Below are 69013 nucleotides of genomic sequence, written 5' to 3'. Positions count from 1 at the left end.
TCAGTCGACAGAGAGGGATGTTATAGGAAGGCTGCAAGGTCTGAACCCTTCATTACAAAGGCAAATGCACAGTTGAGAGTTCAGTGGTGCGAAAGCCGAGATATGAAAAACAGTGATGTTCACTCATCTTCATATCAGATGAGTTCTTCACTATATTCTTGACAAGTGGGCAAGTATGGTTTACACCAAGAGAACGGTACAGGCTCGAATGCTTGACCCCTGAAGGGGGGGGGGGGTCTTACTGTGGAAAAGCAGCAACCCACTATGATGACACCCATTGGTTTGTGAACTGCTGTTTTAAAACCTTTTGGCTGTCGCCATTTTGGTACGAGTAATCAATGAATGGTTTGATGAGTATGAAAACTAATGTGAATCATTTGCCCTCGCAGTCATCAGATCTCAATCTAATTGGGCAGTTAAGGGAGGTTTTGGACTTACAACACTCTTCATTACCATCATCAAAATATTAACTGAGGTGATATCTTTTGGAATAATGGCGTTCCAGAGACTTGTACAATCAATGCCCATGCAGTCACACTGAAGCTGTTCAATCAGCATGTGGTTGCCCAGCACCTTATCAAGACAATATATTTTGGTTTTTCCTTTCATTTGCCACCCGTGTGTTTCTACCCCTTGTGTGGTGATCTAAGGAAAATATTGTTTGCTTTGGATTTCCGTGTAGTATTAGCTCATGGAAAAATGACTGTGTGTGTGTGGGGGTATGTGTGTTTGATGTCTCCGAGTGGGACCTTTTATGTTGTACTGCTTGTAAATGCAATGTGGGTGAACTTGAGAATGCTGACTACAAATGCAGAAGATTTCTGTCGACTCAGGAAAGATCGTGTGTTGATAAACTGATTCTTACATTTCCGCTCAGAGAACATTTACTTTAAATGTGGCAACTGAACCTTTAGGTGTGGAAATGTCCTTTTGAGAAGAAATGAGGCTTTTAACTTTTTTTATTCATGATGTCACTTTAATAAGGAGGAGCCAACAACAATTTAAGTTTTCTAAATAAGTGGGTAGGTAGATGGATATTTGCCTTTGAAAGACAAAAAGCCCATCAACATTTTTCAGCTTTGCAAGACAAAAAACCTACTTGTGTATCGGAGGCAAGCTAGAAAGAGTGCACAATATTAGTTAAGCCATCATTTCTGTAACTTAATGTAATCATTTAAGTAGCTCCAGTAGATATGCAGTTAACAAATTGGGAAAAAAAGAGCATGATATATTAAGGGTTAAACATATCCAATGCTAATGCTTATACATACGAGGTCACTGAATGGTTTCATGAGGCATTGAAGCTGTTCTGGTGGCTCATAACAAAACAACATCTTACTAAGGCATTTTATGGTGGTTCTATGGAGGGATGCACAATGATATCAGCATGTCATCGGAATAAAGGCTTTAAGACGTAATATCGGCATCAGCGATATGACAGGCCAATAAAAAGGCGCTTTAATTTTGCCTAAATACTTGATTCTTGACTAAATGCTTGACATCATGTCCCCGGTGCAAAGGTGCTATATGTTGTGGAGTCAAAGAGGGTGCACAAAGTCTTTCGTTTTCCTGGTCATCAAGTGACCATTTCCCATTTATGTTTATATTAATTATTTATCTCAAAGCTAACTGGCAGATAACATACCTTTAAAGGATTGGATGAAGTTATGAAAACTATTTATTTTATTTTGCTCATTTCAAACAAAGGTGCACTTACAGTCAAGCTTCTATTTTGAGTTCTGTTTGTAAATACATATCTCTTGATTTTTATCCTTCACAACATTAGTCACAATATTAGACATTATCACAATATCTGTGGCCAGCTACACCACATATTTCCTTTGATCAATCAAATGCATACTTTCTTTTATCTCACTTTGAAGCAAAGAAAAGCTGTTTCACTTCATGTATAATGACAGAGCACTAAACTATGACAGAATAAAATGTATATAATGAAGCATTATGAAATCAATATGTAAGTTTGAGAATCCAAATTGAACTCTTTTAACTGATGATGCAATCAAGTATATATTAGATGTAATATACAACGTAATAACTCATTGCTGGTGCTATTTTAAACACTATGAATACAAGGTCAAACTTATTTTGTACAATATTTTCAAATGAATTCATCTTTTATCAAATTCTCCAGTGAGATCTATTCATCTTTACTGACATCTGACATCAGCTCAGGCGGAGCAGGACGGCTCACTCTCTCTGGCCCCACCAAGTGGCTGAGCATCATCCAGCAGTAAACCAACTCACTTCAACCTCTTGGTGTGTAAATGTTCTGTCAGACAGACACCAAGTCCAGTTGGTTCAGTTCCAAAAGCATAAAACAAGGCACTTAAAAATGTTTACCAACCACTAAGGTACCTTTATTTAACACTGCTGGTCATTGTGATGTACTTTTTTTTTTTTTTTAAGGATGAAAACGTTTTTAGCCCTTTTCCTTCAATGCTTTCAGTGTGACGGTCAGTCCTCCAGCATCGCAGAGCTGAAACTCTTCCACCAGAGCTTCATCGTGTGGCTGCTGAGGAGCAGCAGCGTGGACAAGGTGTGCTACATCTTCTTTTTCCTCGTCTTCCTCAAAGTCATCCGGATATTCAACTTGTTCTGAAGCGTCAGGAGCCTCCGGAAATACTGTAAGAGAGGAAGCATCTGCTGAGTTGCCAAACAAAAATGTATAACAATATAAGAAGGTTTTATTAGGCAAACGATAGGTTAATATGAGAGTGGTTTTTTTTAGTTCTTTTTTTATTTATTTTTAATCATAAACTAATTTCGAAACAGAACAATTGTTAATATCTTAGTCACATAGTTTTAAACATCACGTTTTCAACATGTTGGTTTTGAATATTACACATTTAAAACACTGGTAATGTCGAGCTATCCCTCGTTTGTCTCTATACGGTTTAGTCTGTAACTTTTTGATTAGCTTATCAATAAGATGTCAGAAAGGAGAGAACAACGTCTCTCTGGTTCCCTGGAAACGATGGCGGCATCTTCAAATCGCTTGTTTTGTCCAATTAGCTGTTCAGAACTCAAAGATAATCAATTTACAATCATTAATAGGAAACAAAAAAAAACAAGATACCCCGACATTTGAGAGGCTGAAACAGAGAATGGTTGAACTTTCTCTTTAAAAAAAGGAGATACGCTGAATTGGTTTTAAAATTGTTGAGAGGAATTGCTTCAGCGCTGGTCTGCAATAGTTTTTTTCCCCCCGTCAGTTGAGAGTCCCGAATAGCGGATGAGATTATTCATGTGTCTCAGTGTTGGTGTTTGTAGAAATGTTTGTCTTTTAACAGGTTAAAAGGCAAACATTTATTTCTGGGGAGAACATTTTAAGGCCTTTGGTATTTTATCACAGCAGTTTATCATCTGCATGGAGTGGAGATTTAGTACATTGTTTGTGGACTGAAACATCTGAAGATGTAGTTTGCGTCAATTTAGAGTTTAAAATAAGTTTTGAGAGTTTAATCCAGAAACTTCTTGAGGCAACAAGTTATTCAAGAAACGAACACTGCACCTGCCTTTTAGCTCAACTTACTTACTACTTTTTGATTGAAATTTCACATTAAAAATATCGGATTCACTTACTGAAATAAAACAGGGTTTAATCTTATATTCTAAGAGCGATTTCCTCTTTGAACATCTCTGACGAAGTGAAATTATCCAATAATTTTACAATAAAAGCAAAAATCAAAAATAGGCCTAAAACTGAAGACACAGATCTGTATTACAGAACTTTTTCTCACTGCCCAATTTATCTGTCACATTTATTTTCTTACTCTACAGAGGTTCACTCTTATTACCACTGCGAGATGACTTTCATGCCCTATTTCTATTTCTACATTACCGACTGAGTCAGCAGAACTGCTCCTCATCGCAGACCCCGAGTGTCTGCTGCGTTCCTCTTGAGAGGACGTACTTCCATCTTCATCGAAGTCCTCGGGATAGTTACTCGTAGCATCTTCCTCCTCTCCATCACTGGAGCTGGCCTCCAAACCGTGCTCTCTCTCTTCCAATGAGCAGCTCTGACTGAGAAAGCCTGGCCCCAGTGTTGTTGTGTGTTTTACCTCTATATTAATATCAGGCACAGGAGAACCACCTGTCTCTCTCTTTTTGATGGATTCGAGGTGACCTTGGACGTCGGTGCTGCTCAGTATCCACGCGGCACTCGGCCTGTTTTCTGGATTGAGGCTGAGCAGTCTCTGGATCAAAGAGGAGATGCAGTCCGAGTACGTGTCGGGAACAGGGTCGTACTCTCCTTTGGTGATCTTGTAGAACAGACTCAGGAGGTTTGTGGCTGCAAAGGGAGGCCTGAGGGTGCAGATTTCGTACAGGAGACAACCGAGACCCCAGATGTCGGACGTACAGCTGTAGGGGACGTCCTGGCAAAGCTCGGGACTGAGGTAGCTGGGTGTCCCCACGCACGTGGACGCCATGTCAGCTGTGTTGGTCATTATCTTGGATATGCCAAAGTCCCCCAACTTCACCACTCCTTGCTTCGTCAGCAGCACGTTGGAGGTTTTGATGTCTCTGTGGAGTATTTTGGCCCTGTGTATATAATGTACAGCCATGGTAACCTGCACAAACCACCCCATCACCGTGTCCTCTGTGAAAAACTCCTGCGGTTTCCTCTCTTTTACTTTGTCGTCTAATGTCCCGCCGTCACAGTAGTTCATCACGATGTAAATGAACCCGTCGTCGGAGTTGACAAAGGCGTCGCTGCACTTCACGACGTGACGGTGCTCCAGCCTCCGGAGGATCTCCGCCTCCTGAAGGATGGCCCTCTGTGTCTTCGCCGTCCCCGTGCTCTCCACTTTGATCCTCTTCACCGCGCACAGGCTCCTCCGCTCCACGTGCCTCATGAGGAACACGTCTGCTGCTCCCCCCCTGCCCAGCCTCAAAACCCTCTCGTACTTCTCCATGTTTTGTCCGGAGCCGACGAATAAGGTCGTTTTTAATGAGTAAAAACGGGGTGAGCCGCGCTTCGCCACCTGTCGTACGTCAGGGGGCCGTTTGTGTTCATTGCCGTTGCCACGGTGACGCCGTGACGCCGTGGCAACTTTTGACAGTTTAATATTTTGTGTGAAATAACCTTTTTTGCTAGTGACGGAGGTGAGAAATATGTCTTTTTAATTCATTTTAATTAACATTAAAAAATAAGGGTAATTGAGTGATGCTGAGCTGCAAAAAACAACAACAAAAAAAAAACATTTGAGTTAATAATGACACTTTGACGTAAGCTAAAGGAAAACAAGCAAGATGGCGATGTTGTGAGATCATAATTTAATTTATTATGACTGTGGTTGGACTATCTGTTTTTAACGCCCATTTACCGACCGGTTGTTTTTTTTTGTGTGTCGTTTTATTGTCCGTGTTGTGTTTGTTTTAGATTGTGTCATATTTTCGCTACCGTTTATGCTTGCGTGCTTTTAACTACTTAATCACTCGTTTTGCATGGGCTGCTGTTGTTCTGTATGGTGCAGCAACTCCCTTTAGTCTAACTAACAGGTGTCCAATAGCCTACATCTATGGCATTTTACTGTTTTATTAATGAGTCTGTCAAATAAATAACATGTGCCTGTAAAATAAACAACATTAGGCTATAAGTAAATGAAAAATATTGTAAAGGCGCGTTGATCAGACACCGACACTGCCAGTAAAAGGACTAAAAAAAAGAGTGTGGATTATCATTGATATGACACAAGGTGCGGCCCATCTATCCCAGGATTAAATTCAACATATTTAGATGCTTACCTTGCCCCATTTTATGAAACGCGATATGACATTTTGGGTTCAGTACACTAGGCGGCGTGTGGCTGTTAATTGGCTGTAATCTACCAATAACCACCAAAGAAGAAGAAACATTTGCGCTCTTTGCGCAGGTTACTGCGCAGGTTTATCACAACACAGCGGGATTTCCTCTTTACTTTTACTTTAATTGTTTCGCTTACGTAAATCTGAAATGCCACCAAAGGGAAAAGGTGGAAAGGGTGGTAAAGGTTAGTGGCCCATACATTTTGTATACATTTTATTTTACATTTTGTTCGCTAAAATTTAAAATGTATTTATATCTTGTTATCGTGCAGGAGCTGCTTCAGGGAGTGCAGACGCTGACAAGAAAGAAAAAGCCCCGAAGGGAGGCACTGCTGTGAAGGTAATGTTAATACTTATAATACATATTATGATACGTTTGAGCCAAAGGGGGGTTTTTAGCAGACGACTGGTGATATTGTTGTCTCTTCCCACCACAAAGAGACTCTTGGGTTGAGGAGATGGAAGATGAATTCGTGGACGAGCTGGATTTTGTACTTCGTGATAAAACGTGTACAAATCACTTATTGCTGTGTACTATAACATACACACATTATGTTGTCATTTTTAGGTTACTTGACTGCAGTGATTATCTGTCTTATCTTATAGATTTCTTGAGCGATTGTTTATTTTTCCCTTTGATGTTTTCTTTCCTGGCACACCTTAACATTTCACTCAGAAATAATGAGGACACGCTAAACCTATTTTTTTGTTAGATTCAGAGAGACACGCAGTTCTTTCCGGATTCAGTTCATTATGGCTGCATGAACAGAGTTGGGTCACAGAGGAAGAAGAGGAAGAGCCAGCTTCTGAGATCTAACCGTTGGTCGGTGTCTACAGGGACAATAAATGGTCGTAGACTGCATCCAAACCGTTGTTCATCACTGAAAAGTCTAACTGCTTTCGCCAGGTTCGACACATCCTCTGTGAAAAACATGGAAAGTGCATGGAGGCGATGGAGAAACTGAAGGCCGGAGTGCGTTTCAGCGAAGTCGCGTCACAATACAGTGAAGACAAAGCTCGACAAGGGGTAAACGCACGCACTCACAATCAGTGCGGTCTTGGTTTCGTCTTTTTTCATGACTGTCTATTGCTTGATACAACTTATCACACCCGGTATTAACCATATTCTCTGACTGTGATGGTTGCATTACTGACGATTTATTAAATTGCATGTGGCTTGGATGAGGTCACTGTTGTAACCATATGCAGTAAAAACGTTTATTAAGGCTTGTTTATGACATGAGAGAGGATTAATATGATTTCCAGGCCTGAACCTCATGCTGAGTGTGTTTACTTGGACAGGAGGTTTTGATCATATTTGAGATGTGGTGTTTACATGGAGGACAAAGATTTGGTGATTATTTATCCCCATGCACATGACCAGTAGTATTCCAGTGACTGTTTACTGCGTGATATTTCCCTGTGTTGTTTACAACACAAGCTGGCAGTTATGAAAGTGTTAATCTGATTTGACTGTGTCTGTTGAGAATGAGACCACTTTGGTTTATAAAGGAATTAGCACTTTTAAAATGCCACAGACTTGAGCAGGGCGGTGTTTTGATGATTTCTCCCATCTAAACTACCAAGAAAATATAATTCTTTCACCACCAAAAGACAAAACTCTGTTTCTTCAACATCCTGATGAAGCACTCTGGTTGCTGCCTTAGTTTCTGTTATGTCTACACGCTGAAGCAAGCACATACGCACGCAGTTGGCAGCAGTCAGAAACCTGGATAAGACTGATAAATACAACAGTATCCTGTTTTTCTTTCAGAGTACTCCAGCCTGGTTTCTTAAGGCCGGGATAAAGGCTTATATGGGTTTCTGAAATTGGGATGTTGATATGTGCAAACACAGAAACAGGACACTTCCAAACCCGATCACACCCGGAGTACTCAAGTCCATGTAAACACACTGCATGGGTGATGAATAATAATTATTAGCTGTCCTGTTATTCACAGAAGTGCAGTCTCCTGCTTATTCACACCTGTTTCCCTCCAGAACACCTGTACTGGTGTGTTCAGTGGAGATCAGGGTGCTACTCAGGAACATCACATGAGTATTAGAGCTGTTAGTCATTGACATGGAAACACGTTTTTACCTCTCATCCTAACCTGTTACATATTTATAACTGGTACCTGGGGCTGTAAAAAGATCAGTTTCTGTTCTCAGTATAGTGAAGCCTTTCAACTCTTTTGCTGTTTTACGGGCTTGGTACCCATATTAGGCCCATCCTATATGTTTTATTCATGACTCTTATGTTCCCGACAGGGTGATCTGGGCTGGATGACGCGAGGATCGATGGTCGGACCTTTCCAGGACGCAGCATTCGCCCTTCCTGTTAGTTCCATGGATAAACCTGTCTACACAGACCCTCCGGTCAAGACAAAATTTGGGTACCACATCATAATGGTAGAGGGGAAAAAATAGCATGGGACAGCTCAGTGCTTGAAATTAGGACACACAACTGCTCCTGTGTGCTACATTGTGGAAGGTTTAAGAATAAATACAGGAAATGATCCAGGTGTGGAATACTGTCCGGTTTTGCCTTTGTTGAAAACACACCACCGTACTGACAGTTCAACCTGAGGGAATGTTCCTTCATGATTCACTTTTACATTCACTGGATTTTCACTTTCAGTTTGATGATGTTTGTGGAACTAAAACCACAAAACAGCCAAATAAATGCATTTTTGTTAATGCAGTACAAAATGTGTGAGGTTGGTTTGTGTGTGTATGAGAGAGTGACTTTGTGAAAAAAGTTACCATTACATCTCTGATGGCAAAACCAAAATGCTTTAGAGGCAGGAAACATGAGTTATTAACGAGGTGTAAAGTTCCTGTTTCTGATACACTGCATCGCGGAGATAAGCTACGGTTAGTTACTTGCGACAGCTAACGGCAAACTAATGGTTGTTTTGATTACAGGTACATTTGCTGATTAGTTTCTCCAGTTAGATACATGTCTAAGTAGTGAAAAATGCCCATCAAAGTCCAACATGATTCCATCAAATGTTATCCAACCTGCAAACCTGAAGTGTGTAGTGCACAAGACAAACAGAAAGACAGCAGAGTCTCACAATGGAGAGGCTGTGACGACGACATCTTCTCAAACAACAGTGGTCTAATATCAGGAATTGTTTCAGCTTCAGATTAAATAATTTCTGCTTTTTATGCCACGATGCTGATGACAGCAGTGGCCAGAAGCATTACGTTTTCGGTTTTGTCTTGTTATGTGTCTGTCCCATTCTTGTGAACCTGACATCTGTGAAAGGCTTTAAGGAATTTAAAAAAAAAAAATGGCACAAACATTCACTTGGACGCAACAATAAGCGATCAGGTTTTGGTTTTCAAAGTTCACAATGACTTCACAAACACATTTTTGGCCATAACTCAAGAATTCACAAACTAATAATGACAACATTTCACACCAATCTCTATATGAATAAGACGATGGAATTTTCTATCCAAAGAGTATAAGGTGAACATCCCTGTGATGGCATATTGGTAAAAGCACTTTTCTAACCTTCTGTGTCCATTGTTTCTTTCTCTGCTGTCGGGTTGAAGATGTGTGTGAGGCATCCACGTTGTAGAATATGTAGCTTCTTTCATATTTGAAGTGTTGTCTATTGTCAAGGCCTCAACTCTGTTTTTATCAGAATCAGTTCTATTGGCCAAGTAGCTATGTGACTACATACAATACAAGAAATGTCTCTGTTTTTGTTTCTCTTAATGAATTTACACACTAATAGAGTAGACATGCAGCACAAGAACAACAAAGCTTAATTCAATTTCCTTCATATGTCCTCAAAAATACAGTTAACAATTTAAGTCTTCACTTTATCTTGGATGTAAACTCCAATTTGAACACCCCCTTGAACGACTACAGCCCCCCCCCCCCCCCCCCCCAATAGTCTAGTGTACACTTCTCTGGTAGCAAAAGGACATCTTGAATACTTCCAGTTTTAGTTATCAAGGTCAAACCAAGTACATAATGCAAACCATTAGATTTAATCTCTGGTATCACTTCGCTGTGGTCTGCTGGGGGAGCAGCATTGGAGCCGGTGACACCAACAGACTTAACAAACTGGTTAAGAAGGCCGGCTCCATCATCGGCTGCAAACTGGACAGCCTGGAAAAGGTAGTGGAGAGGAGGACGCTGAGGAAACTATTATCCATATTGGATAATCCTGTCCACCCTCTCCACCACCTGCTGCAGGGACAGAGGAGAACTTTCTCCAAAAGACTCCTCCAGCTCCACTGTCACAAGGACAGATACAGGAGATCATTCCTGATACAGGAGATCATTCCCGATACAGGAGATCATTCCCGACACAGGAGATCATTTCTGATACAGGAGATCATTCCTGATACAGGAGATCATTCCCGACACAGGAGATCATTCCCGACACAGGAGATCATTCCCGATACAGGAGATCATTCCCGACACAGGAGATCATTTCTGATGCAGGAGATCATTCCTGCCGACCGCAATAAGACTGTGTTCTTGGTTGTTTGTATATAATATATATAGATATATACTGTACTGTATATACTGTATATACTGTGCATTTTATATTTAATATTTTTTACTGCTATTTTATTGCTTTCTATTATTCTATTATTATCTTATTGCTTCCTGTATGCTGCTGTAGCGAAAAAAATGTCCCCTCGGGGATTAATAAAGTACCTAACCTAACCTAACCTAACCTAACCTAACCTAACCTATTGTGGACTGTGACGACCCAGCCAGGTGTGGCGGGGCCCTGACCTCCAGGCCGCCAGGCGGCAGCAGCGCTCACGCGGCCGATGACAGCGCAGCATCAGGAAAAGACAGTTGACGTCGTTACGCCTTGCTGGATGATTGGCGAGGTAAGATGGCGGCGCCAGAGGAGCCAGAGTTATCCCAGGCGCAGACTGAAAAACTCCTTCAGTTTCAGGTAGACAGACGAACTTCCAACACTTTTCAACACGCGTCCGTTTGAACCCTCGCACGTCGACACTCCGCCGCTGGTCCTGAATCGCTGTGAACGAGGCGGATCCGCGCGTGTTCCGCCGCTTCTTGTTGTTGTTGCACCGTGAAGTCGGACAACGTTTCCCCTCAGACATGACCACCGGCTAGGCTAGGAGCACGAGCTAAGCTAGCGATCGAGCGAAGCGGACCTTAAAGGGTCGTGAGAGGATTTAATCAGCGGGTCGTCTGACATGTGCTCCTCTCGGACAAACCCCTGGTCGACCTCTGTCGGCCGGCATCACCGCTGCTGCGTATTTAATGCCATTTTTTTTTTTTTTTTTTTTTGGGTGGGGGGTGTGTGGGGGGGAGAGTCTGCGCTAACTTGGCTAACATCGGGTTTCTACCGACGCTTCAGTCGTGATCAAAGATGTCATTGAAGTTTCTGTTGTTGTGAACTACTTCCTCAGTGTGTGTCGGGGAGACCGAAGCAGCTGATGCTGCTCCCTCTTTTTATTTTTATTTTTTTAGGGCTCCCTTCATGTTGAACGTCATCCTGCTGAAGGGTTGTTTTTCTGTATAAATCTGTATATAAAGATCATATCGAGATTAAATCGCTGCCTCGCTGCGTTTAATGACGATTAATCGACTTCTTTAATCATCTCGTACTGTTTGACAACTTGAGCCGATGGCGGTTTTGTGTCCATCCCCGATGAGGAACTTGGTCACGATGAGTCCATCCGCCTGGGAAGAAGAAGAAAACAACAACAACAACAAGAAGCTTTTCAGCTTTCATGAGAAACTTGAGATAAAATCAAACAGTCTGATTGTCTTTTCTGTGTCTGACAGGATTTAACTGGTTTGGAATCAATGGACCAATGTCGTCGAACATTAGAGCAACACAACTGGAACATAGAGGTGAAGTCACATCTGGCAGCTGGATTATTTGATTGTAAATATCCATCTCAAGGATCGACTCAAGTATGCTGGCTTTAACGTGTGTGTGTGTGTGTGTGTGTGTGTGTGTGTGTGTGTGTGTGTGTGTGTGTGTGTGTGTGTGTGTGTGTGTGTGTGTTTCCAGGCTGCGGTACAAGACAGACTTAATGAGCAGGAAGGAGTGCCCAGTGTGTTCAACCCTCCTCCATCCAGGCCGCTTCAGGTCAATACAGCCGACCATAGAGTATATAGTTACATCGTCTCCAGGCCACAACCCAGGGTAGGTTTGCAGGCTCTCACGCCCGTCCACCATCATTTACCATCCACAATACGATTCTGGGCTCCTCCTACATGATGCTGTAAAACTGTTGTCAGTAGGAATACTCGTGCTTTTCTCTATTAAGCCTCTAAATGGCGTGAATCAGATATTGTTCTTACCGAACGTTGTTTTCTGCTTATTATCTACTTACTGTGTGAATTGTAATAGGTTGTATTGATGCTTTGTTTCAGGGATTACTAGGATGGAGTTACTACTTGATAATGCTACCTTTCAGATTTACATATTACACACTTCTGGACATATTCAGGTAATTAAAGTACATTGATTTGAAACTTGTAGTCGCTGCGTGGAATGAGGTAATCGATTGCCGCGCTTGTCTTTCGTTCCAAGGTTTGCCCTGCGGTTCATCAGACCGGATCCTCGCGGTCGTGTGACAGACCCCGTAGGAGACGTCGTGTCTTTCATTCATAGTTTTGAGGAGAAGTACGGTCGGTCACACCCTGTATTTTACCAGGGAACATACAGCCAGGTGAGCTCACAGATACGGAGATTAGAAGCACACATTTGTTTTCTGCTTTAATGTTGAGACGTTCAGCAAAGTAATAATTTTAAGACTGTATGTCCCCCCCCCTTTTTTTTTAATTTAATTTAATTTCCTTTTATTAATTCTTTTACTGTGGTACATGCAGGCACTGAATGATGCCAAGCGGGAGCTCCGCTACCTATTAGTGTACCTTCACGGAGAGGATCATCAAGACACCGACGAGTTTTGCCGGTACGGTGCTCATTTTTGTGCCTCCATCTCCTGACTGTCACTGTGTTACACACCGCTTGTTGTCTGTGTTGTACAGTCGCTACAGTGGAGGTGCAGTCTGCTTAACTTTTGCCAGGTTTTGAACGCTAACAATATTAATAATAATATTTTTTAGTTATAACCAGTGTTTTTTAACCATAGGCACATGAAAAGGAAATTCACCGTTGGATTTTATCTTTTAATTTCATGTTATATTTGTCACTTTCTAGCTCCACGTTATGCACAGAAGAGGTCCTCACCTTTCTGAACACACGAATGCTCTTCTGGGCATGTTCAACCAGCAAGCCTGAGGGTTACAGAGGTATACAAGTGTATTCTGATATTTTACCCACCATTTGTTGTCACTTAGCTGTTAATGTTAATACCTCACTCGCACGTAGACACTTTGGATGTGCATTTTCTGAGTGAAAGCGGTTGGGAGGATTTGAAAGTGAGGAAAGTGCACCTCTTTATCTTCGTCCTGATGAAAGAGCAAAGTAAAGAAGAGATCTGCCTTTATTGTGTGGTCATAAAAAAAAGACACTAAACGGGAACTTATTCACAGACGATCTTTACTTCACATGAATTGTTTATAGCCAGGGATAACGCTACATTATAAATCATTAAACGAACTGTTGTTTTGTAGATAATTTTGTTCTTATATTTCCAACTTCATGTTCTACATTGAGGCCGTTGCTTCCCCAATACAAGATTAATGGAATTTTGATTGGTTTGTGAAAGCATGAAAAGATACAACGCTGGACCTTATCCTCAGTTAGTAGGATATTGTTTCTATGCCGAGCTTTATTACTGTAATTTTTTTATGCTTTGAGCTTTATTGCCTTCAGCTGGTGGTAGAAGTTTCATGACGTAACATTAAACAGAAACTAGTTGTATGAAATGACCTTTCAAATGAAATGACCCAACATGCAGCAGCACCGTTGAAGCAGTGAGATTTGACAGGATGAATTAATTGTATAATATTTTGGTGTGTTTAGTGTCCCAAGCATTGCGGGAAAACACCTACCCATTCCTGGCCATGATAATGCTGAAGGACCGCAAGATGACAGTGGTGGGCCGGTTGGAGGGTCTCATCCAGCCAGAGGACTTCATCAATCAGCTCACTTTCATCATGGATGCCAACCAAACATATCTGATGTCGGAGCGCCTTGAACGGTACGGGAATCAGTAAATTCACACAAAACCTTCATTGACCTTAAAATATCTTCTTACTTTACATTCAGCAGGGAGTTAAATGTTAGGATAGTTTTGATTGAAGTGTGACTGTGTGGATTTGGTGATAAAGCACTGCAGTTCACTTTAAATCTCATGGTTACAGATCAAAACGTGTTCAGCGGGGTAACAACACCCTTCAATTCCGTTAGAAGAGGGTTACGCTGCCGTTAAATGGATCTTGTAAACTTGTGGTCATAACATGGGAAGTCTCGTGCACAGTCGGTCAAATCATGAGAACACTACTGCAACACGGATGGTGTGGAGAAGTCACAGAGGCTAACAATTTAGCAAGCCAACAACATCCAACGAAAAATAAACTTCCATAGCCTCCGCCAAACATCAACAAACATGTCACAGCTCTGTTAATGAATCAATTATTAGCGTGAAGGTAAAGACTCCAGTTTTTGTTTCAGCGAGGAGAGGAACCAGACCCAAGTGTTACGGCAGCAGCAGGACGAGGCCTATCTGGTCTCCCTCCGAGCCGACCAGGAGAAGGACCGAAAGAAAAGAGAGGAGCAGGAGCAGCTGAGGCAAGAGGAGGAGAAGGTCCGACAGAGTGCTCTCGCTGAGGAGCGGAAACGACGAGTGAGGCTCATTTTCCATTTTTGTTGTTAATACCACACACGGAGACCTTAGAAAATGAGATGGTCATCTCTTACATATCTAAAATTCTTGGATTTTGATTCTTGGTGTCACTTTTTATTGTGAATCCAGACGCTTGAAGAGGAGAAGGAGAGGAAGTCCGAATGTCTTCCGCCGGAGCCGCCTGCAGATGATCCAGAAAGTGTAAAAATAGTGTTTAAGCTGCCCAACGACACACGAGTAGAGAGACGATTCCTGTTTGGTCAATCTCTGACGGTGAGTAGCGCTGTTATCCACACCCTGTTTACACACCCAGCTCAGCCCCCTTCAGTCACCTGCTGATTTTTGTAGGTTTAACAATGATAGCTGACTCTGTCATACATTTCAATCCATCTGTAACAAATCAAGAGTTTCCTACAGCCACTATCACATTTTCATTCCACTCGAGCACTAAGTCCCAGTAATTAATGTCAACGACATGTTGTATATTCATCTAAGACAGACTTGGTCTGCAAACACTGCTCCATTTAATGATTTTCCCGTTCACTCAGATATTTTCCTTCCACAGGTAATATACGACTTCCTTTTCTCTTTGAAAGAAAGTCCAGAGAAGTTTCAGATAATTACAAACTTCCCTCGCCGAGTTTTGCCCTGCCTTCCGACTGAAGAGCAGCCCAACCCTCCCACACTGAAAGAGGCGGGACTCAGCCGCTCCGAGGTCCTTTTTGTTCAGGACCTTACGGACGATTAATAGATGACATACCTCTTCTACGTGTGGAAACACATTTTCCTCCGACGCCCACCCACCCACCTCCCCTTTATTATTTTTCTTTTTCTTATTTCGTCAAATGGCCATTATGCATAAGGGATCATTGAGATAAAATCCTAACCTGGAAAAATGAAAGCACCCTGCATCCAGTCCTTGTTTGGTTGTGTTTACAGGGTTCCCATTAGCCTGGAAAGTCTTGAATTTTATCCAATAAATATTTCTTGGAGTCCTTCTTTGAACTCATCTTTATATCTGTGTGGACAACGTTTGTTTTCTATCATCTGTACTAAGCTACCAGTCAACTCTTGTCCTCCCTCACCAGTAACTGTTGCAGCGACGGATTAATCACCTACTGAAATGTACTGAAACAGTAGCATAGCTTTCTGCTAAACCAGAACCATGTCCCAAAGTAGCTTATGTCTGGGCAACTGAGGAAGACAGGTTGTATTAATACCCACTGATCCACAGGATGCAGCACGGAAAAGTAAGGATTCCTCTGATGGTGTTCATGCCTCGGCTATTTTCTTTCCTGTCAAACACTTGATATTTGATCCCTTTGTCCTAATTCACCACCTTTTTTTTTTTGCCTCGAGTTTACACTTGCTTCCTCCACGGCGATTGACGAGCACAACATAACTGGCCGGGTTCAGCGTTGCTGTGGTTGTTAATCCATGCGCGGTGGACCGCAAATGTACTACAGGAAGTAGGTTGGCGGATTTGGATACAAAGGAAATAATGGGAACCCTGTTTTAAATGAGCCATGACCTGTACATAAGTTAGATATTTAAAAATCCCCAAATTTACCTGAACTTACTTTGTTTTGTTTTTGACTCATCTGTGTCATAAAATGACCAAATGCAGGTTGGTTACTATGTAAAGCAGACTGCTTCCAAGCTCATGAAGTTCAGAACTCTGATATTTAACAAGAGGCCACAGCTTTTCCATGTGGCTTTATCTAGCATAGTACGAAGTCTGCCCATAGTGTGCCTGTGGTTACTCATAGATGCCTGTTTTTGCCTGTAACATCTAAATGGGCTCATGTAAAGATGTAATTTTCCAACTATAAATTAAAAACATTTTAAAAACGTGGGTTTATTGAGAGTGTACGACACTTGCATGTGGTGATGAGATGCGCTGGATAAGCTGCTTGCTTTTTTTTTTTTTTTTCAGGGCCAGGATTTGTTGAGTGAGAAAACACTGAGGGGAGAGCCATTTGGAAGAGTAGGATATTTTGGGAAGTAGTTAAAAGGTTTTGGTGTGCAGGATTTGGGATGCTCTATTTGCAGACATGGAATATAATTATGTGTAAATTCACTTTAATCTAAGAGTGGTTGTTTTCATTACCTTCGAATGAATTGTTCATGTCTACATTGGCTCCTCTCCCACGTGCCATGTTGCGCCGATATATTCCTACAGTAGCCCAAAAGGGACAAACTCTCTTGATGCGTTTCCCCACCCGTTGTTGATCGTCCTACATACTTAGAAGTGGTATTCAGTTAGTTGCAATATGCAACACCACCACTAGATGCCACTAAATCCTACACTGCTCCTTTAACTTTTCACTGAGATGATGTTTAAACTACAGTGGCTCCTAATTAGTCTGCATTATGTCCTTTCCATAGCAACTCCAGTGAGACAAGTGTGATATTGGTATACATCATACATTTATTAGTGAACAACCCTCTCAAATCAGCCACAACAATTAAAAAAAAATATGATTGCACTACTTGGTAAAGCATAACTAGCAACTTTCATTTAAAAAAAGTACAAATCTTAAAAATTTCAAACAGTATACAGATGTATATATAATACACTAACTAGTTATGTTAAATGCTACAAACAATATGATTCCAATGGAATGAAAAATTATAACATTAAGAACCATTTCCTATATATAATATATATTAGTTGTTTTCTCCCCCCCACCCCTCCCCACCTCCCCCCAATACAAACATGGAAAAAAATGAGGTAACTGTAAATGTGCAAGTACCAAAGCAAAATATCTGCCTAACACAGAACACATGCCCCTGGCTCTGTTGGTGGGTGGGTAGTCCGGTGTTCAGGCAAGGACCCCTAGAGGCCAAGGAGAATAAGAACAGTAAACCACTATCCCACCACAGCAAAAAAAATCATTGGTAAACAATAAATGGCATCTACGGAGCAATCAATCACAAATCCTAAATAAATTTTAGCTGCTTATTGGAACACGTTTTTGCACCACACAAGCTGTGAGATTATTCGATAACTCTTAACAGAAAGACTACAAGACTCTATTCTCAGTTGGTGTTAAAAGTTACCTCATTACCTAGGCCTTAATGGGAGGTTCTCTTTTTATTGAGTAGGGTAGCTGTATATTGTCAATTAAATATTTACTCCAAAAAAGAATAGTGCTAACATTAACATGAATTAAGGTATCTATATGTGAACAATACATTTTAAGATATTGATACACTGAGCGCAAGAGCCTGATAGGCAGGTACAGTACTACACTGAAATAAGTATGACAACACTTTATTCTTTTTTTAATCCCTTAAACTATATTGATTTTCACTGACATTGTTTCGGGGTATTGGTAATAACATGCTTTAAGAATACATGGGATCCATGACAAACTATTGCATTCACGCAAGTGAGTTTTCATACCTAAAAGCAGAACATCTAGCACCTTTTCACTATGGCTTTTGATAAACTACAGTAGTTTCAGAGCATGTAATTTTCAGTCGTTAGGGCAATAAACAGTAACACAATGTATGTAAGAATTTCTGGATTCAAGACCAGTTTTTTTTTTTTTTTTTCTTCTATAAAATGAAGTTAGCGCAATAAAATCTTGTAGTCATTCAGTTCTATTACAAATGTGTGCAGTACAATGCATGGCAGTTATCAGCTGAGCGTTAAGATCCAAACCCCCAGAACCCAAAGCCAACTAGAGCTAAAAATCAGTTGGGATCTGGTTGACAAGCATGCATATTGTGCACCATTAAATAGGTCCCCACCAGATTTTTGAGATATCCTCCACTATAACACACTTGGTTTTTTTTTGTTTTTTTTTAAAGTCATGCAAACGCCTCTGAAGTAGATTTGGGAGTGAATTAGGTAGGATAGTGTGCACCGCGGCACATTTAGAAATGGGGTCACAACCGCTATGTCTGAACATATGGTTTGAGTACAAGAACAAAAGTCAAACAGGTTTGAATAATACACTTGTAATGAGTTGCAGTGTACATTGCCTCTTCTCAGTGAATATTATTAACATATTTACTGATCTTTTTTTCTTGCATGCCTGTCTTTAAATGATGTAATATCTACTATTTCAGACAAAACAGAATATTATAATTGATTACATTAAATTATTTATGGTCTGAGGAAAACGACCAAACTAAATTCAGATATACCCTTTTCATGGCATCCTTTCCATTTGAAATGGACTGTTCTCCTTTATTTTTATATACTGAGAGGCCCTGAGTGATTTTTTTTTTTTTTTTTTTTTTTTTTTTTAAACTTACAATATATGCCAGCGAATAGATATGTACACATAGGTTAATTCTCAAAGCTGTGGGTTGAACTCATTAAATGGCTTTTTTTTTTTTTTTCTCTTGAAGGTGGCACACGTCAAAGACTCACATTCACTTAAGAAATAAAAGTAAAGAAAAAGGCGAGATCCCTTTACACGTAAAAGCAAAGGTTACAACTGCCTGTTAGTGCTTACTGGGGCAGTTAAGAATGAACCCAAAGCAAAAAAAAAAAAAAAAGTTCATTTTGTTGCTCTTTTCCCTGCCACCCCCAAATATATCCTGTTTTTTTCTATTTAGTGTTAAAACAAGCAGGGGACTAGAAGTCTAACAGTGTTTCTACACTACTCGACACTCCAGCTCTGTCGTTTTGAAGCCTGTTCTAATCAACTGTGGAAATTCAGACAGCTGGCGTGTCACCAGTGACTTCTACGAGGGGTTTCAACATTCTTCTGTCTTCAAACGTTTATCTAAAAGCATTCACACTGAAGCTGTACATACAGTTGCTCTTTTAAAACACCATCACCGTGGCCTAAAACAATGACCCGACCAAGTTACCAGATTATAACACATACCTTACACAAACATCGTTAGTGCTCCGACTGTTTCCTTCAATGTATTTTCTCTAGAAGATAAAACCAATAAATAACCCTTTTTTTTTTTTTTTTTTTTTTCTTTTTTTCAAACTAAAAGAGAAACGGCATACTTTAAAAACAAGTGGAATAAATGACAAAGTATTTTCAGGATTAGTAATAGGTTTGTGCTTGTCAAGGTCATAAAAAGGCAGATCTGAAATCTTCAACAGTAGGCTATATCTGTATATTGGATTTGGCTCACAAACAAAGAAAGGAAAAGCCCAGTCTTCCTGAAAGGGGAAGAAAATGTTCATTTAAAACTCGCCACTCACTGCACATATTGCTTTCTGCACAGGCCCCCAGAGCTCCATGGCATCAGCACAGCCTTCAGACGAGGACTCCCCATACTCAAACACAGTCAGGGTGGAACCACATGCTAGTCTTCCCTCATCCGAGTAAGCAAGCAGTTCTTTTAGTTTGCTTCTTTGTCTCTTCTTTTTCTTAAAATTTTATAATTTTGGTGGCAATGCTTGATTAAAATATTGCTAGTCTGAATCAACAGTTCATGCAAATCCTAGCATGCTGCCCTGTATCCAGTGGTTACACAATGCATTGGCTCTGTGAACAGGACAAACACACGTGCACGCACACACACACACACGCACGCACACACACACGCACACACGCACACACGCGCACTTGCCAGAGGAACAATGCTGACGTGGAGGGTGGATGTAGCACTTGTGCAGTTATGCCAGATGACCTCAAAAAGACGCAGTCCATTAATCCATGACTGCTTTTCGTACAGATCTGTGTTCCAGAGTGGATTAGCAGGAGCAGAGGATACCCCGCCGTTGCATGTCCCGTCACTTGCAGTCCTTAACCTCAGGCTTAACAGAATCTGCATTTAACCACAGCAAGTCACACTTTCACAATAGCATTGGCAAAGTGTAAAACAAATAAGGGGTAAAACTGTTAAAAAGGATCAATACATTATTGCAGAACATACATTATTAACAAGTCACTTTGCCCAACACCTACACAAACATGCATCTATGATGGTTAGGCGTCGCCTCCAAACACAGACACCCATGTTGAAGTACTCCTATTATTTTTCTGCTAATTGCACAAGGTGTCCAGCCTATCATCCTCCAGGCTCCCGACTCAGCTCTTCCAATGCAGGACTCCCAACTTGTCATGAACACCACAACCAAATCCACTAAATCAAAATGAAACCCTGTAAACAAAAGCAGCAAATAATGCATTGTAGGGAAAAATCTTTGGAATCTGCAACAAGGGGGCAGAGAAAGAACTGGCTGGCGATCCCAGAACTCTGGCTATAGGCTGCAGTAGGCAGTGGGTTTCATGAGACTCGGACAATGAAGCACAGCAGAGGTACAACAGGCTCCAGAAACAATCCTGGATTGCTTATTATTTAGGGGCAGGAGTGGTGGGTCGGTAAGCTATATTTACTGGAGGACGCGGGTTAGGTGGCAGGTGTCCCCAGCTTTGGGACAGACTCTGGTGTGTGTGCAGCTTTCCAGTTCAGCACTCAAAGAGACAGTTCTCACTCCACCTCCCGGTGTACGTCCGAGGCGTCGGCTCGGCAGATAGGACAAGTGCGATTGGTCTGCAAGTCAACAACACTGAGTGTAAAAACACAAACCACCAGACGTGATAGTATTCGTAAGGAATAGCACAGAAGTGACATCAACTTACCTTCAACCATTTATCCACACATTTAGCGTGGAATTCGTGGTTACAAGGTAATACCCGAAGTAGCTGCCTACACTCAAAGTCACTAAAGCACACAACACACCTGAGGGGAAGAGAGGGACAATTACCAGGATGTAGATTGAGTACACTGTTGGAATTTAAGTTTGATCGAGCGCGAGTAGTCGACTTACAGCGTTTGTTCAGATAGATGACTCTCTGAGTTGAACCTGTAGGACGGAAGTTGCTCTATATCTGCTTTTGTGAGACCACGTGGTTTCGCCTCACCCAACCTCTCCGCCAGATTCAGTAATGCCTGGAAAGAGAGCGAGAGCCGAGATGATGTTGATGTTTTGGGTCTGTCCAGACAGCTAACCTTTCAACCTTTAATGAGTAAAAAAGGGAAAGATATTTGGTGCTATTTTTTTTTTTGGCTTTCGATTTTCTGACCTCGCATAAAAATGAGAACCATACAGTAAATATGTAAATATAATCTAGAGACTTTTACATGAAAGTCAGACTTCCTGTGCAGTGAGCGATGTGGTACTTCTTGTACTGTTCACTGCTCTAACTGTTAAACAGAGCCCCTTTTCCACAGCTTGCTTTAGGTACCAGGTACTTTTCGGATTCTGTCGTCCACAGCAGATAGGAGCCCCTCCGTGAAACTACCGTGACGTCATCTTCAACACCACACAGACACTAACTGAATCCTTTTGTGGCCAAACAGACATCTACTGAATCAACACTAGAACGTGGCTTTGTTTGTTCCATTAATCGAATAGTTCAGTGATTATAAAGAATTACAGTTCACTTGTTAATAATGGAGGGTTTGTGCAGGACGTCCCGTGTCTCACATGCTGGGATTCAGTGATTCAGTGATTGTGATGATCGTCTGTGACTGTCCACAACTTTTGCTTGATGGAAAACCCCAAAAAGTAAGTCGAGTTAAGCTAAGCCAGTACCAGCAGTGGAAAGGGGGGGGCTTATATTTCAAACTAAGACCAGTCATTAGAGCCTTTACATAATGTTGTTTGTCATTTGTAGTCACTCACAATGGATTTTAACCCCAAACTGGGGATTGACTTCTTTTCAACGGCAACAGCTCCAATTGTTTGGTATGTACTATATATTCAAGGTGTGGGGGAAAAAAGTTTACATTTGTAATTTGTTCACTGACTTCATAGTTCTCCATCTCCACATCGTCCACATCCAGGTCTAGGCCGATGGCTGGGCCCACTGCTGTTGGAGGCACAGGAAGCATTGACCTGAGCACAGAGAGACAGAGAGACAAAGAGACAGAGAGAGAGTCAGTCCAACAAATAACCACATGATTAAGACTGCTATACTGCTGTGTTTTTACTGCAGGTACTCACAGGAAGTAAGGAAGGAAGCCTGGGTAGTAAGATGGAGGGGGAGGTGGAGGGGGGAGAGGCTGCTGCAACCGGTATCTCTGTCCGCTTACTCGTCGGGGCAGCATGTGGGGATATGGCTGTAGGAAAGAAAAAAAAGAAAAAAAAACACACATAGATTAGTCCATTAGGTGAAACTGAATCTGTGATCCACCACTGCACTGTGTAATGCCAGCAAGTTAGGAAATACGACTGAGCTGAAAAGTCTTGGTGCGTTAAGAGAGTAAATCTATATATATATATATGTAAAAAGCACATAAGAACAGTTTTACAGTAATGTGACAACTTTGTAAGCATTAGGCAGCTCGAAGTTGTTGAAGCTGCCTTTAACCGAGCTGTGCTGAGCAACAGCAGTGTAATGTACTGAGTAATGTAGCTGATTACTGCTACAGTTCAGCAGTGTCATGTTACTAAGAAGGAAGAAATAGTTTGCAGGTAATCGACCTAAAACTGGTTGATGCTTCTGATTCTTTTCATTTTTAAATGTAACGAAACAATAAAAGTAACAGTATCTTTGACCATCTCATGTCCAGCTCTGCAGTTTAAAAACTGCCACTCAAGACTGTTACACTTTGTTAATACCCACAAAACAGGAGTGTAATCAAGTGTTTTTAGCAAGCAGTTTTTAGCTTGCCAGGTGGTGTGACATTCTTTGAAGAAATGTACGGATGTGTTTGGCTGTTAAACATCAGAATCTGTTTTGTTCCTCCATTTTTCCTTCTTGTACTCTAAATGCCAGTTTTCTTTCAGAATAAATCACTTTTTTTTATTGTTCCAATAAATGTCAAAACAGGAAAAGCACAAGTCAAATAATCTCATTACTGAGCTATTCAAGCAACTACTGCAATACAAGGCAGCTTGTTGTTCAGCTGCACTGAATGGGTGTGAAGCAGGTCACGCTAAAAAAAACAACAACAACAACGTGTAAGTGCACTGTGAATTTCCCAGGAAAATAAAGAGGTGAAAATGTCTGACAGGCTATCGTACCACTCCGAAAGGAAGCTCCTGATGCAGAGGCTCTTGAGGAAGATACTGTAGGGGCAGAGAAGGAGGCAGCGCTGGTGGGTGATGAGAGGGAGGGTAGGAGAAGGTCCCTAATGGGTGCTGGTCCCCTCTTAGGTCAACTTCATTGTCTACCCTCTGTAGAGGCTGAGAGGAGGGAGAAAAGGCTGCTGTCAGACTCGACATAAGCGAACCAATCAGACAGTCTTACGTCTTCTGTGTTTCCATTAATAAACGTGTGTATATGATGGACTACTCACCATGCGTGGGTGCTGAGGCTGTAAAGGGACAAACTGGCTCAAAGGAGTAAGGTGCGGCGGCTGGTGGGGGGGTACAGATGGGGTTGGGTGCAATACAAAATGTTCGCTGGAGATCAGGGGTGGAAAGGCTTGATAAGACACCGGTATATGCTGCATGGTACATGCTTGTATGAGCTGCGGAGAGAAAAAGAACACAGGAACAGACATACGTTTAAGTTCATTTGGAAACAAACTCAACACTGAAGAAACCTCCACCTAACCAAAGCAAATTTGCTCCATATATTCACGTTGAGGCATCTATAATGAAAGCATGTTGTAAGCATGTAGTGAATAGAAGCAATGCATTGAATAAAACCACACCACTGACAGTACTGCCACAACACCAGTCTGATTAACAGAATCATTTATCCAGAAACACAAAATATTACTGAAGTGTGTGTATTTCTATAGAAAACAAGCTGAATGTACAAAAAAAAAAAAAAAAATCTGACTTTGACGTGCTTTACGGTTTCTAATTACTCTGCTAACATGAAGACTAAACTACAAATCCAAGCAGCTTGTGTGTTAGTCATGAACAGTGACAGATTGCATGGCTGGTATGGTGTGCTACATGGATGCCACTGACATTCGGGCTCTTCCTTTTCAAACTCACAGGAGGAGGAAGGCAGCAGAGCAGAGAGAGCTGTCCGCTGAACATTACCGAGCATGCTGGGAGCTGCTGAGTGTTGCACCCTGGGAGGGGCTGCCCGGTGTGGATGGGAAATCCGTGGGTCGTCACCGTCGTAACAGTGTATGATATCGGAACTGATCCCTGGTGCATCTTTCAAGAAAAGAAGTGGGGGAGATAAGGTAATTCCACAACCTGCCTGAAACCGAAGCCTGTCTGCTAAAGAGAACTCGTCACACAACACGCTGCGTCATATTAAAGTCATAAATACAGAGGAATGAATCTGGTCAGGCAAATCATTCATACTCAGTGAGCGTAATAAAGCCTTTACCCACGTGGTGCTGTGTTACCTGGTCATGTAGATCCACCATGATGGGGTTCTGCTGGGGCAGGTGAGCAGCAGGGTGAAGCATGCGTGGTGGTGTGCTGGTGTGGCTGTACTGTCTGGACTCATCTAAAGGAACCTGTTGGTGATGTTGGGAGAAAAGCAGATGATGGAAGTTCTCATCCTGGACTGGGGAAGTGTGCAGCACAGGTCTGTCTCGTCTCCCCCACTGGCGTCTCACTGGTGGGCTAAAAAAAGAAAAGAAAAAAGAGCCAAAGATTGTTTAATATATTATCCATAAAACTCTCATCAGGTAAAGGGACTGCATGTTATTTCCTTAAAATGAGTTATTGATGGCATTAGTCTAGGTGCACAGATGCTTTTGCACAAGGTCCTTAATCATTGAGCAAATTATTTTTAACTTAAATAAATCAATATAATTTTTTTCAGTATTCATAAAACAGGTTTAATTTTGTATGTTTCTATTATTCTAACAAAATAAGAGCCATGTCATGATTGCTAAAGTAATAATTACGCATGTTGACTGGCACAGAGATGTTTTTTTCCTCAGTACTGTTTTCACTTTTTTACATTCTAGACAAAGAAAGGTGGATGCTGCTTTTGTAAGCCTGAAGGTGAAACAATGAGTCACACACAAAGCTGACATTTGATGGCTTGATCTGTCACGATCATGAAAGTTTAGTTGACCATTACTTGTCATTCAAATATTTGTTATTTCCGATTTAAATGCATTTTTCTGTTCATTTTATGCCACAATAATAGTATAAGCATTATCATTTTTTCATAACACACTCAATGAAGAAGAAGGGACATTTATTTGCATTGAACATACACAAATTCAAATTCTGTTTGCCATTTAGGCTTTGTGAATACAAATTTCACAGGGCAGATATGATATAGATAATAACTTAAAAATACAAAGAAATAACTGCCAATGCCAGGTACCAAAAATCTAAATAAACACTTTGGTGTCACTCATTTTCCACGTATGTGCCATAAAACCACAGCAGAGGAAGGGAGCACTATGAGATCATTACAGAGCGCCAGTCAATCTCAAACGGGGTAAAACAAGATAGAAATGGAGATAGTAATGTTACATTACATCAAGCTGTTCATACAGATGAATGGAAATATTTTTTAACGATTGTGCAAAATACCTGCGGTCAGTTAAAATAATTGCAATCGGGCGATTATGTAATAATTGTGACAGCTCTATTGGAAGCTGTTGAAAGAATCCCAATGTTAATTTCAACACTCTGAGGTTGTACAACAAATTACTTCAAAGCCATCTTTGAAACGTATAAAACGTGTGAAGGGAAGACAGGGCAGGGATCTTACCTTCTCCTGAGGTGCACTGGGGCGTTGCAGGGCTCTCCAAGGAACCTCGGGTTTAAGGGGGCTGTTGGTGGCAGCCTATTTACTGCTATTTCCCATGGTCGCATTGGTGACGTCGTGCAGACGAGTCACACTCTGGGAAAGGAAACTTAACAGTGGAGGCACTTGTATGTTGCCTCTGATTGTCTTAACCCTGCAAAAACACACCAAATGACAAAAATCCTGCTTGTTATGCCTGACCTGATTGAAGCTTTTGTCTGTCAACAACCAAATAAATGTGGGTTGAAATAGTAAATTGTTAATTAGTCAATCAAATAGTAAATTATAGATCATTTATCTGGATTCTATGTTTGTCACAAAAAAACCTAATGGGCAGGTTAAATCTGAGGTGAGATAAGTTTATTTTAGCTGCCCTGTATATCCCCCAGAATTGGGACTACAAGGATTAGACATACGTGACTTGAGAAAATGTCTGCAACTTCATATTTTACAAAGTGCAGTTGTCCTTTGCTCCTGGAATTGTATATTTTACTGTTATGTTTGTTTCACAGACGTTATTCACACTATTTGAGGTTAATCTCTGTACTTTAACAGCTTCTGACTGACGTCTACATTGTCAACACATTAACATAAAGTCAGACTGCAAGACCAGTAAACCCTTTATTCTAGATAACTTTGGCAGAAAAAAAAAAGAAATGACTGCCTAAATATACTTCAAGTCATCTGGTGGTATCTCTGGATACTATTTATTTCTACTTTACAATTCTTCTCAGGTGACTGCTGAGTGTTTCACTAAATGCTTCGTTTCAATTATCGCTTTATTAATAAATACACTACAAAAAGTTAATACCATTTTTTTTTAATCACCAACAAGAAAAGAACAGTATGTTGTTTCCTCGAGGTGCCAAATTGGACGAATCAAGAGCTAAAAAAACAAACAAAAAAAAAAAAAAAACACTTTTTTTTAACATATCTCACTTCGGTTATATTTTCAATTTGACGGTGCTGCAACAATTTCACTCTTACACGTGTTAAGTTGAACCAAAATGGTGAGTTATTGTTGACTGGTCTAAAGCAGAATTAATAGGGGTCGCTGTAGCCCGCCTGAACAAAAACATGGACAGCCATGTGCTCATGAGACAAAGCAACAACAAAAGATGTGGTAGGTAAGCGGGACTGCTCGCTGTCGTGCGGTTTAGGAGGCCGCTGCAGCATTTCAACACTTCTTTAAGGTATCCTGCAAAGCCGTCGGTGCGAAAACGAGGGACATGATCGTTGTGGCGGCCGCTGGTTCCTCAAAAACAAAACAAAACAAAAAACCAGGACAAATCAGTTGTCCCCTGCTGAAGGAGAGCAGCTAACTTTAGCCACGCCAGGCTAACGCTTTGTCCAACGTAGCGGGACTCGCCAGCCGCAGATAAACGACTGTTTATGTACAGCCAGCGTGCTAACGAGGACGCACACCGGCCACCGCTGCACACGTCCAACATGGACCACGTTACACCGAGACAGACAAGAGCACGTGGACGGACAACGAGTTGGACAACAACACGGCTCACGTCTTACTTTCTTTGCTAGCTCGATGAGGAGGGGAGACGGCAGGTGCTTCAGCCCCCCAAACGACGCGTCCCATCAAGTTCTCCTTGCGTGTAACCGCCTCTAACCGACCACCATCACCCCCCGACTAAAAACGTCGTTAACGGACTACCGGTCGACTGGGTTTTAGTTTTGTTGTTTTTTGACAACGTCCCCGACGGAGCTGGTATTAGCTCGCTAACGTTAGCCAGCTAACACAACACGCTCTCAGCTGCTGCACGGCGGGAGGGGACGGGGGGGACGGGGGGGACGGGAGGGGACGGGGGACGGGACGCTTTCTCCAGAAACAGCGAGATGGCCTGTCCGTGAGGGGCAGCGTTTACCTGAGCAGGTGATGCCGTGACGCGCAGTGAGGAGAAGATGACGCGAGCTGCTACCCGGCGACAGGAAAACATTCCTTGGCGCGTGTGTGTTCCTTGAAATGTATTGTTACGGCGAAGCCACGCCCCCCCCGGGCGGAGCGGCCAATCAGCGCGCAGCGAACACAGACGGCAGACGTCCAGACAGCGTTGGCGACAATGTATCAAAACAAGCAGATCCGCTCGTTCTCTGAAACTTAACACCGAAACTCCCCTGAGGTCACGGGGTCACCCAGCAGTGTTGGTATATTTATATAGGGACTGTCACTGAGTGCAGTTTCAAGGTACTGCACTACCTTTCTGAGGGAAATGTGGCACTTTTTTTTAAATTTATTTATTTATTTTTTTTACTACATTGCATTAATCTGAGATCGAGTTAATGCTCAAGTAAACATTTTATATAGCTGAAGCGAACAATGTTAGAGATTCAATTTGCCAGCATAGTATAAAGCAATGACGAATTGTAGCTCCATCTCCACATGTATCCATTAAACTACTAGTTATACATGAGTGCATGAGTAATAATAATCCAGTATCACTGACAGAAACTATTCTAGATAACCAGTGCGTTTCCTTTACAGAATTTAAGTGTAGTGTAAAAAAATGTGGTTCCCAAAACTTGTTTACTTCTAATTATTCCACTACTGACAGTTCTGTATGTACAAGATAATAATTTTTTTACAGGACAAAGTTGTTCCACATGAAGATCCTTGTCTGACATGAAAGACATGGTGAACTAATGCACCTCCCTACAAAACCAAAACCATGAGCAAACAATGTCAATCAGAATTGCATTTTTATTCATTAGATTCAGTCTTCTAAAAACATACACTGAATAATTGTATCACGTTAACACACTCTTAATGAGGTCTATAACTCTTAATATTGCTTACAGTCTGCTCTGACTCTCATTGGAGGCCACAGTGTCCTACTGTAGACTACACAGCCGGTTATGTAATATTGCACTTGCATGATCAAGTCAGAAACACCATCCATCAGCTATTATGAGACATTTCGCGGGTATGGTTTTGTAGGCCAGTGAAGCAGCTGCAAAGGGATTTTTTTTGTGTGTGACGCGACACTTGTAGATTATCAAGCTTTATTAGGCCTTATAGGCTACATTATCAGGCCCAATTTGTCCAGCAAGAGTTCACAAATAATATCGTGTGTTTTGAATACTTCACTGCAAAGTATCGGAGCATATCTGGCCTTTAGAATGCAACCAAAGTGTGCACCTAATGACGAGCTGACTACGGAGAGGAGCGGCAACATAGACTAAATGTAAACATTACAACATCGCACTCGGTAGCAGCAAAACAAGGAGGGGCTGGAGGTTGAGCAGGATGACAGCCCTTAATAAGCCGCTTTACCATCTCCCGTAAAAACGCCTCGTTTAGCTTTAAAATCCAACCGAGACATAGCAAACAACAAGAGAAGGAGCGTAGTTACCTGATTGTTAGTAAGCAACCATCTGATCACTGATATTTCCCTTGTAATGTTCACATCTCGTTAGGCTAAGTGCGGCATCCTATGGTCAGCTGTTCCCGTGTGGAACATTCCGTGGGTTTCACCACTGCTGTCAAAAAGGTGCTAAACATTAAAGTCCCACATTATCAGCACATTCTCTTTATATGTTGTGCCGCTTGATGGCTTCGCAACCCCTCAGATTAATTCCGTTTAAACCAGGTTAAAGGTTTGGAAGCGGCAACCCGGCCCCGCGAATGTTTTGGGTTTCTGCAGTTCCCTGTTACACCCCCATTTCTGCGTATTTCAAGCTCGGAGAGCACACGCCGTGCAGCCATTTTTTTACCGTAATGGACAGAGAAAAGTGTGTCGGTCTGACTGGAAAGTTCAACGTTCGCTCACCAAAGGCGTTCGTTCATATTCTGGGGTTTTACGGGGAAAGACATCCTCATCTACAGCGGGAAAAGGACTCACACAACTTCATTGGAGGCTACTAGTTGTGTAAAATAGCTGTATTTAGATTATTACATAATGCACCACCAGCAACGTTTTCTTGTCGAAAGTAGGAAAAAAATTGGCACATTGTTATAGCCTATAAAACATTATGTGTTTATTATTACATGTAGCAAAACACAAATAGTATTATGATGCTGGAGCTGCACACCGACTTTACTGGGAAGTTTACCCATAATGAGTCATATTTTGTTGATCATATCACGTATAAAATACATCTGCAAAGTGACCATTACATATAGCTTTTGGATTAGTGGGATCAAAAGTACAATATTTCCTTCACAGTCATAAAGGAGTATAATTATGTGAGTAGCAGGAAGTAAAATGCAGGCTATTTATTACCTTATTTATATAGGGTAAATATAACAAGTAAGAAGTCTACAGAACATGTATGTTAAACTGCAGATTATTTTTGGATAGCAATCTATTATTTACTTTTTTTTGTACACAGTAAGTTCCACACTAGGAAGAGTTCAAATATTTCGCACTATTAAAGAAATTATTTGGATTTGGTGTATTTCTCTTCTTTTTACTTTACTGTGATCTAATTTATTGACAAATAGACACACGATATCATTTATTTTGGTCTATCTCATTGAACCAATGTTAAATATTAATGCAGGGGAACAGACTTTCAGTTTTTTTTACATTTCTGTGAACAGTGACTTGAGGCACAATTAGAAAGACAAAAGTTGTCAAGTGAACACTTATATTGTTTTTCCACAACAAGCCATGATGCAGAAAATAATGATAACTAGTGAAAAGAAATAAAAGAAGAGAAAAGATTTACAGGCAAAAACGTTGCGAAAATACATAAACCCCACCATAACCTTCAAAAAGTTGTGGTTTGCTAGATTTTAAACAATACTGACACAGTACAACACCTTTGTGAAACTATCCAACATTGTGATGCATGGGCGCAAAGTAACTGTTATTATTTATTGCATTTTAATGAATTCTTCTATCTTTCCCATTACATAATCATGAGCTAATGTGCACTATTTATCTTGTCAGGATGTTTAATCTCATCTACGTGGAAACACAAAACCTAGATTGACCGTAAAATCATTTAGTCATCCAAATTTAATTTTATTTGACCTTTATTTAACCAGGTAATATCAATTGAGAACCAATTCTCATTTACAATGATGACCTGTCAGCACAGTCCTGAGGTCAATCTTAATCTTTAAAATTACGTTTCTGTTTATGGGAATTGCCAAGGTTCAGTTTGTTCCCGCCCATTTATATAGTTATATTGCTGGATTATGAATGGCAGGGTTGTGTTCAGTACCATAACTCATAAACCAAAGTCTGGTAGGGTAAGGTTATGGTCAGCAGTTTCCAAGATGTGTATTTTCAATATGTAGTCAGTCATTTTAAGTGATCAAGTGAATGATAATATTCCTCTTGAGGTTTTTTTTTTTTTTTTTTTTTTTAAATCTGCATACTATGTTTAACTGTAATTTCCCCGTCAAAAACACCAACCATGATCTCATGATTCTTTTAAAGTTCGACATTTTCATCTCAATTCAAATAGGCTGACATCTATTTCACACAGTATCAATTGTTAAATGAATTGCAATGACATTTGAACAGATTAGCATTTCCCGGAGGAGGTGCATCTGGACTTCCTCTAGCACCACAACAGAGTTAACATGAGTGGTTTTATGTACAATGCCTCAACAGTTATTAGATTGATTGGCATACAATTTGGTTCAGACAATTTTGGTGCCCACTGGATGAGTGGTTTAGGGAAGGTGCTATGTGAACATGTTCTTAATTAACACTCTCTTTATGAAGCAAAAATAAAACAAGTAAAGAAACAACTTGATAAAAATGAATTGTATTCTAGCAGTGTAATGTGTTGATTGTTTGGCTCACCGCTTTGATCCAAACTGTAATAAATAAATAACATCTGGTTGGATTTTTATTAAATTTTATAGCTACACTATTGGGTTCATATTTTTTCATATTTGAGTTTAATGTCTCATTGGTATGATATAGACAATTACATTTGCACACATGTCCCCTGACTTTTCCTCCAGTTCCATCATCAGGCCAGAAGTTTAGTTTGTCCTTGTAGTTTGGTTTAGGAACAATACACTTGCAAAACTAATGGCATTATCAGCAGCCTGAGTTGTACTTTCAGTCCTGTGCTAATTAGCAAATGTTTGCATGCTAAACCGTGCTGGTGACCGTGGTAAACACATCATATAACATTATATCATATAACATTATATTCTAGGCTCACATGCTCACATGAGCATTTTACTCAAAGGACCACTGTCCTGGAGAACGGTACTGAATTATTAATTCAGTTATGGTGTATGATTATTTTACAGTGAGTAGCAAGTATCTTAGGCTATATTTTGACTTGTTTATATCCGTTTTTCAACAAAAAGAGACACTTTTGGGTTATTACAAAGACTCTCTTTAAAATAGGTCTTATTGAACTAAATAAAAAGCTTTGAACATAACATTTGTACATGTGACGGTTTTTCAAATATATTTCCCCGTTTATCTCCATCCTAAATGTCCCATTCACTGGCAAATGTTTTCTATCACAGTGAAGATGTGTAGTGCTGTGCTTTTGTTTCCAGGCAAATGTCTGATTATGAATGAAGCCAGTGGACACAAGAGAACACCATCCTTTGTGTGATGCCCTTTAATTACGAGGGTAGGCTGGAGGGTGTGGGGGGCTTTATTGGGAAGAGCTCATTAGGGCATGAATCTGCCAGACATCGGTCCACTGATTGGTTCTGATGAGACACATTTCAGAAAAGCCCTTGGTCAGGTCAGGTTTTCTCAATGGAAGCAAACAGATGACAGTTGTTGCCATGACAACACAAGCACCCATCAGACAAAAGGGCCGTTCAGGCCGCTTCTGTGGTTCTGGTATGGACACTGCTCATCCAGTATGGCACAATGCCATGTAATCCTGGTAGGGCTGGCCAGTCAAAGATGGGTAGAGGACTTCGGTGTATGGACGCTATTTCTCATTACTACCTAACCACGGCCATAATGGAGCCATATGTGAGAGCAACTATTTGATATATAGTTTTGCAAAGTTTTTTTTGTGGGTTTTTTTATGTAACTTTTTCCAATTTGTATTTTTCTTTCAGGGAACAAACAGGGTGGGGTTTAGATGCTGTGTTGTTGACTGTGTGTCTTGCACGTTAATCATTTATGTTTACAGCTATGAGACGATAATCACAGGGAGAAGCAGGGGCTAAAGGTCTCATCCAGACATCAGTCAAGGAGAAGCTCTTTGTGTCACATCATCTGGTAAGTCTGACTGCTGCATTTTCAATTATATTTACCTTTTTAAAGTTTTAGTGTAGAAAAAAAAAGACAACTTCCATTCTTCTTCTCAATATACTGTATGTGTACTTTAATTTGTTGATAACGAACCGATGGGAAATTAAACAAATCTGCCACTATCTTGAAGCGGATGTGGTAAAATAGCATGTGATGCAACTGTATAATAGAATCATAGTCCTTCCTTGTCTTTTGATAGTTGTATAACAAAATGGATCAGTTCCGAAAGCAAGAATATTCTGAAGATACATAACTTTATAATAAATGTATTGTCTTTTTTATTTAAACTATCCTGATTATTGTTCATGGCGCCCAAAACATGAAACAAGATTATAAATGAAAAAATATATAATCCCTCGCGCTTTTATTTGTTTGGTCTTCATGCTGATTTCCAAGTGTAAAAAGTGATAAATCCTTCATGAGCGATAAATGGCCTAAATAATTCACACAAAAACTCATTCCCATAAACTCTGAGTTAATAATAGAGGACAATTCATCAAATAAAGCTTTATTTATAATGTCTCCAATATCAGGTGGGGAAATTGACAACCTGATTTTAGCTTGTTAAAATTCCACTTCAGTTCAGTTCACTTAATTTATTTCATGTAAAGTTACCTTAAACATAATATAAAGGTGTGAAAGGGGTTTCTCAAATATAAAAGAAAGAACTTCTGTTCTTTAGGGAATTTACGAGAACTGAAAAAAAGGCCTCCACACTCATGTTCATATTGTTCTGTGAAAATTATTGCTTACATTGGAAAACATGATATAAACATACTTTCCAATTTAATTTTATGTAACATGTTTGGTCTGTAATTGCTGCTTTTCCTCAATATAATCTGTCTTAAAGACTAACGCTGTTCTGTTCTCTCTGTAAACGGAAGTTTGCAGGTGTTTCACCACCTGCTCTGCAGCTATTAACTTGGGTGTGGCCAATAGTGCAATTTGCTGTTAAATATCAACCCATATAAATCAGAGTGGGAGCTGTTTTCTGCCCTGTATTATTCACTAACTTCCAAATTTTTATTTCACTATTCAACTCTCTGCTGAATATACTAATAACGTCAAATGATGGTGTTTTATCAAAAGAAATAATATGTTCTCTGAAGTTAAAAACTTAGTCTTCAGCCTCAGCTGGACTTTGTGGCTCGTGCTAACAAATGTTAACATGCTAAACATGCTGAACATTGTACCTGCTAAACATCAGCACGTTACTATTGTCAGTATTAGCATGCTAATGTGAGCTTTCACCTAAAGCACTGCTTTGTGTGATACAGCCTCAGATCAGCTGCTGTGTTTGTAGACTCTCGGTTTTGTTGCTGGATAAATATCTTGAATGAATACTCAGTTACTAAAATACTGTAGTGTCCAATTAATTCTGATGATTACTTGAGAATACATTGTTTTATTTCTTATAAAATGTTTCCATCCTTTCAATTTGCAGTCATGGAGGCGATCACAGGGAGTATACTACTGTTGTGCCTTATCAGCTTAACTCACGGTGCGTATCCAGTTGATCTTATTGCATTTATTTCATTGTCTTTCAAACACCGCTCATCATTCAAATACTGTGTGTTTCTACAGCAAATACCAGTCCTGAGATCATTACTCCTATGTATAGCGTGTGTGAGGACATCCCCATCGGTAAATATGTGTTTGAAATATAGAAAGCTGATTTTATTTAATCTTTGTGATATTATGCCTCAACAAGTTCTTACATGTTCCACTGGTGTTGTTTTAATAGACGGTGAGGCATTTACTATTAGAGCATCAGACCCAGACGGTGACCCACTGATTTACTCTCTTCTTGGGCCCAATCCTCCATACTTCACAGTTGAAAGAGACACTGGTAGAGTCATAGTCAAAGTGAAACTGGACAGAGAGGTATGGTGTGATAAGAAGTAGAGACCCTTCACTTGGAAATAAGCTCATTTTGATTAAGCATGTGTTTGTGTTTTTGTCCATTTATCCATCTAGACTGAAGATATAATTAAGCTCCGTGTGAATGTCTCAGATGGTCCCAATTTTGTAAGTAACATTTAAGTTTGTGTTCGTGATCTATTTTGTATAAGTGTGTTCATCACATTCATTGAGTGCATCATGTCTTTCAGGTAGATGCAAAACTCACTATAATATTAACTGATACCAACGACAACACACCCATATTTGGGGAGCCTTCATATGACTATGAAGTCCGAGAAGTAAGTTTTATCAGTCTCTATATATTATGCTGTTGGCATATGTCATGCCAATTTAACCTGGTATGTACCATCAGTGTGAGAGGAAATAATTAATTTGTCAATCGATTATGATGTAAAAATGAGACATTTCTGTGTTTGTTTGTCTGACTCTTTTCCCCTTTGCTTTTCTGCCTGTCCTCTTCATAAGAATACCATTGTAGGTACAGCTCTGTTCAGGGTGGCTGCTACTGATGCTGATATAGGAAATGCTGGTTCTGTTAGATACAGCATTGAGGAAGTAAGCCTCTATTGTAAAATACACAATTCAATAATATTATATTCTGATGTTCCACAACCTGTAAATCATCATTTGCACGTTTTTTCTAGGTAACTCCAAATGATGGATTTAATCCGTTTAGCATCTCACCATTAACTGGTGAAGTAAAATTAAATGGACGTCTGAATTATACCTCGCTGAGTACTTTCTATCGCCTGAAGATTAATGCAGCTGTAAGTATAATGTTTGAAGTGTCACATGTTTTTCCCATGTATATAACACTGATAATAATTAGGTCAAAATGTAAATAGTATCAAAGTATCTCTTAAAAATGAAAGATGTCTTAATCAACTATGCAAATGACCCTTTTCACAATCTCCTGGTTCCTCAAATCGTCAAAGGGAAATTGTCTTACTTGGTTTCTTGCTGAGATTTAGATTAGAAGATAAAAAAATTTCCATGCTGTAAATATTACGCTCTCGTTATCTTAAATTAGCAGTCTGAAATCAATGGGGAAACAGCTAGCCTGGCTCCATCCAAAGTCTATTGTCATGTGGTTACAAGAAGATTCCAGGAGGTCGCTGCTCCTGGCCAAGAAAATAGAGCCACACATAAACCCACCAGATGTGGTTTCATTGGTAGGGTATCAAATTAAATATACAGTTTTTGGGAGCCTTAGGGGCATGTTAAGGAATTTACCTTTAGACAGCTCCTTTTTTTTTTTTTTTTTTTTTTACCAGAACAGGTGGTTTCCCTCTGTTTCCTATCTTTAAGCTAAGCTATGCTAGCCATGTCCACGCTGCAGTTTAATACTAAATGGATTGAGTGATCTCATTTTTCTTATCTAGGTCTCAGCAAGAAATTCATTAGACATATTTCTCAAAATGTAGGAATATTCCTTTTTACGGTGTGGTTTTCTTAAACAAACTTGCATTCATGATTAAATAATACTACTAATTTAACATAATAGTAGACTGGGACACCCTGTGAATTATACAGCTTTATTTTAATCTGGTAAGCAATTAATTCAGTTGTTTTAACCCATAGAGCCCATGCACATAAAACCCTAAATCTAAAAAGTAAAAAAAAAAGGCTTTAGGATGTAAAATTAGGGGGTTCTGTTCCTTTTGAATGTAAAAAAAAAGAAAAGAGAATTGATCAATTTAATACCCATTCTGTAACTGATGTAATACAGAACATTTTCAAATGCTTGATTTATAGGCCTAAATATTGCTCATTGTCATTGTTATTTTTTCCCCAATTATGTACTCCTTTCATATGGAAAATGCGTTGTTTTTCTGTGCTTTGTCATTTAATCATACTGTCAAAACCGATTTATCAATTTACTGTTTTTTTTTTACAAACTCTCTCTTTATTTCAGTTAATTTGAATTTAAATGTCAAGTTAATCATAATCATCTATTATCTTATAATTTATCTATATTAGTCAATGATAATCAAAATCTTTTCCAGTTTATAATATTATGGAATAAAAACCTAAATGACTTTGTATGTGTCTTAACAGGATGGGGGAGGAAGGTGTCATTTTGATGAAGTAAAGGTCTTCTCAAAGTCAGTCTTTTCCTTCATTACGGTTGTGGACGTCCCAGATCTCGACCCACAGTTTATCGGCATTCCCTACGTAGGGAGAGTTGAAGAAAATTCCCGTTTGGTGAGTTCATACTTTATGCAGAGAGAATGAAAAAGGAATTAAGGTCTTACTGTCAATAAGATACATGACCCAGAGTATTTAACCATGCAGGTAAAAATAAATATGTGAAAAGTCCGCTGTGAAATCGACAGGCGGTGAACCTGCTTTGAGTCGCCATATTGTTATGTTTCTGCCTTCAAAAAGTCTCTTTTTTTCCTTTGCCAGGACCAGTTTGTGTTCAGAGTGACGGCCCTTGACCAGGACACAGGAGTCAATGATAACATGATCTATAGCATTGAAGGTGAGACACAATAACTTGATTTAGAACAAGTCATTGTTGCCTGTGAGCGGATAATTAAAAACTTTTTTTTCTTCACATTATTTTTACAGATTCCACAGCAGATGGCCTGTTTACAATCTCAGAAAATGACGGTGTCATAACTGTGTTATCAGCAATTGACAGAGAAGTTATCGGTGATACTGTAACCCTGACTGTAAAGGTACAACTTACTTTAATATCAATGTCCTTCTCTCTGTGTAATGTTACTTTTTCTTACATTTTATCTGTTGAATCTTATATTTTATTTGTAATATCTTTCATAATATTTTATAACAGGTATGATGTCAGGCATGTTCTCAGGCACAGAATGCTATATCAACACCTGGCCTAAGAAATTACAATAAAGTTACCTATTATAGTAGTACTAGTAATTTGTGAATATTTCCTCCGCGACTTAGTTTTACTGTGCCAAAATTTGGTTATTTGACAGTTTCCGTCCCTATATTTTTAGTTTTAACACTGAAGTATCAGGATCGAAAGGAGCAATTCAACATTTTTGCAAAGAGTAAAATAATAAGAGCAATAGCACTCTGCCGTGTACATGGAATGTGAAGCAGGAGCCAGCAGGTGAACAGCTTAGCTTTGCATGAAGACTGGGAGCAGGAGGAAACTGTTAGCCTGACCCTGTCCAAGACTCTGACAACCTCACAATACACAACTCCTTGTAAAATCCAAACAGAAAGCTGCTTTTACATTTCAAACAAACATGATTTACCATGATAATAAAGTAGTCTTGGTAGGCAGATTTTCTAATCTAACTCTTGGCAATAAAGATGTTAAAAGTATAGTTTTATTGAACTGCTCATTGCTCTTTCAGCCCATTCAGATCAAAACAAAGCTCCAGCTGATCAATCAACAGCTGTAGCAGCAAAACGATGTTGGATAGTAGTAGTAGTAGTAGTAGTAGTAGCAGTAGTAGTATTTCAAAGGCATTTTCAGTCTCCTCGAGGAACACCTTTAAGAGACAGGAGGGACAGGCTCCTGCTGTTTGTTTTACTGGTGGAGTAGGTTGTAAGCAAAAGGGGAGAATGAGCAGAGGGTCACTGGACACAGAGCAGGCGCTGTCACGGGGGAATCCGAGTGAGGTTGAGCGTGTGGGGGATGTCTTGATGATGGGAGGAAAGGAAGAGAGGAAACAGAAAAGCAAAATGAAGCATGATTTTACTTAGTTATGTGTTGATGTTTATTTTCACTCCGAAAACATGAAAACATGTCGAGAAAAAAAACATCTAAAAGAAGATGATGTCATAATGGTATACAAGTAGTGGACAAAACTCTGTAATCAGGATATCATACGCATGTAGGGTGTGCAATGTAATATACAAAACAAAGACGTCCCACAAATTTGAAACAACCTCTAAAATGAATGTGAATATCAAGTCTTGAGAATCTATTCAATTGAGAATCGTAATTTTTTGAAAAATGTTTAGACACTAAGATTATTATACTGTGTTCTGTTTTAGGCCACTGAGTCTAAAACAAACACCCAGGGAATCCATGCCAGCACCACTGCAAGTGTACTGATCAACATCCTTGATATGAATGACAGCGAGCCGAAGTTTTACAAGTGTGTAGGCACAGGAGACGAGCTCCCCTGTGAGACGGCAAGTCACTTCACAGGAGAAGTCCTTGAGCACTCGTTGGGGTCTATTCCCATCAACATGACGGTCAAAGATCTAGACAAGGTAAGAATAAAAGAAGAATTTCATCAACTAAAAGATTAGCTTTTCCTGTAATGCATGTGGAAATGAGTGCTAAGTGAATACGTTGCTCTGGGATTTCACAGATTTCCCAAACCGATCTAATCCTGGAGGGAGAATACAGGGATGTGTTTTCTGTGCAACCTGATTTCACTATGTCAGACAGCATTGTTCAGCTCCTCGTCAAAAAGCCCCAAACACTAGATTTTGAAGAAAGGCAGCAGATGGTTCTACAGGTAAAACTTAAAAAATAAAAAATAAAAAAAAAATGAAAACAAGCTATGTGTAATAACATAGTTTCAAAAAAATAAATAAATCATTTGTTATAACTTTTATATCTCTTTCCCTGTGTAATGTGTTTCCTTTGCATGTGTCATGGTGAAGGTGATCGCCATAGATAGGGAAAAAACCAGCTTCCGCTCCACAGCTACAGTTACTATAACCATAAAGGATACCAATGACAACAGTCCCACGTTCCAGGAGGACACGTATAAATTGACGGTGACTGAGCACTCTGCTGTTGGGACAGAAGTGGCCAAGATTACTGTAAGTCCTTAACCATCTGGATTCGTAGTCAGTTTGAGCTTCATTGTAAGAAAGCCTTGACAGGGACTCCATGTGTTTTTTCTCTCCAGGCAGAGGATCCTGACACAATGGATCAAGGCAACATCACCTACAGACTTCTTCCTGACAGCATGTGTGTCTACACTTGAACCAATTTCAATTTACTTGAATGCAGCCACTGTTGTGCTACCTCGTGCACACAACACCACTGAACAATGTGTACTTGTGTTTCAGACTGCCGTATTTCAACGTGGAGCCACATACGGGCACAGTGTATGTGAATAATGCTACTCTGTTGGATCGCGAGCTCAGATCTCTGTATTTAGCGACTCTGCAGGCCAGAGACACAGATGGCAAGCCCGGCACCACAGTCCTGGAGATCACTTTGACTGACATCAATGACCAGCGTCCGGTCATCAACAGAGACTCTTATCTGGAGTTTGTTGAAGAGGGTGGAAAGCTTGAAGTCATTATATTGGTAAGTGGGAAAGAACAATAAGAGAGCAGTGAGTATTACAATCTCATACTGAAGGTGTTGATACAGTATTTAACAGGATTACTGACTACCACGGCTTCTTGTTCAAGGAATAATTCACACATCAGCTGCTGATTCTTATTTTTTTGTTTAGGTCAGCTGACTGTGCAGTTGGCTCACTTTCTTGAAGGCATCACTGTTCAAATATGCCTCATGACTTAAAACAACAAGTCAATATAGTCAAGTCCAAGAACTTGACTGTGCTGTACAGACTCTCTATCTAAACTCCTTACAGCACATTGGAAATGCTGACTTTAGGCCAAATTTATCAACTAACATCAGAGGCTGCTGCTGTCGTGGATGAATTCCTGTCAAAAATCACATGAAAAGACTTCCCAAAGGCTTTTCATATCATAAATAGAGGCACATTAATGTTCATACGTAGTTCACATGTTGGAGTACTCTCAGGTGTACACATACTTTTGACAATGCATACTTGCAATATGAAGTAAGAAATCCAGCTTCTTAACAGTTTTCTTTTAATGTTTATTTCTTTGGACAGGCTACTGATGCCGATGAACCCAATACAGAAAACAGCCAAATTGTGTTTGGAATCGTACCAGGCAATCACAGTAATAACTTCACCATCAACCCAAACACCGGCGTGTTAACAAACAATGGTGAACTGGATCTTGAGGCCTTGGATCCAAAGCTAAATGGGAGGATCCAGCTCAATGTATCGGCCACCGACAAGGGTACTCCTTCACTGTCCACCTTCGTCACAGTCATCGTCAATGTAGAGGTTAGTCTTGTTGCAAATTATTGGTACCATGTTACTGACGATGTGACTCCTGGTGAAGAAGATAACTGCCAATCTTTCCCTGTGATGTGTCTCAGGATGTCAATGACAACACACCCCAATTTAAAGCCCCTTCATACAAGTTCGCTGTGAAAGAAGGAGTAAAAGGCAAGTATTTCCCTTCGCAACGCTTTCAACTGTTTATAACTGTGTGTCAGGGTTGTAATTTCCTTTTCTCATTCATTCAGGTGCGTTTGTGGGATCCGTTCAGGCTGAAGATTTGGACCAAACGACCGACTTTAACCGCATTTCTTTCAGCATCATTAGCGGAAGTTTCGGCAGCTTCATCATTCGAACCTTCGCAGTGGAAAACGGTTACAGGGGGAACATCACCGTGGACCCGGACAATGAGCTGGACTACGAGAGCGCTCGCAAAAAGTTCAAACTGCAGATAGAGGCGACAGATCTGGAGCAGAAGAAGGTCGTGATGATGGTGGATGTGGACGTGCTGGACGTAAATGATGAGAGGCCAGAGTTTCTGCCAGCAGAGCCTGTGATAGTGAAGGAGAACACCACCATCAGCGAGCCCATCAGGAGATTCACAGCGGAAGACAAAGATGGGAACCATTCGCTGGTCTACGAGCTGGAGTCCGTCAGCTGCAGGTGTAACAACTCCTTCACACCCTGCAGCTGGTTTGTCCTCGATCCTACTGGAGATGTTCGAGTCAACCTGTCGCACACAGTGGATTATGAACAATGTGACCAGGCGGTGGTGAAGGCTATGGTGGTGGACGTGTACACAGAGCAAGGGGAGAGCAGCAGTGCCACAACAGGTCAACTCGGAGCTGTATTTGAAGCTTGTTTTTACTCAATGTTCCCATGCTGTCATAATTTGTAAATACAGACCTATGAACACACATATCACACACAAGTTGGTTCACTGTGTTTGTCTTCTGAACTTTTCAGGAGAAATGGTGATCAACATTGAAGACATCAACGACAACACACCTCAATTCATTTTCTCAGATTCTGTCTTTGGTGAGTGTAAATCTGAATAATTGTATGTAACTTTTATTTTAACTTTTCTTTTAAATGTGACCTCTTCAACACAAGAGAAACACATTAATTGCATATTGTTATTGTTTGCATATGCATATTCTTTTACTGGACCTTTCAGCTGCATCACAAGGTCCTCTTAGACGAACAGTTTGTTCTCTTCACACACAGTATGAGTTCACTAGCTGTTATGATTTCATCCCCTGCACTTTTAGCTTGGTGATGCATCTGAGAGGATTATTTTATGTAGCTTTAGTATCTATAAGTTTATAACAGACATTAGGAGCAATGTTGTCAATGAAAAAAGTAAAAAAAACTATTATTATTAATGTTGTTTTATATAACCGATTAGAGGACTGACTAAAGAAACAACCCATAGTGACTGCTGACCTGAAGGGATATTGTCCTGCTCAGCAACATCAAATCATTTAAACCTATAAACTTTTATTTTTCTATTCAACAGGTGTAAAAATGGCAATTTATATATTTGGGGCAGAATTCGTCACTTTGTAAATCAAAGTTGAGATGTCAGTCTATGATTTTACAAGTTATTTCTCTTCTTTGTACTTTAGTTATGGTGTCAGAAAGTGCCAGCAAAGGGACATCAATCGCAGGCGTCACTGTGAGTATGAATGAAAAACAAATAAGCCACTTGATTTCAGATTTTGAATGTGATATGTGACATGAAGTCCTGAAAGTCTTGTTCATAATTTATTTCTTTTTTTTCAACATATTTTATTGGTGGAAATGCACAATGTGACATACAAGAATCAAAGAACAAATGTTTCCATTTTTTGTGTTAGACAGTTTACAATGGTAAAGAAGAAAATGACAGAAAAGTTAAGCAAACAAAGATAAAAAAGCGTAACAAAAACAAAACAAGAACAAAACAAAACAAAGCAAAAACAAAAGCAAACAACAACAAACAAATTAAATCAAAACACCCACCCACAAATCCACCCACACATATGGCCTTCACGTTCAATTACATAAAGTTTTATAGTACAGTATTGTTATTGTAAAACTATAGTTAAGTAGTTAAATGGATTTACAGTTAATCAGACAGATAAGGGAAGAACAGAGGACCAGATAAATCAGTGCAAGTTACCAGACGTGTCTCAGTCAGTGGGCAACACTGATAGATTGTGAAAATATGAAATGAAAGGTTGCTATTTCTTATTCAGCCTCTCAGTGCATATTTAATATTTTCAAGCCTTAAGAAATACATCACGTCCTTAAGCCAGGCAGACTGAGATGGTGAATTTGGAGATTTCCAAGCAAGAACTACACTACGACACGCTAGAAGAGTGGTAAAGGCAATAATATCCTTCTCTTTGGTACCATATAGGATGGGTTTGGCTGGGATTGCAAAGATTGCCAGAAGAGGGCACAATTGTACCTTGATCCCTAAAACTATAGTTAAAATATCAAAAACATAGCACCAGAAATCTTCAAAATGTATGTAGTAAATCTGCTTGAGGATAATTACAACGGTTGCATCTTGGGTCATGACCTGGGAATATTTTAGCTAATCTGCTCTTACTAAAGTGCATCCTATGGACCACTTTAAACTGAATAAGACCAAGTCTGGCACAAGACGTAGATGTGTTCACCCTATTCAGTGCACCTACCCACCAATTCTCTGTCAAGTTCATCTTCAACTCACTTTCCCATTTAGTTATAATTGCAGAAAAGATATCAATTGTAGTTATAATCTGATTGTAAACTTTAGAGATCAGTCCCTTCTGAGTTAGATGCGTATCCAGTAGGCTTTCCCAAAGTGTTTTGCATGGGAGGTTAGGGTATGAAGGGAACTGTTTCACCACAAAGTGGCAGAACTGAAAGTATCTGAAGAGATTTGAACGGTCCAGGTCACATCTCTTACAGAGAGAGTTGAAGCTAGAGAAGTAGTCACTGTCATAGAGATCCCTGAAACACTTCAGTCCTCTTCTTTTCCACTGTGAGAAGGTTTTGTCTACTACAGAAGGTGGGAATAAATGATTATTACTAATCGGACCCAGAGAAGAAGCTGTTCATAATTTTGTCCTGCTGCTCTCAGGGTATCGATCTGGACTCTGGAATACACAAGCAGATTGAGTTCACAGTGGAAGCCGTCCATTTTCAAGACATGAGCGATCAAATAAGTAACAAGACGAAACTGTTTGAGGCCATCACCACGCAGCAAAAGGACCTTTATGTTGGGATTATTCAGTGAGTATAATTTTACAGCCATACCTCATTCTGCTTTAAACATGTGTTTTCCTCACAAGTTTTGGTGTTTACTGTTGCACTCATGGGTTTAAATAGACTTCTGAACTGAAAAATCAAATAAACAGCTAACAATGTGGATGCAAAACAACCATAGAGAGACTCAAAACTACTAGAATGAGACATACAATGTGTCTCTATCAGTCTGGGTGTCTTGACAAATTATACACAGTATGTCTGTCATGATCTGTCTAAAGCTGAACTCATAATATCTTCAACTTTCCATAGATCTACCGAAAAGCTCGATATTAGTCTGAAAGGGAAGTATTTGGTTACAATAAATGCAGCTGATACCGGTGGCCTCTCCTCCAGCACCGTACTGGACGTGAGTGATGTGTTTTCACGATAAAATATCACCTGTGACATAAACACCAGAGATATGATAAGAACTTACAGCCTATGTAAATGCTTCTGTTCTTTTCATCTTGCAGATTTTTACCGTGGATGAATCCTTCAGAGTTGAACTTGAATTTAGATTTACAGCTGACGAGATTGAAAGAAAGCGTGCTGAGATCATCAGGTGTGTTTGCTGTACTGTGTTTTAGTAAAGTTTGCATTTGGCAACTGAGAATTGAAGCATCTTCTAATTTTCATATTAAATCTGTTCTTTTTCTTATTGGATTTTTTCCAGACTGCTTACTATTGCCACCAGAGCTTATGTTGAAGTTATTGGAATCAGGTCTAGCAGCAGTGCAACATCCAGGCAAGTTACTTTTCACATCACCTCTAACCTCACATTAAAATATATTGTGCCTGTGAATACAGCACATACATGATTGTCAACTGTTCACTTCAACTGTTCATCTTTAGACATACTCTTGTTCACCAGGTGGCGCCAGTGCACCTGTAAAAAATAATATTGTGGAAGATCATCATAGTATTAGCACAACCACAGGAGTTTGATTTCAGATTTTAAATAGATAAAGTTTAAATGTTTAAGCTAAAGTGTGAGTTTCTTTGTATTTTTCTCTCAGGGCTGCAGAAAATAGTTTCATGGTGACATATTTTGTCTACACCAATGGGACAGCTCTTTCCCGTGGTGAAGTGGAAAAGATTCTCACTGAATCTAAAGAATCTGTTCAACTGGTAGACCTCGGCCTCCAGAACATTGTGAGCACAACCAGTTTTTGAGTTTTACTTTCTGAGAGCATGGGGCTTTTTTCTGTCATGTTATAGTGAATTATTTCCTGTTTCCTAAGTGGAAAATCAAATAAATCAAAACATCAACAGAGCATCCAAACAATAAGAATTATTTTCTAAATAAGGAATTAGACCTTTATTTGATTGTTTGTTTTACTTTGATATGAAAACAGTACAAAACACACATGCAACCAAAGCCTTGTCAAATGTGACCGGTCAATACTACCAAAATTGCACACAGATTCTAAATTCATATGCAGATATCTGCTTACAGAGATTAGCTCTGACAGCATAAAGACCTACAAACAACAATGTACTTGAAACAGATTTCTTACTTCTGCTTCAGCTGATAGGTGATATTGTGAATGACCAAGAAATAGACCCTTTGAAGTTCGCCCTCATGGGGATGGTGGGAGGCCTCGTCGTCGTGCTGGCTGTCCTCACCACCTCACTGTTGTGCACTCGCAGAAGGTAAGAAAAGGACATTTTGAATAAAGTTAGGGACAGGAAGTGTGGCTTTACTGACACCTCAATATCCAAAGTACCAACATCTATGAGAGCTACTGTTTACTAATCAACTTATTTCACACGACAGCTACAATAGGAAGATGAAGGCAGCTAAAGCCATGAACTCTGCATCCATGGTGATTTCTGACAACCAGAAAAGTGGTCCTGTGGTACCTGGAACCAACAAGTACACCATGGAGGGGTGAGGAAACAACAGCATTAATTCATTACGATAAATGAATGTATAAATCATTTGAAATATCACCTTTAACTTTGACTGTGTTTGTCTCCACAGTGCTAATCCTGTACTCAACCTCAACATTGACTCCACCCTGGCCCTGGATTTAGATGAGGACAGCTCCGATGTGGACAAACTCAGGTACAGAAAACCACTCTGTGATGATCTCCGCCATCTTTTGAGAGCAGTTATTTGCTCTTTGACCACAGTTTGACGAGGTGACTCATAGTGACATGGGACTTCGCTCTGCACTCTGTGGCAGTGCTGGTTAATAAACTGGGATGATTTCCAGATGAACATTTTGTCAATGTGTTCACGACAGCATGTTGTGACCGAGTGCTGGCTTTCTGCTCCCAGCAGTACCATATAACCTTTGTTTAAATCAGAAAGACTAATTTGAAAGAGGAAACATCTTTCTGAAATTATTATTTGGATATACAGAGATGATTTGTATGTTTTGTTCTTTTCCACATAAGCCTCAACTCCCTGGACTACAGTGATGACATGATTGCTCCTGAAAAGGGCACAAAATCTAACATGGTGAGTTTTCCATTTTGAAGTCCATCATCACTTGTTCTTATGAATATTAGAATATGGTCTAATTTTAAAACTTGTCTGCTGCACATCAGTACATGATCGAGGAAGAGGAGGAGGATAGCGGGCCACCAGAGTACATCGAGCCTCTGGGTGCAGCACTGGCTCAGCGGGGCCAGATGAGAAACCCCAACACACCTCATGCGGGTTTTACTAACCCTGTGTTTGACACCACAGACCTGTGATGGAAATAATGAAGACAGAGGCACAGAGCAGAGGCCTCAGAGGGACATAATCAGCCAAAACCAAATCAACCAGAATTTACAGTGTTGGATGGAGTCTTTATGTTTTAATAACCTTGTGTTCTGACCAATGGTAATGTATCATTGATGTCCAGCTATGGATTTCACACAAGATTCAAGGCTTATCAAGTGATTAACTACTTTATCTAAACATTCAAGCAAAAAGAAAACCAAATGGGAGTCGTTACTCTGTGAGAACGATGTAATGATATCACACAGTGTATTGAGCACAAGGAATAGCCTATAGTTTGTCTGCTAGCTCGAGATCTGTTTTGTTTGTCCAACAGTTAGAAAATAGCTCTGTTTTTACCCTGTTTCTGGTCCTCAATTAATTAATTAATTCCCTGCTGGCTTGAGCTTCATATCTAGCAGACTCTTCCTATAGCTAGCTGTGTAGAGACTAATTTATATACATATGATAAAAAATAAGACTGAAGCAGTGGGAAAGCAAACAAAACAATTCCTTTTTGCACATGTCAATCACTTTATTTTTGTTAATATATTAAACAGTGGTTTAAAAACGGTTTGGTTTGCTTTGAAATGAACTTTTTAAGTTATGCCAATACGCAATGCTAAGTTTTGTTGCAGCAAATGCTGCAAGAACAAAAATCAAAAAAGAGGAAAAGATAAGAATATTGCATAATGTCAGTGTATGAATGAGATTGTTATTAATGACTGCAAGTTAGCCAAAATCTTATGCATGTTTTATTTGTGTTTGAGTTTTCTTGTTGCTAAAATTAAACCTCATGCACAGTGACTTTGTGACTTCCAACAAGCAGCAGATTGAAAAGATTATTTACGTTTACTGACAACTAAAAGAATGTATCACAAGTGCAATCTGACAATAAAATCCAATTCTTCAACTGTGGATTTGATCCCACTTTCATGAAGTTAATGTATGAACACCAACATCACTGACACTGTAACAACCTCAGATTTAAAACACATTAAAAGTTATTTTCATCACATCATTTACAACTGAATCACTTATAATGGCATTCAAATATAGTAAGACGTAATGACTAAAAACACCCTGATATCAGGAGTCATCACTTCTCTCAAAAGATGATTGTGCGTGTCAGCAGTACATCTGGATACTGTTCACAATACAAACAAGTCAAAACACTGTGCCAAATCTGAATGCAGAATATAAGACATACAAAAGCCTGCATTAATGGTAGAGACTCCTCTTAAAAACAAATCAAAGCAACATTTAGAATTTAAATTTCCATACATCCTAAACACAATCACCTCCACATTGTACCACCATCAAGGTAATAAATCACACTCAAAGACTGTCGTTCTACAACTATCATCTCTCTTTTAGTTGTTAAGCTTGTTAGCAACCAGGAGAAGGAACGATGGTTGCCATGGCTTCATATTGTCTGAGGTATAAAAAGAAAAAAGGCATGAACATCTAAAATTACTCAGTGAACAACTGAATGGTTTGGCTGAAAAACATTAAAGGAGAAGAGCTAAGCTAACAATAACACTGATATATCACTCTCGTTTTCCCAAACATAGAGTCCATTACTCCGTCAGTCAGGGCAGAGAGACGTCACAGGAAATCTGTGAAAAAGAGATAAAAGAAAACAAGAAAAAATGTGTATGGCTGTTTCTCAATGATGAATTCTTTATGGTACAAATTGTATATGTAAATGCTTTTGTGCTTGTTTCTCTTGTGTGAGGAGCTGCTTTTGTTTCTCACATTGTCAACACAATGTTGAAGTAAATCAGTGAATGCACTGCATCACAGCCCCATACTATATATCAGATTTGATTTTTCTTTTTCTTTTAGCCAGCTGTTGCTCTTTGACATGACTCTCTTGTCACTCAGTGGTATGCGCTCTGGAGCAACAGTGTGGCTGCTGCATATTCTCCATCAGCAGGCGGAAGGGGTTTCTTCTGCGGCGGCTCACCTTTCTGCCCTGCGCTCCTCGCTTCCCCAACTGGCCCTTACCCGAACCCGAGCCCCCCTGGGCGGGCTCCGAGGCGAGGGGCGTGGCCGAGGGGTTGAGCGGAGGAGGGGGAGGCATGGTGGACTGCCTCTTCTGCTTCTTAACCTGTTTCTCCAGGTGTTTCTGGATGGCTGAACCCAGCACAGCCACCTCCACCACAGCCCCGTAAACCTCCCACGTCATCCCTTTCTCATCCCAGCTCACCTCCTGCACCGGCTCCTCACAATTCTCCTCACCTTTCTCCTCACAATTTATTGCCTCCTTTTTGTCCTCCTCATCTGCTTCCAGCTTTTTCACTTCACTTACTTCCTCCTCCTCCTTTTTAGGTGCTTCCTCTTTGTCCTCCTCCACTTGCTTCTTTACGTCCTCTTCCTCCTCCACTATCTTCTCCTCTATGCTGGCCTCCTTCTTGATGTCGGGAAATGTTGTAGCGATGGGCGTTCTCGGGGTCATAGGCGCTGTAGCCACGGAGCGAAACTCCACCTGCTGAACCACCTGCAGCTCAGCGTCTTTAGTTCCTGCACCCACTGCACTGCATTTTCCAAAAGAGCTGGGGAAGTAGAAGGCATGGTCGCCCTCAGGAGGGGTCATGGGGCTGGTGGCCACAGACTGACACTGCACCACCTCCAGGCTCACCTGTGTGCGGATGTTGTGGCAGCCAAAGGGAGCTGGTGATTCTGGGATGGGAGGTTTTGTCACAGAAGTTTCATCACATGCATCTTTTTTTTCTTTGGCTTCTGATTTTTCAGACTCCACGCATGTAGCAGGAGAAGGGGGCTCTCTGCCTGAGGTGTCTGGAGCAACAGTCTCTGTGGAGATCTTTTCCTTTCCATCCTCTGTCTTTCCATCGCTGTTGTTTTCTCCAACTTCCTCATCTATTTTGACCATCTCTGACTCGATGGAATAAAAAGATGACTCAACCTTATCCTCCTCTTCCTCCTCATTGTTGCCGTGGTGGGTCACCAAGATTGTAATGTCTTGATCCATACTGCCCATCCTCTGCTGCTTACAATGCTGATTACTACCTTCCAGAGTTACTTGTGGATCTATTAACCCAGCAGCTGGGCAGTCGGTGGAGCTCTCTGGAGATCCATTTGAGCTGAAGCCTTCAGTCAACTCCTTTGATGTGGTGGATTTCAAAGCGTCAGTTATTTCCGACTCTGCCTCTGTTTTTGATGCAGGGAAACTCTCTTGTTGGACACTCTCCTCACTCTTTTTTACTTTCTCCTCCCTCGTCGCCGCCTCCTTCCCGATAAGTTCTGGGAAAGCCGTGGTCGATGGCGTCTTTGGGGTCATGGGGGACGTGGCAACAGAACAGAACTCCACTTGCTGACCCACCTGCAGCTCGGCATCTTTAGTGTCAGTCCCCACAGCTCCACATTTCAAAGAACTTGGGAAGAAGAAGGAAGGGCCACCCTCAGGAGGAGTCATGGGGCTGGTGGCTGCTGAGTGGCATTGGACCACCTCCAGGCTCACCTGTGTGCGCATGTGGTGCTGCCCAAAGGGAGCTGGGGAACGTGGGTCTGAAGGATTATGAGTCGATGGCATAGGGACCAAGATATTCTCAGTATCTGCATCTTTTCTTCTGTCATCCCCATCACTCAGGATCTTAACAGAGATTGTTGCATTGTTGTGTATAGCTGCTGTTGTTTTATCTGCTTCCGGCTGTTGTGTCTCAGACACGGCATCAGTCTGTGTACAGTCTTTTACTTGTTTGGAGTCTGATTGGTCAGTCTTGTCACACCCCCCTGCAGAGAGCACTTGATCTTTGGATTTTGGGGTTTTGTCTCCCTCCTCGGCAGAGCTGGCATCCATGTGCAGTTTTGGCTGATAGTCCTCTTGAGTTGCTGCCTCTTGACTTGTGCGTAGTCTACACCCTCCATCATCCATCTTCTCACAGGGCTGGTCGTCCTCTTTGAGACCTCTCATCTCATCCTTAAGACTTCCCATTCTGTCTCCGCATTAAAGTGGTAGAATCACCTGCAGGGCACAACACAGCACAGACACACTGTTTGTGCAATTTGTATTCAATAACAAGTCCGAGCTTGAGCGCAGCATAAAACCACAGTTTGTTTTTGTGATAAAAATATCCAGTCAAACGAAATTGATGTCAAGTATCCAAGCACTTATTCAGTATGTTACCAAATTACATCACTGCTACTACCTGATGGATAATGTTCGCATGCTTGTTTTAGTATCATAAAACACTGTAAACTACAGTGCATACTTTCATAAACCACTTTATCATACTTCATTTAAAATGCTAAATGTATTTGTTTCTACAGGACATTTTACTGTTTGATTATAAGTCAGCCCTTTTTACCCTGATAATATATCAGCAGCGCTCCTATTTGAATCTATTTTAGTCCATGATCACATAACACCAAAAGCATGCAGGAATCCAGAGTAGAAGTCAGGTTTTAACTTTAAATACAAACATGGTAAAACAAACTGTAGAAATTACAAGTCAAAGACATACCTCAGCAGTCCAAATCAGACTGAAGCCTTTCCACAACTCTTCTTCACATTTAGGTGAAACATTTCAAATCTCACCGCAGATTGAGATCAACATCTGTCCGTACATCTCCCCTGTTGATTGATACTGATTGCAGTGGATACAGGTTTGTCTCTAGAAGAATCTATCTTAGGCAAGCCTCGCTCTTTAGACTGTGGCTGTGTCTATTGAAAAGCTTCAGATTTCCAGTTTCCCTGGAAACCACCTTCGGGTTCTGGCAGTGAATGGTAATGTAATGACAAAATCTCTGCTCAGCTCTCTAATCATCAGTAAATCATAGTAATTACTTCAGGTTCTCAGCAACACACAAGCAGCTGTATGCAGAAAGATAAACCTGTGAACTTGCTTTGCTGCAAACATTTTTAGAAGAGCAATAAATTGGTAATAAAAGCTTTCACGTCACTTGATGAGTATGAGCACTTCTGGAGGGAGGGTGACGTATGCGGGAGAGGGATTTCTCTTCTTAATAATAAATAACTGTTTATTAAGTCAGGCAGTAATGTACGTATCTGTGAAGATTTGTTTGACCACTATGATGTAATGAGATCAAAGGGTAATCGCAGTAAAAGTACACTAAAAAGGTTCACAACTGCACTTATACTTGTGTTTCATAAGAGCAGATAATTACATGTTCATTACAGGATCCACAAAAGTAGTGCTAACTCAGGTCTTGTGGAAGAATTATGAGAAATATTTGGAACAACGAGTGCTCTGCTGAAACTGTACATGAAAGACAGAGAATTTCAGCTGAAGGAGCCTGGAGGAAGCAGAGCTGTGCCTCCCACACAAACAAACACTTGTAAAAGACCAAGTCTGTCATACGTATTCCTCCCTCCAACCTCTCTCGCTCTGTGACATGCATTTCTTTAAAGCCTCTGTAATTCTGCTCGCCTCGAGTAATTATGTGGGAACAAGGATGTTTATATTTCTTTCATTTTTTTTGACAATCTTCCCTGTCTTGGTTTTTTTTTTTGCTGTAGAGCTGTGGGCTGCATCTCAGCCAGAACACTGTGTACTGACTGAAGTATTCTCACCATTAATTCAAAGGCCTCCACCAATCCCAGGCCGCCACAGAGTTCTGTTGCCTAGCAACCACGTGGTGGGTTGCAGGGAGGTGTGCTGCTGAGGACCAAGGTAGACAGCTCTGATCACACTCTCATCAGGAGCCATCAGCCTGCCAAAGGCCATCTTCTCAGCAATGTGTTCCTAATAATGACCGTGGTGATTCATTGATGAGTGCTCTTCACAGCGCAAAAACAGGATGCAGCACAAATGCAGGGCTTCCAGGACTCTGAAGTGTTATCGCAACTGTATGTGGCAGGATATCACATTTTAAGAGCTCAAGAAAGAAGTTGGTATTTGTTTTATTTCCCAAAATATTCACATGTCATGAAATATATAATAAAGCAAGAAACACAAATAGAAAATTAGAAAAAAAGACCATTTCTAAAGATTTCTTTTGGAATGTTAGCTGTATAGATATATATACAGTATGCAACTTTTGTTCAGGTTTTCTGATGCCAACATTCTTTAATCCCAACATTATTTCTTGTCTAAAAACCTATGGACCAGACAAGTTGGCTCAAGTGTTTCAGCTCCAATGGTTCATTCTTTCATTTGGTTTCCATTTTCTGTCCAAACTCCTTGATGGTGTCTGTGGCCCTGTCCGCAACTTTTCCTATGGCTGCTTGAGTCTGCCTACTGGCTTCATCAGCAGCTTCAAAAAGATTCAGAGTAAAGCAGAAGAGAAATAGTCAGGAAGTTAAACAACCATTTTGTCACTGTTAGGCAGAGAAAATGTGCATAGCAATTGATTAAGGATATCAAACTTTTATTTTCACCTGCTATGCAAGCTTATGAGAGAAAAATATGAGCTATTTATATAAAAGAAATGTATGTTATACATTCAGGCAATCATTCTTTTAGTGTAACAATCTAAGGATTTATTCTTTGAGACCACTTTGAACCAAGCCTTCTCACTAAAGTGCTTTATCATAGACAGGAGGGAAGTAGAATAATACTTCAATAGTAATAGCATTACTTTAATTCCAGTGCTTCACATCTGTCTAACTCTGAGAGATACCTTATTAGATTAGCTTTAATGATCATTAAACCAGTAAGCTTTACCGACTGATGGTTTGTATCTGCTCTCTGAGTCCTGTCTACTCCCAATTATACATGTATTGTGACATAATGGCACTTTAAAGACAAAGGAGTGTGCACTCTACCTGTGTTGGCTGTTTCTTTGGAGGAGTCTGCCACCTGCTGCACAGCTTCCTGAGCTGCCTGCACTGGAAACACATGACAGGGTCTTAGAGACTGACCTCAAAGGGGGGCGGGAGGGACTATTGCAGTTAAAACTCTTACCTTTTAAGACTTTAGCTAACTACAAAAAAATCTGCAACTTGTAAGATTTCAGAGTCATTTAACATGTTAAAGACCATTTTCAACAGTTGTAAGAGATACAAATATTATGTATATTGTAATGCAACTCTTCCAAAAAAAGACAAACCATTTATGAAGTTTTGCTCTGACTGTCAGATCTTACATCAGATTTCTGTGATCCTATAGCTGTAAGTCTGTACCTGCACTGTCGGTGACTCCTTTTGCGGCTGAGTGGCTCGTGCCTTTCAGGCTTTCAAAGGACTTCTTGAACGAGGCCATGGCTCCCCTGTCCTTGTCCCTGCTGCTTCCACACATCCGTCTGTTCCGACAGCGGTGGTAGCGGTTGTTTAATACCCTCTGCTGAAGCCCAACACCACCGAGCCGGCACGTTCCAGCCGGATTAACCACAACAAAACCCGCCCGAAGCGGCCCGATCAGACAGGCATCCCAAATATGGCAGCATTCTGCCAAGAGCCAGAGCCCACTCAGCAGATTTGACAAGTCCTGTAATCTAAGCCTCAGATGAGAGTGAGTAAAAAGATAAACACGCATAATAGATAGTCATTTAGGGTGTGCAGATAAAACAGAGAATTTGCTACAACAGGTTTAAAATGTAATGAGTGATCGATGTCAAAAGTGACTGGAAACAATATTTAACAACGCAAACGAATGGTTTATTTTTTTTACTTTTTATTTACAGAGGATTTGTATGTCTGGCTTAACACATAAACCTTTATATAGACAAGTCCTGCAATTTAAAGCACATATTGATATGACAACCATTATGATTCCAAGACATAATATACTGACTTTAACTTGTTAAAATCTTCAGTACACACAAACACACGCACACACAAACATGTACACTGTCCGTTTCTAACAGATAGTTTACTGGAATGATTTCACAAGCAACTATAAAGATACAATGTAAAAAACTCTTACTTCAAAAACTTTCAAATTAATTTCCCAAAGAAATGCAAAAAAACAAAAAAAAAACCACAAACAGGCATTGTCGACACTTACGAGGATATTACTGTATTCATATCTGCTTGCAACCGGCCATATTTATTTTTTCCACTCCCAATGTCTCATTGGAAGATGATGAACATCTATTGCACGTTTCTAAATACAGATACATACAAGTACAAATTCACATGTCCTGGCTCAAGTCTCATTTCATTGGGAGGGAATCAAGGAAATGAGACTGAGAGGGCAAATCCTACGTCTCAATAAATACCTACACCCAACACATTACATTAATAACATGACATTTACAATATATAATAATAAAAGATTTGTCTTGAAGGAAGAACATTTTTCAGCGGGAATGCTTGTCTTTTGTGTTTTTTTTGCAACGGGGATATAATTGTAATAATTTCAGCTTTTGTCCTTTTTATTATTAGAAATATTATTGTGCTGCTGGTTGGATGGTGGCTTGGAATGATGCTTTTACGCCTCTGGCTCGTAGTCCTGGCTCTCCTGGGAAAAGAAGAGCAGATTTTGAGAGGCGGGCGGGTCAAACTTGCGGCACAGAGAAGCTCCAGGTTAAACTCAACGGTGAGTCTTTAATTAAAACTTAATCACATGAAATTCAACTTTAATCCGTTTAAGGAAAATATATGACAGAGAGCTTATGTTAGCTCAGGATAGCTCTCTGCTGAAGGTGATGATGTCACTCCATCACAGCTGAGCTCCTCTACTGGTTCAGTATGTCTCTCCGGCCTGCAGAGGGCAGCACAAGCTTGCACCAGCTTCACGGAGGTGTCCTGAGCACATTCCCTTGTAACCCTGCACATGCCTCCTCCACACACGTGATCATGAAAAAAACATCACAGCCTCCATTGCTCTTAAGCCATCTATTGCATTCACAGAACCGAGACTGACAGTGGACGGAGGGGATTTTAATTTTTTTTTTTTTTTTTCATCTCAGCTTTGTTCACTGCAGCACTACATATTTATAGCAGTGCAGGGAGACCCTGACATTACCCACAATGCATGGAGGCAGAGAGCATCATCACCACACCCATTTAGACAGAGCTGGCATGTTGCTGGTGTAGCAAAGGATGGGGGAGGGGAAAGAGATGCGGAGGAGTAGGAGAGGGAGATGGAGGAGAGAGATGGAGGAGGGCGAGGATGACACAGGTTACTGCCGCTGAGAAATTCACTTTGAATTCGGACCTCAGGGAAAATCTCAGTTTTATTCCTTTCACTGATTAATGCAATAATCCATTGATGGAGGCTGTAAACAGGAATTAAAAGAAAATCCAAACAAATGCAGGGAATAAATCAAACATTGTTAGAGATCATGCAAATTCTCATATTAAACCTTCTTCCAGCTAAAGCTGACTCGGAATATTTAAATATTCACTGAGAATATGACAGGTGTCTGGCTAAAAAAAAAAAACACAAAAAAAAAACTGCTGCAGTGCTGTAAATCATATACAATAGTAAAACTATCCTTTCAAAATTATGTGCATTGTGTGATATTTTTACATACTATTACAGCTATTTAAAAATCAGTTTTTAAAGCCAACGGTTCGGCACAGTTTGTCTCGCCCCCGACAGCCAAATTCCAAAAATAACCATCTGTGTCAGACTCACATCCTTCCTCCATGTACGCACACACACACACACACACACACACACACACAGAACTCAGTGAAGGTAGGTGGTGCTATATTCACTGTACTCTATGTGGCAATTGGCATGTTAGGCCCTCTGTTTTGATTTTCAGAGAGAGGAAGAATTACCGCTACGTGAGCTGTAGTGTTTGTGAGGGACAGAAGTGGAGGGCAAGTGTGGAGTGCTAGTGAAATGCAATACGGCTAAAATGTGTAACTGTGCAGAGCTCATGAAAACTAACGAGCCTCCATCTACTGTAAGTAAATGGACCCTTCCCTCCCTGCGCTCCACTGCTTTGGAGTTTATTTACAGTCTTTCACATAAAATAAAAAAAAAAAGCTATCTGCAATAAAATCACAGTTCAATTCAAATTTTAATACATGCAATACTTTCATGTAGAGCAGAGACATGTCTGAGCTTTGTGTCGTGTAGGCTGATTACCTGCTGGGACTCATCATATGTCTCCCCTTCTGGCTCCAGCATTGCCTCTCCCTGGCCCTCCATGGCCTCCTGCCCGTACTCCTCAGGCTACAGAGCGAGTGAGAGGGAGATGGAAAGATGAACAAAGGAAGGGCTCACAGAAGCAGAAGCAACTATACACATGGACCGATGTAGTTATTTGTAGAGTTTCAACTTTCTTCTCAAATTGGGATTTTTTTTTTCTATGATGGAAGCCCCAGAAATAGCAAATCTCCATGCTCCATGCATAATGTAAGAAAAATAGTTTGGCGTAGCAATGTTTGAAAATATTATTTAATAGAAAGTGACATCTATATAGACAAAAAGTAATTACATTTTTTAAAATTATTTTTGGTTGGTGTGAGGGAGAATTTGCCTTGCAATTTTGTACAGACCTTTTTGTCTCATAAAGGACAACTTTCAATAGCTTTGATTGCTTTTTATCTATCACCAAAATTGAGTCAACATTTTAATTTGTCTAAATGACCAAGCTTCAAAGAACTGATAACATGGCTGTAGATTCTTAGCCATATTCAAAGATTACAGCTAATTTATTGCATCAGACACTGAGCTGCGTGACTCGAATGTGATGATAAAGCTGGCAGAAAATGGGGCCAGAAAAGTCCAAAACCAACAGTGCTTTAATCTGTAAGTCCTATCCAGTCTGTGGCAGTGTGCCCAAAAGCCCATTGGCTCGTTCTTCTTCTTTAAAAATGCCTTTCACTTTCAAAAAAAGGATCAATAACTTTAAAAGGATCAATAACAATAACCGTAGAGCAAACATCACTCCAACAGGAAAAAAATATTTGTTGGTGACGATTTTCATCTGTGGACTATCATACATTGTTTGTGGGAATGACTCAGATCAAACCAGAGTGTATGTGTATTCATGGTAATTAAGGAGTGCTCATTGATGTTTTCTCAATATTTCTTGGAGAGCAACAGATAATAATAATAATAATAATAATAATAATAATAATAATCATAATAACTTTATTTCTATAGCGCTTTTCAAAACCAAGTTACAAAGCGCTTTACATTTAAAACACAATATGCAACAGTATAAAATATAATGATAAAATACAACAGAAATAAAACAGACAATAAAACAACCAGTCAATCAATAAAATAAAATAAAAATAAAAATGCAATCAACAAAAGGAAAGTCTAAAATTGTGCATTTTTAAGAGTGACTTAAAAAAACCCAGTGTGTTAGCGTCCCTGATCACCTCTGGCAGGTCGTTCCATAACTGAGGGGCCCGAACAGAAAACGCCCACAAAGGCATAGGAATAGGCTTTGTTAGGCTTATGGTACATAGGCAATATAGACATTGTTGGTTTTGGCCTTTACATGGCTTTTACTGACAAAGGGAAAATATAAAACTTGGCCAAACATGTCCTTTATATTATGTATATTATATAATATTTAAGGGAACAGTGAAACTCCAATAACTTGACATCATGAGCCTTTACTACCATGTGAACACACAGTATGTCCACCGTTGCTGCACCTGCTACTACGAGCCCTGAAAACAAAGCTCGTGGGTCATCACACATTTATTTTTAAACCCAGTACTAATCAAGTCAATTAGGTCAGAGAAGAACAGACCATAATCCTAGGTGCCGTATCAAGCTAGTGTTACAGCTGTAAGCCCACCAACATGATTAGCAGGGGCCTTAGAGGCTGCACAATGGGAAACCACCACAAAGACGCACCTAATCAGATGGATCATTGCCTTGGAAAAAGTGAACATGAAAAAGACTGTTTATGTGATTATAGCAGAGAGGAAAGATAAATTGTGTTTGATTGGTCACACGTTTGAATTCAGTCAAGCCTCAATTGAAGCCTTCAGACTGTGTAGCACAAATGTCTAAAACTATTTGATTTTTAAAGTATACTGAGTTATACATTTTCATTAGGCTGAATGGATGTGGAAGTGCAATTTAAGTGTAAAATTCTGGGTATTTTTCCTTTCACATATCTGCAGGACAGAGTTGAACAGAGTGGATGTACAGCCCAGGCAAAGCTGAAGCAGAACCAATGAATAGCTCTGCACATTTGATAACAGTGTCAACAGTGTATAGTCTGTTGTCAGGGTGTCAAAATGAGGAGTTTTATCACTCAGATAGTGCCTTGGAGAAGCCTATTAGAGCAGGCTGTCAGATTTACAAGATTAGCCAGTCAGTGGAGGGAGTCCAACTCAGAGGAATGAAGGTTTAGGACAGGATGAGGACCGCACTGTTTCTCTGACAGAGCTAGACGAAATGTCAAACATGATGACAGTGAAGGGCTGGGTCATTAAAAGTAAAGAACATACACTCCGGGAAAACAGTCATGTGTCACTCAAAGTTCTACAGGAAGTCAAATCCGGTCGCTGCCTCTCCTTACATCTTCAAGTAAAAAAAAAACCTGATGTAAGCAAGGGCAGCAAGTGGTGACACTGAGGTCGTCGGGAGGGCAGGGTACGATAATGGAAAAGTCGTGTGTTTTAGAAAGCTGATATTCCCAGGGAGATATTGTTTAGGTCGTCAGGTACCTGAACAGTGAAACAGACCGTAAACTGAAGCCGTATTATAGACTGAATGCATCTCTGTGTGCAGAATTGACTGCATTAATCCTCGGGAGCCCCTCTAGCTTCCTGCAGTAAGTGCAAAACAATCCATGAGTGTATTCTCATTTCACGAGAAAGAACTATGCATGTTTTCTTATTTTCAAAAGCAGTCAATCAGTAGTTTAGTGTTTATTCTAGGCAGATGGATCAACATGTTTTTAACTTGAAGACACAATCTTATTCAGCTTTTTCTAAATAAAACTATTCCCATTTCTTCAGGTAAGAACAACTTAACTTACAACAAAATATTTGTGTCGACAGCTGAGGAAGAAAAAAGATGAAATGCAGACTAGCAATTCTGTTTTGGAGTGACATGCAGATTCATCAGGTTTTACTCCTGCTGTTTGAATCTGGCTCGACTACAAACACAATCCTGTCCAGGTTTTAATGAACACAACTTAAAGCAAGTTGCCAACTGTAAGTGAGTCGTTTTTTTTTTTTCTTGTTCTCAGGCATGTGATCATATTTATCCTATTTTCTCTTCATTGGCTTCCTGTTAAATCATGAATATAATTTTAAATTCTCCTGCTGACTTACAAAGCTCGTCATGACCAGGCTCAATCTTATCTCAGATATCTCAGAACCAGATCATCCTGACAGAGCACTTCGCTCTCAGAACACTGGCCTGCTTGTGGTTCCCAGAGTTTCCAAAAGTAAGTCTGAGCAGAGCCTTCAGTTTTCAGCTCCCAGTTTGTGTTCGAGGGGCAGAAACCCTCTCTAGCTTTAAGGTTAGACTCAACACTTTCCTTTTTGATAAAGCTTATAGTTAGGTCTGGCTCAGGTGGCCCTGTACCATCCCTTAGTTATGCTGTTATAGGCCGAGGCTGCTGGGGGACCTCGTTATGCACTGAGCTTCTTTCCTCTCACTCTTTCACTCTCTATAACTCATATCTCACCATCACATCTCATTAAGTTCATGCTTTTTCTCCCCCATAGATTTTGCTTATAGTCTGTTGCCTCTCCATTTAGTTCCCTCGCTCGCATAGTTTCTGTTCTTTTTTTTGCAGATGTCCCGGCTGTTGAGCTGCATGTCTCTGCTCTGCGATTGTCAGCCCCACCAACTGTTTATGTTTTGGATCTCTATGCTGTCCTTTTCTCTCTTTGCTCTCCCCTCACGCCAACCGGTTGAGGCCGGTGGCCGTCCACCTCAAAGCCTGGTTCTGTCAGAGGTTTAATTGTCTCGTAACAGGAACACCCGGCAGAAAATAAAGCAGTGTATTAGCACTGATAGTGACTGTAAGGATGTGCAGTACATACGTTCATGTCAGTTGGAAACTCGTCCTTCTTCCCCAGACCAGTGGCAGCGACGATGTTTCCCATAGCTCCAGTGGTCCTCTCGGCCACTGCAGAGAGAGAGAGAGAGACACACACACACACACACACACACACACACACACACACACACACACACACACACACACACAGAAATGTAACATTATCTCTACAGATTCTGCAGACAAGTTAAAAGCATGCACATAATGGGAAGTCCTCTTTTATCTCCCAATTGATTATTGTACATAATGACTACGTCCCAGTTCCCATAATGAACTTACCATTTCCCAGTGAGGAGGAGTGTCTTGCTACTGTGACTAAACAACAGTAACAATGTCAATGTTAAGATCTGACAAGCAGATGGAAAACTCACCTGTGCCCACGCTGTCTTTGGCCTTGCTACCTAAATTAAGAAAAAAGGAAATTAGTTAGACGCAGTGTGAGTTATTTTTCAAATAATGGACTATTTGCTATTTTCAGATTAGTTTGTGTTTGTGTGGGTGTAGATGCTGGAAATTTACACTTTGCTGAAAGTAATGACAGAAGCACTGCTACTGATAGTGCTGTCTGAAAAATGCACCGATTTCTGGGTGACTTGTTCCTTCACCAACATGATACCACAGGTCTTTATATACTGTTGCTACAGTACAGTATGCTGGCATGACAAACTAATAATTCAAAGTCCTAGACTCCTGTTCAAAACTACTCACATGACATGTAATTAACTGTGAACTGTCATTACTAACTAATTTGTTTTCATACAAGGAATGCCATATCCTTTTTGTTCATTATTCGCTGCTTGCCAGAGGTACTGGAGAACATTCACGGCTCCAGCAGTTTGTAAGTACTTTTATTGAGGCGTTATTAAACGTCATAGCCGGTTTTAAACCACAACCAAGACATTGTTCAGTTCTCTGACCTCTGGCAGATCTAATCTATCTACACTGTACTCCAGCAAGCTATTGGGGCAATCTACTGCTCGCCTACTGGTCCTGATCACTCAAGCCCTGTCATCCTCTCCACTGTGTGGAGCAGTCACGTGCCTTATTGGTCCCTGAGGGCCTTTAAAAGCTGACTGTGAAGAGACTAAATAATGACGACGTACAGAAATCTCTTGACAAAAGGTGAGGCCCAAAGCAAAACATACGTCTAAGAGATGTCTCCACTCAAACAGTGGCTCTGGCGAAGTGCAGCTCCTGTACAATGTCGACAGGGATACACCTGGATGATAGCTGCAGATGTGATAGCTGCATTATATTAGAAATTATAATATTTACAAACGAATTTCAGAATTCTCAAGCAAACAATTCTCAAAAATTAAAATGTTATCTGTAACATTTTCCTGCGAGGAACACAAAGAATCGGTTTGATTATCATTTTTGAGAGCTGTGTTGCAAACTCATTTTTAAGTGCTTAGGTACAAAATAAATAAATTGTCATTAAGTGCACTCTTTTGCTAGAAAAAAAAAAACTTAAACCAAAGGCCTTTTTTCTTGCTGCCACCTGCCATTTATCATTTGGAATGTTATTGACTTTTAAATAAAAACACAATGCACAAAATGAAGTTTACTTCACATGTAAATTCTCCTATAACTCTGACCTAAGCATCGATAATATAAATTAGGGCCACAGTGATAATATGATTGGAACAGATTGCGAAGACAGTTATTATTTTGTAAAAGTATTTCAGGCTGTAAGTGTTGATTAGTAAATGTTTACAGCATTACTTGTGTAAATTAAACAGAAGAAAGGAGCTGCCACAGTTTAAGACTGATATGGTGCAACTGCCTGGGTTCACAAAAGTAAAAACACTGCTGTAGCTCTGTATAAATACTCCATTGTGACATAATAGGGTAAAACGATCCTCCATGAATCAGCCTTTTACATTAAATGGCACCTTGTGCAGAAGGGTTTTCTCATTTCTGCCTGTCCCTGCCTTCCTCAGGCTGACTGCTCAGCTCAGCTGGGTGGGATGTCTGCAACAGCAGCAGCAGCTGTCAAAAGGTGGGCCACAGACCTATCAGATCCCTCTGGCCCCTCCTCCATGAGAGGCCTTCAAGCATATCATATGCAGCTTTCTAGGGCACCGCCGCGCTCAACAAGTTGCACGTGGAGGCACAGAGATGCAAAGGAAACCATCCTTGCCCTCCTAGTGAAGCATGGATATGATGAAAATGAGCCTGCACAGGTTTTGCCTTCAGCCTGATATGTTTGGTTGTGCTGATGAGTGACATGGACACTTCCCAAAATATATTCAGTGTATGAGATTCCAACAAAATGCAGACACAACTTGCAGAATCAATTGTGCGAGCTGGAGACTGTACAACAACCAGCAAGGGTGTCGTTGGAAATCTGGGTCCTCTGACAACAGCTCAACAACTGATAAGATAAAAGTCACACTGACCTGATCAATACTGTAAAGTATCATTTACCACAAACAACATGGAGATATTAATCTGTGTGGATACTATATGTAGTTACTGACATGTGACATAATCACATATTCAGAGCTGAAACAGTTCATTAATACATTTACTGATTAACTACAACTCTTTTGATAATTGATTAATAGTGCAACTTATTTTTTAAGCAGAAATGTTAACTATCACACATTTCCATCCTCTCACTCGTGCAGATTTACGTAACTTATTATATATGTAACTGCACAAAGTAAATATTTGGGTTATGGACTGTTGGTTAAACAAAACATGCAGTTTGAAGATGTCACCGTGAACACTGGAAACTATTATGAGAATTATTTTCCATAGACCAAACATTCAACAAAATAACTTTACGAATGATAGATAATGAAAGTATATATAATAAGGTACTGTATGTATTTGGCAACCACACTTTTTTATCAGGAGACAGAGGCCTTGATTGATGTAAATACCTGTAAGGGTGTCCAGGACAAATTAGCCTGCACTGAAAAGGACAAAAGCAGAGGCCTATAGCCTGTTTGTCTCCAGGAGGTGACCGCGGGTTGAGACTGTTTTACAATTTGGTGCTGTCCAACGCATGTGGCAGGAGCTGTTCCCACCATCCTGCTGCCCCACCCCCACCCCTGTTCCCATCTCCTGCCTGTAGCCCAGTCAAGTCAGGCGAGAGGGCACAAGGACATTCTGATTCCTCGTATCACATCATCTATGTCAACATAACTCCTAAACCCAGTTTATTCTTCACTACTGCTATTCTACTGATATTTATAGTCAATGTAGGGTTGCTGATTTTAATATGATGGGTAAAATAGACGTATATTTATATACGGCCTCGGCCTACATTAGTAAAACAAAGGTATTGATATACTGACAGGCTGATTTATCATATTGCTGCTGTTGTCATGAAATACATTTATTAAATTAGAGAACAAGGAAACATTAGCCATTTTAACTTAAATTACACAATAAATAACTAATATTTCCCCCAAACTGTCCCATCATGGTGAATAAAGGTGTTAAAAAACCCCTGAAGTGTCCAAACATATGCTGGTTTGTTTCATGTATGAGAGAAGCTGCTGTTTATCCAGCCAGTAAAGGAAGTTACTGTATAATTGAACCATTTGTTTTAGCATATATGAGCATGAGCTGAATCTTAATATATTCTCTCTGCTCCTTTATTGCCATATCAGTCACACAGGGCTTGTGTTTGATTTGCATGGGAATAGCCTGAAATCATTTTACACTTACCTACAAACATGACTCCCTCCTTGGTCTTTTCAGCCGCAACTGCAACTCCTTCCTTGGTCTTCTCTGCGGCCACAGCCATCCCCTCTTTCGCTTTAGACAAACCCTTCATAAACACATCCATCTTGGCCGAGCTACTGTGGAGAGATGGACCACAGTGAACATCACTGCTGTCAGTACACATGTGGTTTTTAGCTTATGGATATGCAAGTTTGAAATTTAATAGCTCATATTAATATCAAGCGGCTGTAATCAATTCATGTATATTTTATATAAGCCTTTACGGATCTCAGTCGTGGTGAAGGCAGCACCGCCTCCTGTGGTGGATCGTGACAGCTGCAGCGAAGCCATCAGTTTGTAGTAAAAAAAACCCTTCTGTTCACTCATGCATTCAACCCCCTTTTTTCCCTCCATCCTCGTCAAGCATGAAATATTCAAGGACCAAAAGATTTCAATGAAACGGTTAATTGTGCCGGCGCTCATTAATTATTGCTCGAGTGTAATGCTACTCTCAATGGCAGCGAGATGACACGACCGTGCCCGGCCTTTTTAAGGGACTGCCCAGCATACTATACTGGAAGGTGGCATTTTATTTCAAGAGCTACATTACGTTACTGGGGGAAGGGAAGCACGATGCACAGTGTGATATCGGCACGCATCACGGTTTTAACGTCGAATTATAATCTGAGGCCGTCCGATCACACGCAGGAAACATTAGGATGAAGCAGACTAAACTGCAGACTGACAGCTCGAATCATATTAGACACCCGTCAGAGCCTCATCCTGGATGGTGCAGATCAAGTTGGCAACATCCAGCATCCATAATTACTACGGGCTATGCACCTATTTACGATGTCTAAAGATCCCCACGTTTACGTCCGTCTCCGACTGCGTTTCTTCGCCTCCGCGTTACCTTCCACACATGAATTAATAAGAGACTGAAATCGAGAGCATTTATACGCATATCAATGACCAGCTTTAAATTATTTGAGCCATCATCTCATGACGACGCTCACATGCATGGTTCTTAAATGGTGGTGACCTCTGTATGCTTAAAAAGTAACAATAAATAAGGAATGCAACAGAAAAAAAATACATCCTTACCTATTTACAAATAGCCTTCGACTTGTCCCCTTATGGTTGAGTCGCACAGTCGAGTCAAACTATCGCCTAAATGAGAGATATCTTCAAATGATCACTAGGTGGGCCTTCCTCGGGCTGATCTCCACCAACAGGGACGGCCCCCTTCACAGTGCGGCTGAGACTATCACGTCCCCCCCCCCCCCCCCCTCTCTCCTCTCACGCCCCCTTCCCACCCCTCCCCTCTCCACCATCACTGGCTCCCTCCACTATTGATCAACCCAGATGTCAAACGTCAAAAAGTGAAGAAATTTTGTTTAAGGGAGCCACGCCACGCCACGCCATCTCTTCCCTTTTCTAATGCAGTAGTTACACCAGTGTACCCAACCAAAAAAAGCATGTAATGTTGCTGTAATATGAATATAGAAATAATATAGACTACTATAGAAATGCAACAAAGTATAGTGATGTGGGCTCTGGAAAGAGATCCCCCTGCCACTGCAACTACTTTTGTTGAGTTGTGCAATTATTATTTCCCATTTCTTTCGTCTTATTCAATAAAATAATGTAGAAATGACTTTTTCTTAACTGACTGGTGGTTTCTTGTGGAGTCCAGTTTGGGTTTAACTTGAATACATTACCATGTGCTCTAATATTAAAATATTTTAAAACGGACAGAAAACCTTCCTATTTTACATTAGATTAGTTGCATTGTGTAATTTAGCTTTGCTCTGCTTTACTGTCACCCCAGACTACTCTAAAAACTGGTGATATTGCAACTTAACATTTTAACTGTCATAACTAGTCAACAGTTGTCATATAGACTATGGACCTTTTTAGGGGGTGAAAGCCATTTAAGATAATACAAAATTATAAAAAAAAAAAATCAACATCACTTCACTTACATAAAGTGCAATTCATCTGCAGTTGTGCTCCGATGTAATGTGCCAATAATGACATGCTACGGCCTGCATTGACCAAACACAAGCATGACATAAGGGTGATACCATTTTCTGTAAGATATGGGGGTGTACTGCTTTAGCATTAAGCTTCATGAGGCTGGGCTAGATATTTATTTTTCACCAGAAAGTAAATAAAATAAAGTGAAGATAACTGATGTTCTCAAAACAAAAAGTATTCACATTTGTTTTTGTTTTTAGATATTAGAAAACTGAGATAACCAGACCGGAGGAGTTTATGGTGAAGTCGCATATTTTACGACCACAGCCTCACGCCTCAGCCAATCAGAAAAAAGGATGACCTCAGCTGGAAACACGATTTCCCTCGTGTAATAATATCGAACAATCCATCGGGCCGCGATGATGATGCATGGAGACTGAACTAGAACTACACACTACATTGCATTAATATGAAGTCGCTGGATAAAACACGTTTAAGGGTTAAATCCTACCCCCCCCCCCCCCGTTTTTGCCCCCACTGTCTGACGTATGTGCAGTGACGCCATCCTCGTTGTAATCGCCGAGTGATTGCGAAAGCCTCCCTCTTCCCCCAACTACGCCCTCAAGTCTGAGGAAATCCCAGATAGCTACAGTACATCTCCTTGAGTTCTTGTGCTCTGTCACATTTGTTCTCAGTGACATGAGTGGGCAGGCTGTGGCTTCAGCCCGCCACGGATCTGGCCATTATGCCACAGGAGGTGATCTGTGACAGGAGGAAATAAACGGTAGATTTTTTTTTCCTACGGCCAGAATACTGATCATGACCCTATTTTTTACATTTGTTTATCTTCCCATCAGTTACTTCATACTTCATTTTATTTTAGTGCAACCACAAATCCATGCCATAATATCTGCCTCTTCGTCCGAGTCTCAGTCAGGAGCTGTCCATGGTGCTGAAGTATATCTCTGTCCATGGTGCTGATCTGCTGCAGCCAAAACTAAGCAGCCCTGCAGGATGAGATGCAATATTAAGGGGGCTACAGATCCCCTTCTTCCATCAACACATTGCAAAAAAAACCCTAATATACAGTGAACCCAGTTGTCTTTTATATTTACTTTAAGCTCAGGGGTGCAGCAGATTAATTCATTTTTTTGGTCTCCATACTGGACTGCTTCCACTTGTGAATAAGCGCTGCCCTCTTGTGGTCTTTTGTGATAGCAGCATGCTAATCATCTTGCTTTTACAGCATCATTTACTAATAATACTGCACATCGATATCACATATGAAACACAAGATCTGATTTTGAGACCACATTATTATGTTCTAAAAATAACAGCAAAACTCAAGGCATTCACAAGTGTGGTTGCTAGGAAACATCTGGTACTTCATCTGACAATGCTTTGTTGGAGATTAGTTATGTTCCGAGTACCATAACCAAATTAATCTCATTTATCAAAAAACTCGCAAAATAACATAAACAACAGCTGCATTAATTTCAATTAAATCCAATTCAAAGAGTTCCTGCTCAAAGTGAGTGGGTTGATGTTTGCTGACACTTTTTTAAACCACATTTACTATCAATAAAATGTCCTATTTGGGCCAATAACCAGCACAACAACTATGTTGATTATTAGGCTCAACAAATAATCCAATTATTTAAGTATCCCATCGTTCGCCCAAGGTAATCCTACTAGTTTTTTTTTTTTTTGTCAAGATCAAACAACGTGTTTTCTAAAGCTGAGATGGAGGAAAACCTTCAAAGCAATGAATCATAGTTTTAATTTATCATGAAAAAAATGTTTTATGTCATGAACTACAGAAACATTTCACATTCATTTTCAGGTTCTAATTTCTCCAAAGGATATGACAAAAAAATGAATAAATAAAAGCTGAGATGACGTGACGGTGACATGTCTATTATGTAAAAATCTATTGTAAGAAAGAAAGAAAGAAGGTTCTCAGTTAAAACAAAACCATGCGAGTGTAGAGTTTCGTACTGTGATACATATACTGCAGTTACAGAGGCTGACACACATCACAGTGACTGGACACAA

General features: G+C 40.3%; 8 protein-coding genes across 19 annotated transcripts; 3 read left to right on the top strand and 5 right to left on the bottom strand.

Moving 5' to 3' along the window:
* Positions 1 to 989: 989 nt before the first annotated feature.
* On the bottom strand, positions 990 to 5796 carry nek12 (NIMA-related kinase 12). Of its 2 annotated transcripts, none has more exons than XM_069171371.1 (3): positions 5770 to 5796; positions 3863 to 5196; positions 990 to 2643 (listed from the first exon to the last, which is right to left on the bottom strand). In XM_069171371.1, exons 2-3 carry the CDS (start codon positions 4935 to 4937, stop codon positions 2441 to 2443), a joined length of 1278 nt encoding a protein of 425 aa, XP_069027472.1. In that variant the 5' UTR covers positions 4938 to 5196; positions 5770 to 5796; the 3' UTR covers positions 990 to 2440. The 2 variants fall into 2 exon arrangements, with proteins under 2 accessions (XP_069027472.1, XP_069027473.1); XM_069171372.1 differs by having other exon boundaries at positions 2466 to 2643; positions 3867 to 5196.
* Positions 5239 to 8963, top strand: pin4 (protein (peptidylprolyl cis/trans isomerase) NIMA-interacting, 4 (parvulin)). The gene is made up of 4 exons (XM_069171373.1): positions 5239 to 6014; positions 6102 to 6169; positions 6737 to 6856; positions 8101 to 8963. The coding sequence occupies exons 1-4, from the start codon at positions 5978 to 5980 to the stop codon at positions 8257 to 8259; spliced, it is 384 nt and encodes a 127-aa protein (XP_069027474.1). The 5' UTR covers positions 5239 to 5977; the 3' UTR covers positions 8260 to 8963.
* A 1703-nt stretch (positions 8964 to 10666) lies between these two features.
* faf2 (Fas associated factor family member 2) lies at positions 10667 to 15625 on the top strand. Its single transcript, XM_069171755.1, has 11 exons — positions 10667 to 10769; positions 11630 to 11698; positions 11862 to 11996; positions 12227 to 12303; positions 12387 to 12525; positions 12686 to 12771; positions 13020 to 13111; positions 13788 to 13965; positions 14439 to 14610; positions 14740 to 14883; positions 15176 to 15625. Exons 1-11 carry the CDS (start codon positions 10707 to 10709, stop codon positions 15356 to 15358), a joined length of 1338 nt encoding a protein of 445 aa, XP_069027856.1. The 5' UTR covers positions 10667 to 10706; the 3' UTR covers positions 15359 to 15625.
* A 1396-nt stretch (positions 15626 to 17021) lies between these two features.
* Positions 17022 to 29952, bottom strand: rnf44 (ring finger protein 44). 8 transcript variants are annotated; one of them, XR_011179348.1, is made up of 12 exons: positions 27171 to 29952; positions 26196 to 26385; positions 24862 to 25084; positions 24497 to 24664; positions 23845 to 24018; positions 23570 to 23731; positions 22547 to 22662; positions 22351 to 22438; positions 21368 to 21489; positions 21180 to 21279; positions 20164 to 21090; positions 17022 to 17449 (listed from the first exon to the last, which is right to left on the bottom strand). XR_011179348.1 is itself a non-coding variant. In XM_069171756.1 (11 exons), exons 2-11 carry the CDS (start codon positions 26297 to 26299, stop codon positions 21028 to 21030), a joined length of 1320 nt encoding a protein of 439 aa, XP_069027857.1. In that variant the 5' UTR covers positions 26300 to 26385; positions 27171 to 29952; the 3' UTR covers positions 17022 to 21027. The 8 variants fall into 8 exon arrangements, 7 of the variants coding, with proteins under 7 accessions (XP_069027857.1, XP_069027858.1, XP_069027859.1 ...); XM_069171756.1 differs by having other exon boundaries at positions 17022 to 21090; XM_069171757.1 differs by having other exon boundaries at positions 17022 to 21090; positions 27219 to 29952.
* A 3138-nt stretch (positions 29953 to 33090) lies between these two features.
* cdhr2 (cadherin related family member 2) lies at positions 33091 to 47415 on the top strand. The gene is made up of 32 exons (XM_069170856.1): positions 33091 to 33157; positions 33321 to 33409; positions 34887 to 34943; positions 35027 to 35086; positions 35187 to 35326; positions 35420 to 35470; positions 35554 to 35643; positions 35831 to 35920; positions 36010 to 36132; positions 37424 to 37570; positions 37775 to 37850; positions 37940 to 38049; positions 39353 to 39574; positions 39676 to 39825; positions 39974 to 40135; positions 40225 to 40286; positions 40388 to 40631; positions 41191 to 41430; positions 41526 to 41595; positions 41676 to 42260; positions 42394 to 42465; positions 43056 to 43105; positions 44543 to 44694; positions 44980 to 45076; positions 45183 to 45271; positions 45383 to 45454; positions 45726 to 45861; positions 46238 to 46362; positions 46487 to 46600; positions 46694 to 46777; positions 47113 to 47176; positions 47266 to 47415. Exons 3-32 carry the CDS (start codon positions 34889 to 34891, stop codon positions 47413 to 47415), a joined length of 3882 nt encoding a protein of 1293 aa, XP_069026957.1. The 5' UTR covers positions 33091 to 33157; positions 33321 to 33409; positions 34887 to 34888.
* Positions 47416 to 47936: 521 nt separating this feature from the next.
* On the bottom strand, positions 47937 to 52216 carry LOC138211164 (G protein-regulated inducer of neurite outgrowth 3). Of its 3 annotated transcripts, none has more exons than XM_069170854.1 (3): positions 51910 to 52216; positions 49392 to 51410; positions 47937 to 49041 (listed from the first exon to the last, which is right to left on the bottom strand). In XM_069170854.1, the coding sequence occupies exons 2-3, from the start codon at positions 51378 to 51380 to the stop codon at positions 49015 to 49017; spliced, it is 2016 nt and encodes a 671-aa protein (XP_069026955.1). In that variant the 5' UTR covers positions 51381 to 51410; positions 51910 to 52216; the 3' UTR covers positions 47937 to 49014. The 3 variants fall into 3 exon arrangements, with proteins under 3 accessions (XP_069026955.1, XP_069026956.1, XP_069026954.1); XM_069170855.1 differs by having other exon boundaries at positions 49737 to 51410; positions 51910 to 52209; XM_069170853.1 differs by having other exon boundaries at positions 47937 to 51410.
* Positions 52217 to 53312: 1096 nt separating this feature from the next.
* On the bottom strand, positions 53313 to 54713 carry adirf (adipogenesis regulatory factor). The gene is made up of 3 exons (XM_069171840.1): positions 54531 to 54713; positions 54174 to 54236; positions 53313 to 53662 (listed from the first exon to the last, which is right to left on the bottom strand). Exons 1-3 carry the CDS (start codon positions 54643 to 54645, stop codon positions 53559 to 53561), a joined length of 282 nt encoding a protein of 93 aa, XP_069027941.1. The 5' UTR covers positions 54646 to 54713; the 3' UTR covers positions 53313 to 53558.
* A 290-nt stretch (positions 54714 to 55003) lies between these two features.
* Positions 55004 to 66236, bottom strand: sncb (synuclein, beta). 2 transcript variants are annotated; one of them, XM_069170987.1, is made up of 6 exons: positions 66083 to 66236; positions 64982 to 65112; positions 61669 to 61698; positions 61281 to 61366; positions 57394 to 57480; positions 55004 to 55809 (listed from the first exon to the last, which is right to left on the bottom strand). In XM_069170987.1, exons 2-6 carry the CDS (start codon positions 65100 to 65102, stop codon positions 55780 to 55782), a joined length of 354 nt encoding a protein of 117 aa, XP_069027088.1. In that variant the 5' UTR covers positions 65103 to 65112; positions 66083 to 66236; the 3' UTR covers positions 55004 to 55779. The 2 variants fall into 2 exon arrangements, with proteins under 2 accessions (XP_069027088.1, XP_069027087.1); XM_069170986.1 differs by having other exon boundaries at positions 64982 to 65115; positions 66083 to 66235.
* Positions 66237 to 69013: the final 2777 nt, after the last annotated feature.

The sequence above is a fragment of the Embiotoca jacksoni genome, unplaced genomic scaffold (assembly GCF_022577435.1).
Source record: "Embiotoca jacksoni isolate LCO1_2020_lvr unplaced genomic scaffold, fEmbJac1.0.p SCAF_5, whole genome shotgun sequence".
Lineage (NCBI taxonomy): Eukaryota > Metazoa > Chordata > Actinopteri > Embiotocidae > Embiotoca > Embiotoca jacksoni.
The sequence above is the reverse complement of the archived record's forward strand: the minus strand, read 5'-3'. Positions and strand labels throughout refer to the sequence as shown.

Bases quoted from the DNA above. Each gene is read 5' to 3' on its own strand.
- nek12 (XM_069171371.1), bottom strand. From the start codon at position 4,937: ATGGAGAAGTACGAGAGGGTTTTGAGGCTGGGCAGGGGGGGAGCAGCA. The intron at 2,644-3,862 runs GTAATGTAGAAA...CCTCTCTTACAG, and splicing joins CAGTTCTGCTGACTCAGTCG to TATTTCCGGAGGCTCCTGAC.
- pin4 (XM_069171373.1), top strand. From the start codon at position 5,978: ATGCCACCAAAGGGAAAAGGTGGAAAGGGTGGTAAAG. The intron at 6,015-6,101 runs GTTAGTGGCCCA...GTTATCGTGCAG, and splicing joins AGGTGGAAAGGGTGGTAAAG to GAGCTGCTTCAGGGAGTGCA. The intron at 6,857-8,100 runs GTAAACGCACGC...TGTTCCCGACAG, and splicing joins AAGACAAAGCTCGACAAGGG to GGTGATCTGGGCTGGATGAC.
- faf2 (XM_069171755.1), top strand. From the start codon at position 10,707: ATGGCGGCGCCAGAGGAGCCAGAGTTATCCCAGGCGCAGACTGAAAAA. The intron at 12,526-12,685 runs GTGAGCTCACAG...TGGTACATGCAG, and splicing joins ACCAGGGAACATACAGCCAG to GCACTGAATGATGCCAAGCG. The intron at 12,772-13,019 runs GTACGGTGCTCA...GTCACTTTCTAG, and splicing joins GACACCGACGAGTTTTGCCG to CTCCACGTTATGCACAGAAG.
- rnf44 (XM_069171756.1), bottom strand. From the start codon at position 26,299: ATGCGACCATGGGAAATAGCAGTAAATAGGCTGCCACCAACAGCCCCC. The intron at 25,085-26,195 runs GTAAGATCCCTG...TTCTTTTTTTAG, and splicing joins CCAGTGCACCTCAGGAGAAG to CCCACCAGTGAGACGCCAGT. The intron at 22,663-23,569 runs GTACGATAGCCT...TCTTTCCTACAG, and splicing joins AGGAGCTTCCTTTCGGAGTG to CCATATCCCCACATGCTGCC.
- cdhr2 (XM_069170856.1), top strand. From the start codon at position 34,889: ATGGAGGCGATCACAGGGAGTATACTACTGTTGTGCCTTATCAGCTTA. The intron at 36,133-37,423 runs GTAAGTATAATG...GTGTCTTAACAG, and splicing joins GCCTGAAGATTAATGCAGCT to GATGGGGGAGGAAGGTGTCA. The intron at 45,272-45,382 runs GTGTGTTTGCTG...GATTTTTTCCAG, and splicing joins AAGCGTGCTGAGATCATCAG to ACTGCTTACTATTGCCACCA.
- LOC138211164 (XM_069170853.1), bottom strand. From the start codon at position 51,380: ATGGGAAGTCTTAAGGATGAGATGAGAGGTCTCAAAGAGGACGACCAG.
- adirf (XM_069171840.1), bottom strand. From the start codon at position 54,645: ATGTGTGGAAGCAGCAGGGACAAGGACAGGGGAGCCATGGCCTCGTTC. The intron at 54,237-54,530 runs GTACAGACTTAC...ATGTGTTTCCAG, and splicing joins AGGAGTCACCGACAGTGCAG to TGCAGGCAGCTCAGGAAGCT. The intron at 53,663-54,173 runs GTAGAGTGCACA...ATCTTTTTGAAG, and splicing joins CAAAGAAACAGCCAACACAG to CTGCTGATGAAGCCAGTAGG.
- sncb (XM_069170987.1), bottom strand. From the start codon at position 65,102: ATGGATGTGTTTATGAAGGGTTTGTCTAAAGCGAAAGAGGGGATGGCT. The intron at 61,699-64,981 runs GTAAGTGTAAAA...TTCTTAATTTAG, and splicing joins GGAGGGAGTCATGTTTGTAG to GTAGCAAGGCCAAAGACAGC. The intron at 55,810-57,393 runs GTAATCAGCCTA...TTCTTTTCCCAG, and splicing joins CATATGATGAGTCCCAGCAG to GAGAGCCAGGACTACGAGCC.